Source organism: Ictidomys tridecemlineatus, chromosome 14, assembly GCF_052094955.1.
Source record: "Ictidomys tridecemlineatus isolate mIctTri1 chromosome 14, mIctTri1.hap1, whole genome shotgun sequence".
Lineage (NCBI taxonomy): Eukaryota > Metazoa > Chordata > Mammalia > Rodentia > Sciuridae > Ictidomys > Ictidomys tridecemlineatus.
The window spans coordinates 50,511,720-50,583,584 of record NC_135490.1 but is presented as its reverse complement, the minus strand read 5'-3'; the positions used below and the strand labels follow the sequence as shown (position 1 = coordinate 50,583,584).

The following is a 71,865-nucleotide window of genomic DNA, read 5'->3' as shown; positions in this document are numbered from 1 at the left end:
AGACAGGGTTTGGCAAATCTTTTAGGTAGAGAGCCATATAGTAAATATTTTAGGCTTTGAAAATCATCAGTCTCTGCCACAAATACTCAGCTTTGCTGATGTAGGGCAAAGAAAACAGATGGGTAGAGCCATACAGGTGCCAATAAAACTTTACTTTAAGACACTGAAACTTGGATTTTATTGAATTTTTATGCATCACAAAGTGTTATTCTTTTGATTCTTAAAAAAAAAAACATTTAAAAATGTGAAAAGCACTCCAAGCTCAAAGGCCACATAAAAGCACATAGTAACACAGAATTTAGCACAGTACTAGGTATGCTGAAGTGCTCCAAAACATTAGCAGCTACCCACTGAAGGGACACACAGAATTTGTAAAAAGTATTATAGGTGCTGTGGTGGCGCACACCTGTAATCCCAGTGGCTCCAAATGCTGAGGCAGGAGGATCATGAGTTCAAAGCCAGCCTCAGCAACAGTGAGGTGCTAAGCAACTCAGTGAGACCCTAACTCTAAATAAAATACATAATAGGGCTGGGGATGTGGCTCAGTGGTCGAGTGCCCTTGAGTTCAATCCCCAGTACTCCCCTACTCCCCCAAAAAAGTATTATAGGTGACCCTACAAGACTTCTGCAAGTCAAAAAATAATTGTTAACATTTATTAAATCTTGCTATGTGACAAGCCCTGTACTAAGAACTTTATTTGTTTTGTGTAGCAAAATAGTCCTATTATTGCTGGGCATGCTGGTGCACACCTGTAATTCCAGCCACTCAGGAGGCTGAGGCAGGAGGATCACAAGTTTAGGACCAGCCTCACGATTTATGAGATTTTTGTCTCAAAATAAAAACTAAAAAGTGCTGGGGATTAGCTCAATAGTAAAGTGCCCCTGAGTTCAATCTCTAGTACAAAAAAAAAATACATATATACAAGCATAACACTATTATGCCGTTCTACAGATGGGAACATGAGGCACAGAAAAGTTAACTGGACAGCAGGGCTAGGACTCCCACTCAGAGAACGTAGTTCAGGAGCCCACCCTTACCAACCACTCAGGTGATAAAGAATGTTTTAACCCTTAATCTTCCTGAGAACTGTCATTCTACAAAAAAGGAAAGTATAGCTCATAGGTGTCAAATAAGTTGACCAGCATCATCCATCTTCCAGCTAGACAAGGGCAGAGAGCAAGGGTTTGAACCCAGATAATCTGGTTCCAGAGCCTATGACATTAATCATAAACCTATATACAGGTTTACCTAGCGTGATCTGTCTTATCATGTTTTATTTAAATTTCCATTCAAGGACATTCAGAATGGTACCAGTTCACTCCTGTGCTATGAAGCCCACGACCTCAAGGACAACTATCCTTTGTCTCACTCCTTCTTTCTCTTTCTTCCTTCCTTCTTATTTATTTTTTTTATTTATTTATTTTAGTTGTAGGTTGATTCAATGCCTTTATTGTTTTTATGTGGTGCTAGGATGGAACTCAGAGCCTCACACGTGCAAGGCAAGGGCTCTACCCTGGGCCACAGCTCCACAACTCCAGCCCTCTTTTTTTTTGGGGGGGGGATACCAGAGAGTGAACCCAAGTCTCCCACATATCAGGCAAGGCCTCTACTTCTGAAATACCCCAGCCCCTTTTTAAAACTGTATTTTGATAGAAATTTTTATTGTGATCCTTCAGCTTTCTGAGTGATTAGTGTTACAGCACAAGCCCCCACGCCCAGCTTGATTGTTTCTCAAGATGAACACCTAGACCTGGAATGTGCAGGCCAAAGAGCCAAGAGCGCAGACTTGGGGACTTCTGATCTGACGCTGGCGGGTGGGGCCGGGGCGCCCAGTTGACGGCAGCGCAGGCCGTGGTAAAGGACTCTCAAGTCCTCCGCATCGGCCTTCGCCACTGGGTATCCTGACCAGGGACACCGTGGGCGTCGGCCTCCTGGTCCGTGAAGCCCTTGTGCTGCATCCCTGGACGGAGTGAACCCACAGCCTCCCCACTCGGTGGGACCATCACAGCCGTAACCCTGGACCAGACGCGAGGGGGTTCCCCCTTCTCTTTTTCCCAGGCAGAGTCTCAAAAGAGAGTCCGAAAAAATGATCCAAAGCCCGAAACCAGGAACCTACAGGATCACCTGGAGGGCACATGGGCGCGCTCCATGTCCTAGTCCGGGCTCTTTGGGTCAGGACCCGCCCGACGCGCCCTCCTGGAAGCAGGGTGCCCTGTCCGAGGGTCGGGAACTCCCGCGGCGACAGAAACCCACTGAAATTCCTTTAGGCGAAACGGGAGGATTGGCAACACCAGGAGCAGTGCCAGCTCAGGGACCTTCCCTCCACCTCCAGCCACTCCCCAGCTCCGCAGTGAGTCCCCCTCCTGGGGACAAGACCACCCGGAGCCTCTCGGCAACTGCAGGACCAGACACTCCGGCTTCAAGGCCGGACAAGTCTCATTGGCTCTGAGTGCGTATCCATCTCTGAACCAATCCCCGCAGCCTCGGGCATTCAAAGGCTGTGATTGGCCGCCTGGAGCCAGGCCGACTGGGTAGTGGCTCCGCTAGAGCATCCTGGAGGAGCTCGGAGAGAGGGGACTCTCCAGGGAGCCTCGGGTGCAGTTTCTGGGAGACCAGAAAGGCAGAGTCGGGAGGTGTCCACCATACCACTCAGCTGGATTTTGGGATTGCTGCTGGCACCACATCAAACGTGAAGGCCAGAAGTGCCTCACGCATTTCTAGATCTACACCTAAAAAGTCAAGTACCCTACATCTCTTTGTCCCTGCCCACAGGTTCCCTGTCTCTGCTTCTCTGTGCTCTCCCTCCTTCCTCAGGCCCATGTCACACACATGGCCACCTCACACCTGCCCACACACCGAACTTCCTTTAACAACAACCCACAAGAAGCATCAGGTCATCAGCCCGTTTTCCAAGAGAGACGTTCTGATCCGCTCACTCAGGTACCCCCTTTGTGCAGTCGCCTGTGTTGGGAGGGCAGTCTCCTGGGTTAGGAAGCATGGCTTTCCGAGTTGCACACACCTGCTTCAAAGAGAGGGATCCCCAGGAACTGAGCAGACACCACAGTATGCGCAGGACGCTGTGTAGCCCAGTGAGCTGGTTCACAGAGACCCAAGCCACGTCCACGCAGAAGACCGGCAGGTGTTAAGAATTCCCTTCCGGGCTGGGGATGTGGCTCAAGTGGTAGCACGCTCGCCTGGCATGCATGCGGCCTGGGTTCGATCCTCAGCACCACATACCAACAAAGATGTTGTGTCCATCGAGAACTAAGAAATAAATATTTAAAAAAAAAAGAATTCCCTTCCTCAGGACTGGCACAGTCCTCTCCTCTGGAGTGTGACTGAGGCTGCTGGGATGGGTGAGTGGACCAGCTGCCAGGGTGAAGGTGTGGAGGGACTGCAGGAGCCTCCCATCTGAGCAGGGCTGAGAGCTGGAGCCACCAGGAAGCCACCTGGATACCTGTCGGAAATAATAATAAGTAATAACGACCCACTAAGTTGCTGAGGCTGGCTAAAAACTTGCCTCTTGCCTCAGCATCCCAAGTAGCTGGAATCACAGGTGTGCACCACCCCACACACTTTAAATGCATGCCCTCAGTCCCCATGGTGATAGGAGATAGGTATCTACTATCTTCCTTTGCAGGATATTGATTGAGCAGATTAGCAATAACTGATCTCTTCCTTCATTTACTCATGCAGTCGTTCCCTCACACGGTGAACAGTGAATGATGACTGAATGCCAGTGGTGCTAAGCGCCAGGTGCATTATATGTTGAAACAAAAATAGGCCTGCCCTCATGAAGGTTGCAGTCAAGTGTTAGAGATCCTGATGGATAAGTGGTCATTAATTAGGCAAAGAGAGGGAGGGAAAAGCATTCCCGGTAGAGGGAACATCGTATGCGAAGGCCCAGTGAGAGGAGGGGGCGTGGGAGTGGGAGCAACGGGAGCAGACTGATTGATGGATTGCCAGGAGGCAGAGAGCCCAACAGTTCAGACCTACCAAGTCTCCGACTGTGTTGGTCAGCTTTCTGTCACTGCAACAAATAACTGGGATGACTGGCTTATAAAGGGAAAAGGTTTGTTTTGGTCACAGTTTTGGAGGTTCAGTTCATGATCAGTGGGCTCAGCTGTTGAGGCGGCGCATCATGATTGAGGCCGATGCTGGAGCAGAACCCTCACCTCAGGGCTAGGAAGTGAAAAACAGGAGAAGAGGGCAGAGCTGGGCCCGCAGTCCCCTTCAAGGTCATGCCCAGGGACCAGAGGCCTCCCGCGAGGCTCGAGCTCACAAAGTTTCAGTCACCCACACCTTCACCATGCCAGGGACCAGGACTTTAACACCTAGGCCTTGGGGAGACGTTCCAGTCTGAAGGACAGCGCTGACACTTCCAGCCATCCTGCAAGAGAGCTGCTGCAGAGGAGCAAACCCAAACACAGAGGGGTAAATAACCTCCCCAAAGACACACAGCACTACCATCAGTGACGTGACAACGGAGCTGGGGTAGGACCCAGACCTCTCTGGAGTCCTAAGTAGCTCTCGTCCTTAAGTGAAAGTGAGATCCTTTTTTGAAAATAAATAACAGCAGCTTGTACCCCAAGGCCTGTCCTAAGGAAGGGGGGGGCGTGATCCTGTCCTTGGAAAAATCCATAGAGCTTTTCTAGGCAGATAGCTACCCTGCTGAGTTGTTTGCAGGAGAGATCTGCAGTGCCAGATGTCCCTGACTCAGGTTAGGTGAGGACCCATAGCAACCTCTTAGCAACCACCAAACAGCATGAGACAGGGAAATACCTGGGATGCCAGATGACCCCCCAGTAATTTATGGTGGTTGATAACATGTTGGGAAACCATGTAGTTTAGCACGTACTCCCCTCGTGGCCTAAACCCACCAGTTCAAAGGAATCCCCTTCTTGTACTAACCAATCACGCCACCCAACTTGTTCCCGCCAGTGAATGTGCTAATCAATGTTAAGAGTTTTTTGATTTTCCCGAGGTTTGGAATGATTTGCTGTATGTTGTTGTTATGCATAGAGTATCCCCCCCAAACCTATAAAATCTCACTGAACAAAAGACTGGGACTCACTCCCTAGGACTGCTGTGTCGGGAACGGTTGTGAGTCCAGGCTCGAGCTTGCAATAAAGATTCTTGTGTGATTGCATTGGATTCAGCTCCTGGAGGTCTAATGGGGTCCCACGAATCTGGTATTACAAAAGAAAGCAGATGTGGGGCAGATGTGTCATCTGGGGACCACCCAGGACTATTACTTTTTTCTTTTTTTGTACTGGGGATTGAACTTCTGGACATTTAGCCTCTGAGCCACATCCCAGCCCTATTTTGTATTTTATTTAGAGACAGGGTCTCACTGAGTTGCTTAGCACCTCACTGTTGCTGAGGTTAGCTTTGAACTTGTGATCCTCCTGCCTCAGGCTCCCAAGCGACTGGGATTACAGGTGTGCGCCACTATGCACGGCCCCCATTCAGGACTTGCAGCTTTAACCACATAGGGGTTTCCATAGTGGAGGGAATGAAGAGTGCACAGTTTTCTTGGCCACGAGAATCTTAGTGATGCTCAGTCAAAAGAGATGCCATGGGGGATGGGATCGTGGCTCAGTGGTAGAGCGCTTGCCTGGCATGTGTGAGGCCCTGGGTTCGATCCTCAGTAACACACACAAATAAATACAATAAAGGTCTATCAACAACTAAAAAATATTGAGAGAGAGAGAGAGAGAGAGAGAGAGAGAGAGAGAGAGAGAGAGAGAGAGAGAGAGCGAGCGCTGCCACGGTGAGACACAGAGGAATCACCCAGCAGAGGCAGAGGACAGGACTGACCCTGGGGGCCTCCTTCCAGCCAGGCCAGCTTCAGGTCAGATGGCTCTGCTGCTTCTTTATTCAAGCAGAATAAAAATTCCCAGAAAAAGTAAGTCTCCCAACTGTCCCTCCGTCCCCCATCCTCCTGCCACCTCTCTGCCCCAGAGGCCAGGCTGTTGACTAGTCTCAGGCATATTTAGATAGATAGACAGATAGACAGATGTGTAGAGCTGGACATGATGGCACACACCTTGTAAACCCAACTACTCAGGAGGCTGAGGCAACTTCGAGGCCAGCCTGAGCAACACAGGGAGAACCCATTTCAAAATAAAAATTTTAAAAAGGGTTGGGGAAGACACAGAGACAAACCCACATATTTACATTTGTATTAGATAAAGGTGCCAAAAACATGCATTGGAGAAAAGATAGCATCTTCAATAAATGGTGCTGGGAAAACTGGAAATCCATATGCAACAAAATGAGATTAAACCCCCATCTCTCACCATGCACAAAACTCAAAGTGGATCAAGGACCTAGGAATTAAACCAGAGACTTCAAAGTAGGCCCAATCATCAACATAAGACTCATATAACGCAAAAATTACAATCAAGACTCAATAAATGGGATGAATTCAAACTAAAATGCTTTCTTCTCTGCAAAAGAAACAATCAGTGAGGTGAATAGGGAGCCTACAGAATGGGAGCAAATTTTCACCTCACACACATCAGATAGAGCACTAACCTCTAGGATATATAAAGAACTCAAAAATCTTACCACCAAAAAAACAAATAACCCAATCAATGGGCCAAGGAATTGAACAGATACTTCTCAGAAGGTGATATACAATCAGTCAACAAATACATGAAAAAGTGTTCAACATCTCTAGCAATTAGAGAAATGCAAATCAAAACTACTTTAAGATTTTATCTCATTCCAGTCAGAATGGCAGCTATTAAGAACACAAACAACAATAAGTGTTGGTGAGGATGTGGGGGAAAAGGCACACTCACACATTGCTGGTGAGACTGCAAATTGGTGCAGCCAATATGGAAAGCAGTGTGGAGAATCCTTGGAAAACTTGGAATGGAACCATCATGTGACTCAGCTATCCCACTCCTAGGTCTATACCCAAAGGACTTAAAAACAGCATGCTACAAGGACACAGCCACATCCATGTTTATAGCAGCACAATTCACAATAGCTACACTGTGGAACCAACCTAGATGCTCTTTTGAGGTGAATGGATAAAGAAAATGTGGTATATATTCACAATGGAATATTACTCTGCATTAAAAGAGATTAAAATCATGGCATTTTCAAGTACATGCATGGAGTTGAATATAATGCTACATTAAGTAAGCCAATCCCCCCGCAAAAAAACAGATGCTGAATGTTTACTCTGATATAAGCAGGCTGATTCATAATGGGGTTGGAATGGGGAGCATGGGTAGATTAGATGAACTCTAGATAGGGCAAAGGGGAGGGAGGGAAAAGAAGGGATTATGGGGGTGGAAATACAGTGGAATGAGGTGGACATCAATACTCTAAGTACATGCATGAAGACACGAATGGTGTGACTCTACATTGTGTACAACCAGAAATACGAAAAATTGTGTTATATGTGTGTAATATGAATTGTAATGCATCTTGCTATCATATGTAACAAATTAGAATAAAATTTTCAGAAAGGGTTGGGGATGTATCTCCATGGTAAAACACCCCTGGGTTCAATCCCCAGTACTGTTAAAAAAAAAAGAGAGGCATCTACATGTATATGTGTGTGTAACATGCACACGCGTGCACACACACACACATATGCATATACTGCATTTGTTGGGAAGCTTTTGGCTACAAGTACAAAAACAACCTACAAATGTGTGATGGACTTCTCAGCAAGAGAGGAGATAATAGATGCCCGGATTGCCTGTCCAGAAGCTGTCTAATAGGAACCTCAATTTTTTTATTTGAACTTTTGCTTTCTGATTCCCCCAAACTGATTTTTTTTTCATTTTCTAAACAACTGGTTGCTTAAGCCAAAAAAAAAAAAAAAAAGAAAGAAAGAAAGAAAAACCACATTCAAATCACTTTGGATTTCTCTCTTTCACTCACTTTTCACATCCGATCACTCAGCCGGCCCAGCTTTCCTGCAAATGTGGAAGTAGATCAACCCTAAAGAAACGAAGCTTACAAGCTTACGCCAGGACTTCAACTGGTGAGAGCTGCCAAAGCCCTAGCCAAGTGTCCTCAGGGTCATAGGCTCCCCCAGCCCCCCATAGAGGTAAGGTCCTGCAGCTGCAAGCAGACCACTCCCCGACTGCCCCGCACTCCCAGGACAGGTGTCAGGTGGCACTGGGGGGCCATGGGCAGTGTCACCTAAGGGGAAGCTGAAGTGGGGAATCCATCTCATTCAGTTCCGTGGGAGGGGATCATGTCGCTCACGATCTCTTCGGTATTGTTCATTGTCCTGGTGTAGAGGTGACTTGCAGAACACTCCTGCTGCACATGGTGCTCACTCACCCAGTGTCAGGATTCACAAGTCTCACTGCTACGATGGCCAGAGCAAAGGAAGGACAGAATCTGGTTCTCTGGATTTACATGCCCCTGAGTGCATCCATGGGGACTCCTTGACAGCCCAAGTACTTATGTGGAAATCATGCACATATAGGTCACGTGTGGCTCTGTGCCTGCTGCCCAGAGCATCCCAACAGCACTCACAGACCCCAAAAGTGTTCGGGGAAGGAGATGTACAGCTGGGCGTGCCTCTGAGGAGGGGGACATCAGTCCCCGAGAGGGACCAACTTATTTTTCCTACATATTTTTATTGTCCTTGAATTTTGTTTATCTTGGGCCAGTTTTCACCATTTCAAAACTAGGTAATAAAACTTCAAAAGACAGTGGAACGATTGGGTTTTACATTTCTTTTAAGTGTGTGAAAGAAATCCATTCAATCTGGCAAGACTGGCTCTTGCTGAAATAGCCTCAGAAACCTGGGAAAGTAAGAAGGCAGTGTCCTTGGCAGGTTCACTCACCAAGGGGTGGAGACAATGACGTGGCACTTGCATCTCAGAATCAAGGGACATTCAGAATTCTTTCTGCCTGCTCCTTACCCCCCATCCCATAGACTCCCCCAGCCCAGCCTGACATTTCAAAGGATTTCCAGGACGGGACCTGGCGCCACTGCACCTCCCCAAGGGTCTGAATGCCTACTTTCAATGCGACAGGCAGGACTCCTCTTCAAAGGCTGTAGAGAAAATGTGACCAGCAGCTAAGGGACCTCAAAGACAGTGTTGTCAGTTGTTTTACAAGTCAGGAGGCACAGGTCCTGGGAGGAGGAAGGGCTTTGTCAAGGTCACACAGAGTTCATTGGTGGCAGGATAGGAGTCACCAAGCCTTTTCCTGCTCAAAGGGCCTCCCTGGTCCTCAGAATGGGGGCACCAGGCGATCCCCTAAGAAAAAGGACCTAGACACCCATGGAGTCAGCCCACCCAAGTTCAAGTTCTCAGTCATCCATCTCCTAGTTTGGTGGCTTTGGGCAAATTGCATCATGACAAAAGAAAAACAAGATTCATGTCAGGACTGTTTCCTTGTCAGGAGCCTGTTTCCTTGTCTACAAAATAAAGATCTCGTAGGGCTGGCCTAAGGGTTGTCATGAGGATTGGTATCACAAGTCCATAATCTTTGGGCAGAAGTCATTGTTTCCAAATTTAGACATGTTTAGATTTCAGAGGAGGGGGTGAGGTTTATGAGCCACGTATCCTACCGTGTTCCATCACCATTTCTGTGACTCGTGATTATTCAAACTAGGGCTCCACGAGAGTCCAAGTAGCCTCAGAGCAGCCCGGGATTTGTCCTAGAATGAGTCGTAGCATCAGACTTGGTGGAAGCTGTTGGTTTTCATAGTCTTTTTTGGGCTTCAGAATTGAGGGATTGTAATAAAAAATGACAGCCGATCTTCACTGTGCGGTTCCCTGGAGCTGGGCACCTCGTGGGTGAACTTGCTGAATCCACAGAACAAACCCACGTAGTGGATCCTAGTGCAGCCCCCGCGAGGCAGGAGAACCCGCGAGCAGGGCCAAGGGATGCACCTGGGCAGCATGGGGTTAAGTGAGATCATGATGTGAACTGCCCGTGACAGCACCCAGCCCATGAGGACAGCGCCACAAACCCTGGCTGTCATTCCCCTCGTTCAGCATCCCTTTATGTTAAAAACATTAGAAAAACTAAGGATAACAGGAACTTACCTTGACATTGTAAAAGCTATCTATGCTAAGCCTCAGGCTAGCATTATTCTGAATGGAGAAAAGTTGAAGGCATTCCCTCTAAAATCTGGAACAAGACAGGGATGCCTTCTATCGCCACTCCTATTTAATTTAGTCCTTGAAATATTAGCCAGAGCAATTAGACAGACAAAATAAATTAAAGGCATAAAAATAGGAAAAGAAGAACTTAAATTATCACTATTTGCGGGCGACATGATTCTATACCTAGAAGACCCAAAAGGGTCTACAAAGAAACTACTAGAACTAATAAATGAATTAAGCAAAGTGGCAGGATATAAAATCAACATGCATAAATCAAAGGCATTTCTGTATATCAGTGACAAAAGTTCTGAAACGGAAATGAGGAAAAACACTCCATTTACAATATCCTCAAAAAAATAAAATACTTGGGAATCAACCTAACAAAAGAGGTGAAAGATTTATACAATGAAAACTACAGAACCCTAAAGAGAGAAGTAGAAGAAGGTCTTAGAAGATGGAAAAATATACCCTGTACATGGACAGAACTAACATCATCAAAATGGCGATATTACCAAAAGTTCTCTATAGGTTTAATGCAATGCCAATCAAAATCCCAACGGCATTTCTTGTAGAAATAGATAAAGCAATCATGAAATTCATATGGAAAAATAAAAGACCCAGAATAGCAAAAGCAATTCTAAGCAGGAAGTGTGAATCATGCGGTATAGCGATACCAGATTTCAAACTATATTACAGAGCAACAGTGACAAAATACTGGTACCAAAACAGGCGGGTGGACCAATGGTATAGAATAGAGGACACAGAGACTAATCCACAAAGTTACAACTATCTTATATTTGATAAAGGGGCTAAAAGCATGCAATGGAGGAAAGATAGCATCTTCAACAAATGGTGTTGGGAAAACTGGAAATCCATATGCAACAAAATGAAACTGAATCCCTTTCTCTTGACATGCACAAAAGTTAACTCAAAATGGATCAAGGAGCTTGATATCAAATCAGAGACTCTGATCTGATAGAAGAAAAAGTTGGCTCCGATCTACATATTGTGGGGTCGGGCTCCAAATTCCTTAATAGGACACCCATAGCACAAGATTTAATAACAAGAATCAACAAATGGGACTTACTTAAACTAAAAAGTTTTTTTCTCAGCAAGAGAAACAATAAGAGAGGTAAATAGGGAGCCTACATCCTGGGAACAAATTTTTACTTCTCACACTTCAGATAGAGCCCTAATATCCAGAGTATACAAAGAACTCAAAAAATTAGACAATAAGATAACAAATAACCCAATCAACAAATGGGCCAAGGACCTGAACAGACACTTCTCAGAGGAGGATATACAATCAATCAACAAGTACATGAAAAAATGCTCACCATCTCTAGCAGTCAGAGAAATGCAAATCAAAACCACCCTAAGACACCATCTCACTCCAGTAAGATTGGCAGCCACTATGAAGTCAAACAACAACAAGTGCTGGTGAGGATGTGGAGAAAAGGGTACACTTGTACATTGCTGGTGGGACTGCAAATTGGTGCGGCCAATTTGGAAAGCAGTATGGAGATTCCTGGGAAAGCTGGGAATGGAACCACCATTTGACCCTGCTATTGCCCTTCTTGGACTATTCCCTGCAGACTTTAAAAGAGCATGCTACAGGGATACTGCTACATCAATGTTCATAGCAGCAGCACAATTCACAATAACTAGACTGTGGAACCAACCCAGATGCCCTTCAATAGATGAATGGATAAAAAAAATGTGGCATTGATACACCATGGAATATTACGCAGCACTAAAAAATGACAAAATCATGGAATTTGCAGGGAAATCGATGGCACTAGAACAGATTATGCTTAGTGAAGCTAGCCAATCCCTAAAAAACAAATACCAAATATCTTCTTCGATATAATGAGAGCAACTATGAACAGAGCAGGGAGGAAGAGCAGGAAGAAAAGATTAACATTAAACAGAGACATGAGATGGGAGGGAAAGGGAGAGAAAAGGGAAATTGCATGGAAATGAAAGGAGACCCTCATTGCTATACAAAATTACATATAAGAGGTTGTGAGGGGAATGGGAAAATAAACAAGGAGAGAAATGAATTACAGTAGATGGGGTAGAGAGAGAAGATGGGAGGGAAGGGGAGGGGGATAGTAGGGGATAGGAAAGGTAGCAGAATACAACAATTACTAATATGGCATTATGTAAAATTGTGGATGTGTAAACGACGTGATTCTGCAATCAGCATTTGGGGTAAAATTGGGAGTTCATAACCCACTTCAATCTAATGTATGAAATATGATATGTCAAGAGCTTTGTAATGTTGTGAACAACCAATAAAAAAAACAGAAAAAAAAACTCTTCTGTGTTTCACATTCAATTGTTTTATTTCATTCATTGATTCATATAATAAATATCGTTTGAGCAAAACCTCATATTTGGACATGACCAGAGAAAGCTGGACTTTAGAGAGGAGGGCTGCAAGAAAGTCATGAGATCCAGGAAGAGCAGCAGTGAACACTCACATGGTGTGTCTGAGTAGGCTGGGGCGGGGGGAATCTCTTGGCTTAAGTATTAAAACTAACATTAATTGTTTTTCAGATGTGGGAAGGGAAGCCACACCACAGAGGCTTGTGTCATGCAATAGTAAGTCAGTCTTGGGCTCTAAATTCTAAGTACTTTGGCTTTAACAGGCCATGCTAAAACAGGATTCTATAAAACTGCACTTTTCATCCTGATTTTAGCTTGAGAGCCCATGGTCACAGGTCCTCTGCACTTCCACAAGTGACACCCTAACTATTTCACTAAGGTTCAGATCTGTGGGTCCCTGCTGTTACAAGATTTTCCCCTTCAGAATTATAGGGAGGTTCAGAAACTTGGTCCATGCACTGGGACAAAGAAAGTGCCTTGGGCATCTGGGGAAAGTTGCCCTTTGCCGACCTCATGGAAGCATTTTGCATTGTTGCTGAATGTGTGTCCTCCTTCTGGACACCAGGCTGGAGGAGGTAGGGAGGAAAAGGGTATGGGTTCCCTGCCAGTAGCGCTTTGGCTCTTCTGTCTGGGAGAACATTCTCCCTAGACACTAATGCCCAAATCTTACTGGACAGAGTAAGCCAATGACCCTCACTTGTTACAGAGGGGCTGGCCTTACCATTCTGCCTCTAATCCAGGGAGGCAAGGAACAGGCAGGAGTAAGTGGCTTTGGAAAGCCCCATCCTTTTTTTGCTGCAGCAGCTTGCCATTAGGGTTTGGGAAGGCACCATATGAGGCCAATCTATCTATCCCAGAGGTAGACAAATTGAGAATGAGGATCTCAGAAAACAAAAAATTCAACTTAAAATAATGCATTATATTTTGAACACTGAATGCTTGACAGTACATTTCATATCTCATCTCCTGGTACTTGCAAATTCTAGTCAACACTCAGAGGGAAAATTCATGTTTCTCATGTCAAATATCCTTGCAGCTCACATCTCCTCCTGTTGTGAACAGTTAAACTGATCCCTATGAGGACAGTCTGCTCACACTATAATCTTCTGTGACACTAAACCTTAATCTGTCTTAAAATTTTCTATTGTTTTTCACTAAAATATTCTCCTGGAACTTTTTAAGTGCACATTCATTTCCATGGATGAGGATAAATTGCATGATCAGAGGTCCTCCAGCCAATGCTGACGTGCCTGCCCAGCCCAAGTCCAAGGTAATCACTCAGATTACTTGTTGCCATCTATCTAGCTAATTCAATGTCACTATTCTTCCTCTGGTCTAAGAGAATTTACCCTTTCCCAAAATGAGCTTTATCTCATATTAAGATATGAGGGGGGATAGCCCATGTGGGGGAAGTTGGCATCACTGAGGCCCACCCTTCTGCTGCCAGGCTTCCAATAAAGGGGCCATCAAAGCCTTGCATTAGAAGAGAAAGCCCACTTTTAAAAAGTGGCTGCAACCTGCTACTTAATAAATGAAAATCATGATGATTTGACTTTGCAAATGGTGGCCTTCTCTAAATACCCTGTTCTGCCTTCAAGTTTATCCTCCAACCCCACCACTGACCTATTCTTGGCCTAAATCTTACTTGCCATCCAAATGACAGTTTTGTTGTCACATCCTTCTGCAGGCCTTCTCTGTCCCCGTGGCTGGAACCCCCACTCATCCGGAGCATCCTGTAGAGTAGATACAGCTGTACCTCTTTCAAGTACAAATGGAATGTAAGCAGCCTGTGACCAGAGGTCTCTGTAGCCAAGTGCAGAAAAGCAGAAGGGAGAAGGGAAAATCAGTTTTAACAATACATCTTGTCTGACCAAACAGCCTTGGCCCTCCATACTTGTGGTTTCTGCAACTAAGTTAGGATTAAAAAATATTCAGGGAAAAAATGGCATATTTATTGAACATGTGCAGATTTTTTTCTTATTATTATTCCCTAATCAATGCAATATAATATGTAAATATATAATAACATAATATTAATTTATAATGGGTATTATAAATCTAAAGGAAATTTAAAACATACAGGAGGATATGCATAGTTTATGTCCAAATACTTTTATATAAAAGATAAAAGCATTCCCAGATTTTTAGTTTGGGATGAGTCCTGGAGCCAATCTCCTTCAGATACAGAGGGATGACTATATTCAAAGTAATGTGATTGGATACAATCAGCATGAAAAAATAGCACTGGGAATTTTACATCCTTTGTGTAATTCCAGTGAGTGTTTTATACTCATAGCATATCTCAGTTAACACTATTTAACACTACTCAGTTAACACTACTTCAGGTGCTGGGCAGCTACATATGGTCCATGGCACCTGTACCACATGGCCTACTTGGAGTACATTTGTGCTTCTAACCCACTACCCTCAAGAGTGGGGTTAGACTTATCCTTCACTACTGTACCTCTAACAGCTTCCTAAAGCCGCTGCTCAGCCGCGGGGACGACTGGGGTCGGGTGGCGAGCGAGCGCGGGTCTTTTGCGATGGTGCCGGGCGGCGCTGGTCCCGCCCCTCCGCCCCTGTGCGACTGCCCGCTCCGCCCCCGTCGCTGCGCTGGCTCCGGGCCGCGCGGCCCCGCCCACTTCATGTGGCCCGGCCCGCCGCGGCTGTCGGCTGGGATTGGCGAGGCGGCGGTGGCGGCCCGCGAGGCTCGGGAGGCGGCGGCCGAGGCCCAGGCGGCGGCGCACGGGAGCGGCAGGAGCAGGCCTGGCCCTCAAGCGGCCGCCCGGCTGCAGCATGTGCGCCCGCCGGGGGCTGCTGTGGCTGCCGCGCTGCTCGCCGCTCGCCGCGCTCTTCTTCTCGCTCTCGTCCTCGCTGCTCTACTCCGTCTACGTGGCGCCCGACAAAGGTAGGAGGGGGCCTCCCGGGACCCGACCCCGACCCGGGCCGGCGCGCCTGAGGCCGCCGCACCTTCCCGCCCGCCGCCCCGCGGACCCCTTCCCCCCCCCCCCCGCCCCCCGCGCCGCGGACCCCTCCCCCCCCCCCCCCCCCCCGCGCGGCTCCCGGCATTCAGCGCACTGACCTGGCGCCGGCGGCAGCGCCCCGCCGCCCGCGCATCCTCCCCCGGCGCCGGAGCCCCCTGCCCGCCCGAGCCGCGCTCCCGCGCCGGGTCTCCGGTTCCCCGGTCCCCGGGTCCCGCCGACCCCTGGCCCGCCCGCGCTGCCCACTCCCCCGCAGCGTCGTACCGCCTCTGGCCCCCGAGTCCGAGCCCGGGGAAGCGGGGTATCCGCGCCCTCCTTTCTTCCACTCGCTGGCTCCCAGCCTTGCGGGCGGGGAGGAGGAGGCTCCTCGTGTCAGCCAGCTGGTGCCTGCTTTGGGGACCGAGGGGAAGTTTGAATTGGCCCCAGAGGAGAGACTGTGAGTAGGGTCTCCGGGAACCGTTGCCAGGTGGAAGTGGCGGGAGCGTGGTGAAGACAGGGAAGGGGACTGGTTCTTCTCAGAGGCTCGTCGTCCAAGGAAGACAGCCCCGAGGAGCGCACCCCTCCCGCACGCACTGTGAGAACCCAGCAAGCGGAGGACAGAGGACATCCAGGTCAAACCTGGATCCCAGCCCCTGCCCGGGATGACCTTGGGCAGGTGACCGAGCCTCAGCTTTTCTTCTCTGTAAAATGGGGGTACAAACCCCAACCCATAAAGATTTAAGGGTGGAAGTAGGTAAATGCTTTTTAAAGCTATTATCACTATACCTGGTGCATGAGAGTTTTCAAAATAAGTAAAAACATTGATTATGTGTAAGTTTCAGAAAAGAAGGGAGTAGGTGGAAGATTTAAAGAATATCTTTACCTGTCTTGGCATCACCATGGAACTCAGATAAAACCTCAGTATTGGGCGAAAAATGAGCAGAAGATGCTGTTGGGGGGTGAGGCAAGGACACTAAATTCTGCTAAAAAATTCTGATTATTTGGGTGTCAGAGATGATGGTTTAGCTATAGGGAAAATGCCTTTTAGTATTGTAGTAGTAATGAGTGCCATTGTCTGTTGACTGCCAATACTGAACTAGCAGAACAGAGAAATTTCCAGATAGAGTAGGAGATTCTCTCCTGATTATTTAAAGAAGCATATTTTCCCTTGATGGTTAATATTGATGTTTGGTACTGTGAACTGGATCTGGGAAGCTGGAACAGGCAGCATGAGATTACCCTAACCATTTATTTACCCAGTGTAAATGCATCCCTCTAGGGAGGTAGAATATGTGGCTTGTTGGCAATGAATGATTAGATGGTAAAAAGATAGGGATTCTGGCAGAGCAAGAATAGATGACTAATTAGTGGAATTAATTGAGAAAATAATTCATTAGCATACTGGATATTAGATTTCTTAAAAGTGGATCCAAAGTGATGGGTTTGGACCCAGAGGCAGTGGTAGAGCCATTCTCCCCCTCCATTTGTGAAAGTGACAGGTATTTCTGGTCTGGTTCCATAAGTCAGCTGTATCTAAAGGGGAGACTGTGTCCCATGGAGGAGATAATCACCCTTTTGATTGGAAAGGTTTGGAGCCAAATTCTTCTACAGAGTTGAAAATTAGGATTAAAAATCCAAGGTCAAATATTTTCTCTGATCTGTAGAAGCTAAGCCACAATGGGAGAGGGGGGTGAGGGGGAAACTAGAAGTTCTGTAGATCAGACAGAGCCCACGGATGAGCTGCCAATTAGCAGTGCATCCAGTCCCTGCAGGATAGCAAGTCCTGTCAAGGAAACTGGACACGGTAGGCCTGTCCCTTCCTATCCTGTAGGCCCAGGGCTCCCCTCTCCCACCCAGGTTCTGGAGGGGCCCAAGGGACAGAATCTTTATGTCCAGGTGGAGGACCCCGTGGCTGTGCAGATAGTGCAGTCCCTCCACCAGCTGCTGGAGGTAGACCTTGACCTGTGGCAAATGCTGTGCTCAGGGAGGGGCCGCGGCCCTCCACCTTGACTCATCCTGCTTGAGTGCCCCAATCTAGCACCTGGGACAAGCCCAAAGGGGTTGAGGAGAGGTAGCACCCTGAGCCCTAAGTGCCAAAGGGTAGGTGGCACCCTGAGCCCTAAGTGCCAAAGCCAGAGAAATCCCCAGGAACAAGCAAGGTGTTCAGGAAGCCAGGCAGTGCAGCTGGGCACAGAGCCTGGGTAGCCACGGGGGCCTGGGATCCAGAGAGGCGGGGCCTGGGCCACATTTGGGGCAGCTGTGTCTGGGTGGGGCTGGGACCCGCATGCAGCTCAGGCCAGTGGCAGGCAGGTGCAGGGTAACCTCGGCTTCTGTCACCACTCTCTTCTTGAAGAGGCGATCCAGCAGCTCCTCTGATGAGCACCTAGGGCCTGGTCAAGGAAAGCAGCTGAGGCTGGAACCCACCAGGAGGTGGCCAGGACAGGGTTCCTGCGGTCTCAAGGGTGGGGTACTGGTGCTCAGGTTGAGGGGAGGTGCCATGGGCCCCTGGAACCCCAGACAGCATCCAGCCCAGATGAGGGGGGCTGCCTAGGGACTGAGGCCACAGGGCAGTGGTAGGGTGGGGGCACCTGGCCTGTCTGCACAAATCCCTCCTCAGGGGAGAGACAAGAACACAGGAGCAGATCCAGCCACAAGGCCCTCCACACTGAGACCCCAGTCAGGGACCTATGGGCAGTGGGCAAAGACATGGAGTAACCTGTGTAGGATACACCTCGCCTGACATCTGAGAGGTCACCCATGGGAGGAGACCCCTGGCCATCTCCACCGAGGACATCTGGACCCTCAGGAGCAGCTCAACCACTGACCCTGCCTGGTGACCCCCATGGACAACCCTCAGAGAGAAAGAACCCCCTGCCCAATACCATCAGGAGTGTCAGGAACAGGGCTGCTTGTCACACAGCATTGGCCACAGGAAGGTGGGCTGAGGCCATCACAACCTGCCAGGCCCAGGGAGCATATGCTCCTCCAATCCCCAGCCTGGTGGCCACTGTACCCCTCCTCAAACCCCAAGGGGTCAGGAGAAGAAAGGATACAGTTCCAAAATGAGGATGAGGGTCTTCCGGGTCTCAAACTGGTCCAGCAGCCCAGTGACCAGCGGGTGGCTGACCGTGGCCAGGATATCTCGCTCCTGGTACACCTGGGCCCGAGTTCTGCTCCGCAGGGGGATGAACTTGGCAGCACAGAATACCTTATTTCCTTTGTGCTGTACCCTTTTTACAAAGCCAAACACGCCTCTGGGGAGGAGGGAGGGGGATCAGGATGGTGACGCTGTGCCACAGGTCCTGGGCATCCCCGGGGCCAGAAGGGCTGGAGTGTACCTGCCAATCTCCTCCTTGACCTCGTAGAAGGAGTGCAGCTTCCTTCAATGGCTCTGCTCTTCTGAATCTGGCTCACTGTCTCCTGTGGTCAGCACAGAAGGTAGTTAGGACGGCAAAGGCACTGCCCTGGCCCTCGTCCCCAGTACTGTGGAGCTGGCAAGCTGTTCCCTGGGCCTGGGTCTGTGGCCCATGGGAACCTTGAGCTGGGGTCCCTGTGGGGACTGGGGATGCCATGTGGAGACCGAGCGGCCCTGGGCCTGGGAGGCTGTGCGGCTTACCCCCATGGACCAGCAGTTCCGCCTTGCAGAGCACCTGGCCAGCAGCATTGTGTGCGAGACAGGTGTAGACGCCTGCATCTTGCTGAGCCACATCCTTCAGTAGCAGGCAGTGAGTGGTGCCATCCTTCTGCTGGCTCAGCCAGGCACTGTCCTCCATTTGGACACCGTCCTGAAACACCAGCAGGCCAGGACGCCATCAGCCCATCCCAGCATCAGGCCCACCTGCCCTTCCCTGGCACCTGCTGTGTGTCGGCCCCAGGTCTAGCCCCATGCCCAGCCATGATGGGCTTGGGGATTGCAGGAGGGGCCACACAGCTAGGATTGTGTGGTGCGGTTTTCGTACACACATGCACACACAGGTGCCTCCGGCCTCTGAGGGTCCCACCCTGCCTCCTTGGGCCAGCTCTTACCTTGTACCATGTCACAGTGGGCTGTGGGTGCCCCTCAATGACAGCCTCAAACTGTGCCGTACCACTCACCTGGACCTGCACATCCTCAATGGTCACCTGCATGGTTGGGGGCCCTGGGAAGAGGTGGAAAGGGGGACATGAGGAGGGATTCCCAGGCTGCACAGCCCATACATGTGGTCAGTGAGGCTCTGAGTACACTCCAGGGCAACAGGCAACAGGGCCCCCTGGTAACTGGGAAGTTCTTCCTTCCATCCAACCACTGTCTCCCTGCTTTGCCCTCAGCTGGCCCAGCAGTCACGAGAACAGTCAAGCCAAGGCAGGCAAAACATGCTAGAGGGTGATGGCTCTCTCCAGGACTGGGTCCAGCAGACACCGGATCTGTAGTGCCTGCCTCTCCTGGAGGAGAGCTCCAGCCCCCACCCCATTGTGGCACAAGAGAAGGGGTGGGGAACCTGGGCTGAAGCAGGCAGGGATCTAGCGGGCCCCTCTACCCTCCAAGCAACTGCCCCCAGCCCAGGCACTGCAGAGCCACCCTCACAGCACGCCCTGACCCCTGACCCCCATACTTGAACTTGTAGCACTGGTGTCTAATTAATTAGCAAATAGACACCAATTAATTACAGGGTCCCTGTAGCCTTGGTGGGCAGGCTGGCCAGGAAGACCAAGCTTTGACAGGAAGCCTGGAAAGGGCCCCACCCCATCCACTGGGGATGGCGTGTGACACAGCTGGAGTAGGGTGCCCAGGCTGTGGGCCTCAGGGAACTTCGGCCTGATGGAAACAGAGGTGCTGGCAGGGGCTGTGCCCACCAAAGCTTGCCCGACATGATCTCACATCTGGCTGCTCCTGAAGTGTCCTTAAAACACCTTCAGCCTAGGCAACAGGACCCTTGGTTGGCTTCTGTGAGCTGCCCTGGCAGGTTAATCCTGCCCCAGGGAGACCATGGGTCCTGATTTATATCCACTGGGTCCACCCCAGCGAGGAGCCTGGGCTTCTGACTAGCCTCTGAAGCAGGTTGTCTTGCCTGTCCCCAGGCAAACAGGGTCAGAGCTGAGCTGGGCTAGAGGACATGCAGCTGGCAGGTGGCCTGGCCACAGAACTGCTGCTGGTGTGTGTGGGGTCGTGGTGAAGGCTCCCCTGCATACAGGCATGCTTGGAGCTGTGGCATGGTGGGCACTGATGGCTGGTCTCCTTCCAGAGCTGAAAGAGCTCTTCACGTGTTTCTGATTCCGGGCTGCATCAGGGGCATGTCCTCGGTCTTTCCCTTTCTTGGCCATGTTTTGGGGGCACTGTGTCTGGCCTGATGAAGGCTAGGGTCTCTGCTCTTTCTTGCCTGCTTGGGCTTTGCCACACGTATGCAAGTGCTGCCTGATGTGAGTCATAAAGACCCACATGTGTGCTTTCTTCTGGAAACTTGGTGGTAGCTTTGAAGTTGAGGTCTTTGGTTCCCTTGGAGGGAATTTGTGAGTTTGAGGTAAGGCTCCAAGTTCACTCTTTCTTAACACCATTTGTAAAAGACTATTTTCTTCCATTTTATTGTCTAAGAAATCTTGTAAAGTCCCCCAATTTTACCTGAATGTCACTGAGAACGTGGCAAGAAGGGCCAGGGGTCTCGGGTCCTTGGCTAAGGTGCAGCTGCCATTCAGCTCCCACTGGCCCCAGGCCCAGAGCCCCACCTCCCAACCATCCTGCTGGGGTAGCGTCTCAGCATGGGCACTCTGGGGACTCTTGCTTGGCCCACAGTGGTGGAAGTCCAGCTTGTTGCCCCTTCTTGGCCAGAAATTCAAGTCTCTTTCTCTTGGTTTTGAGGCTTGTGTCTCCAACCTCTCATGCCCTGGTGGGATGGAACCAGAAGGTTCTGCCACTGTCCCTGTCTGCTGTTTCTGGAGACTCAGGTCATATGACATTTTGTGCTGGGCCTAAGAGGCTTGCAGTTAGTTATTGGTGTGGAAGAACGAGCAGGGGTGGGCAGGCCCAGGAGGGCGCGTCCCCCTGAAATCCCAAAGTCCTGAGCCTCCTCCACTCACTTTTCCTCCCCAGTGACCAGCACAGACTACGACACTGCCACAGACGCCACGGAGACCTCATCCTACTTCAGTGCCCAGGGATACCTGTCTAGGTGGGGCCACACAGACAGCAGCCCAGGGCCTCCCGGGAAGTGGTGATCTGGACTGGGTGGCTTAGATTGACTTTCCCAAGCCTGCAGCTTTCAGTCAGACCCTGTCCGTTTCTGTCCCTCTGCTCCTCCACTCAGGATACAGGGAACCTCAAACCTATCTGCCTCTGACCTTCACCCCGTGGGCCCTCCTGCCTGGACCCTCAGCCTGCTCCACTTTATGGCTACCCCCTTATTTGTCTTTTTTGCCAGCCGGGAGCAAGAGGGAACCGAATCAGATGAGGGGCAGCTGCCCCAGGTGGTGGAGGAGCTGAGGGACCTCCAGGTGGCCCCTGGTACACGCCTGGCCAAATTTCATCTCAAAGTGAAAGGTGAGGTGCTAGGGAGTGGGCACCGTAGCTGGAGGGAGGCCAGGAGCTGTCTCCCATTGGTCACACGTGGGAAGGGCCTGACCAGTGGAGGTCAGGAGGTCATGTGTGCCTGCTGCTGGGCAACAAGAGGCTGCCACCCCACCCCCACACCAGAGGCTCGCTGGCCTCTGAGCAACCTCTTTTCTGGGCCTTTGTCTCCCATCGAAAGAGTATAGTGCCCATTGAGAATGGTCGTGTGCTGACCACTCTCCTCCATGGGGTAGGCTACCCAGTCCCCAGATTGTACTGGTTCAAAGATGGCCAGCCCCTGTCTACATCTGCCCACATTCGCATGGCTGACAAGAAGACACTGCACACCCTGGAGATCGTCTCTGTCACCCGGGAGGACGTGGGCCAGTATGCAGCCTATATCAGCAATGCTGTTGGTGCTGCCTACTCATCTGCCCATCTGCTGGTCCGAGGTGTGTGCCCTGAAGGAGTGAGCAGTGCCACATGTACTGCATGCCAGGCCCCATCAGGCCGGGGCCCAGCCCATTGCCCTATGCACAGTGGCACAGATGGCAGAATTGCCCCACAGGAGCGGGTGCCCAGTGGGGCTTGGACGCCCTGAGTGATGAGCAGGCTCTTGGGGGAAGCGGACGAACACTGGGCCCAGCAGACCTGCACAAAGCCCCAGTGGCAGCTCTGACAAGAAAACTCCTGTGTCTTTATTTTCCCAAACGTTCTGAGCACTGAGAGCTGACTCCTAGTTTGATCCATACTGGTCCTGCGGAGAGACTGTTGCTGGGTCCTCCTCCTGCCTCTCAGGGTGCAGCCCCAGCTGCCATCTCCCAGTGCCCATGTGGTTCTAGGCGGGGCCCCAGATTCCCAGTGGGCACAGGGAGGGTGGGGATGTCACACGGATGTACACTGGAGTGTGAGTTCTTTGGCCTCCCGGCCAAAGTTTCAGGCAGGGTAATGGACCTTTGACCATGGGTGGGGCCATGCCCAGGTCCCCCCACTGGGCAGTAGGACCAGGACCTTCCCACATGTAGGGAAGCAAGGGAATCTGTGCATGCTGCACATCTGACTCCCTCTGCACTTTTCAGGTCCTGATGAACCAGAAGAGAAGTCAGCATCAGGTGAGATGGCCCTGTGGGCAGACAGAGGCTGGGTGGATTGTGGGCGTGAGGCCAGAGTGGACCAGCCCTGGGCCTGGTAGCGGTGGAGGTGCAGGAAGAGGGCTCTCTGGGGCCACAGGCACAGGTCGCAGAGAACTACCTGGGGTTCCCAGAACAAGGACATCAGGACGTGGGAGCTGAAGGAGGGGTGCCGGGTGTCTCCATGGCTGTCCTTGCTCTCCCAGATGTGTGTGAGCAATTGGTGCCACCCCGCATCCTGGAGAGGTTCACCCCCAAGAAAGTGAAGAGGGGCTCCAGCATCACATTCTCGGTGAAGGTAGAAGGTGGGCATCCTCACTCCCCGGAGAAAGATCACCCCCCCAGAGTCCCCATGCCACCCTCCCACAGTCCACCCATGCCACCCTGCGTGGCCTCCTGCTCCACCCCTCATATCACTCTTGCCAAGCACCCTCTTCTGGAGGCCCATAGCCAGTGGGGCTCTGTACCCACTGAGCCCTCTCCTGCCCACAGGATGCCAGGCCCCCACCACAGGCCCCACTGGCTCAAGGAGGAGGCCGAGAGAGGCGTGCTGTGGATTGGCCCAAACACCCCAGGCTACACTATGGCCAGCTCTGCTCAGCAGCACAGCCTGGACCTGCTAGATGTGGGCCGGCAACACCAGGGCACCTACACGTGCATTGCCACCAAGGCCGCTGGCCAGGCCCTCTGCTCTGCCAGCCTGCATGTCTCAGGCAGTGAGTAGGGAGCCTGGGTGTGGTGAGGGACCAGCTTGGGATGTATGGCCTTCACCCACCTGTGATGCTTCTCCTGCAGAGCCCAAGAGCAGTCTGGGCCCAGTGGTGCAGGCCAGTTTGGCCTGGAACCTCAGCCCTGCCTGCATGGTGCACAGATGGCCTGCAGGCCCTGCCCAGAGCCCTCTGTTCAGCCCCTCTGAGCGATGGTGCTTGGAGGGCAGGCCTGTCCCCCAACCCCATGGGTGACCAAGTGCTGAGAGTGGACAGGGAGGTGGGCGCTTAGGCACAGACCCTTGCCAGGGTTTCTTAGGGACAGTGCAGGCAGGGCCCCCAGGGTGGTCTAGATGTCCTGGGTAGGGGTCCCAGCCCAGGACTCAAGGTATCGGAGTACAGGACTGGTCCTGACAGCTCCCCTGGATCTCTGGACAGTGCCCAAGGAGGAGGAGCAGGAGAAGATGAAGGAGGCTCTCATTTCTACCTTCCTACAGGGGTGAGTGGGTGCCCTGACTGACTTACCCAGTGGGCTAGGGTGGTGTAGCCCTGTGGGTGGCCACCCCCTTCCCTGTGCAGCTTCTCCACACTATCAAATGAAGTTTTTATGGGCCCCTTCTGGTGTGGAGCCACTGATTGTGGTGTCCTGGCCCCTAGGCCCCCCTCTATGGGGAGCAGAGTGGTGGGGTCCAAGCTGGGCTTGCAGGACACCCCTCCTCCCCTCAGGACCACCCAAGCCATCTCAGCACAGATGTCAGAGTCTGCTGGTCTCACCGGCCTTGCTGGGCAGAGGAAAGGTATGCCCGGGTTGGGTGCAGGGGAGGCCGCCCTTTGGACCTGAGCAGCCTGGGCTCTAGGTTCCTGCGCTCTCATGGCCAGCTCCCAGCTCTGGTTGGAGTCAGAGCTATTTCTGACCTCTGTGGTCAGGGGGCCCATGCCCAGTGGGCTATGTTAAGAAGAGCCACAAAGTCACCTCGGCCCCCACAGCCCCAACCCTGCCTCAAGCCTGATGCCAGGCTGGACCCTGCCCAGCCCTGTCCTCAGCTCCCTCACCATCTGCCTGCAGCCCTGCCTGCCACCTGCTGCCCCTTAGCTGTGCTTGCCATTCTCTGGCCACTTGCTGCCTCTTCTGTCCAGACCCGCTCCCTTCATTCTCATCCCTGGTCACAGGCTCTGCATCCTGCTGACCTCACTGGTCTCTTCCTGCTGGCACCACCTCATGGTCTCCCTGCCAGGGCCTGGTCTCCTGCTCACCATCAGCCCCTAGGAGAATTGCAGTGAACTTTTGGGGGAAGCATGACCCCACAGTGTTGTGTTTGTTCCCCCAGGGGAGGCCCTGGTGGCTGAGGAGGCCCATAGCCACCTGTCCCTCACTGAGGTGGGTACAGAGGAATTCCTACAGAAACTCACCTCCCAGATCACTGAGATGGTGTCGGCCAAGATCACACAGGGTGAGGGGGCCAGGATGGGACCTCCCCAACCACAGGGGAGGCTGGGACCCTGTGTCCTCGCATGGGGCCTAGCTAGGACTCTGTGCCTGGGAGCCCTGGAGACTGGCTGGGTGGTAGGCAGTAGGGGGACAGCCTTCCAGGGACATCACAACTCTTGTGTTCGCCCAGCCAAGCTGCAGGTGCCTGGAGGTGACAGTGATGAGGAGTCCAAGACTCCGTCCACCTCCCCCCGGCATGGCCAGTCACGGCCCTCCTCCAGCGTCCAGGAGTCATCCTCAGAGTCAGAGGATGGGGACTCCCAAGGAGAGGTGGGTGGGCTGGGACCCTTAGGAACAGGGCTTGGGGCCTGACTTGCTGAAGAGACAATGGGGGGCTGCAAGGGCCTGGTGCTACCAAGGGAGGGGCATCACCCCCAGAGACACCAAGGGACACCAGAGGTTAGAGCAGAGGGCAGGGTCTCTGCACGTGGGTTCCTGCAGAGCACTACCTCTGATGTCACTCTCACTGCCATCTTTGGAGAGTGCACCTTTGCCTCCAGAGCCCACCACCTCTTGGGTTGCAGGGGGCAGTGGGCAGCAAGGTGCTGTGAGCAACCACAGTCTAGGCGCCCATCCACATTGGCAGGAGCCAGCCCTCTCACTGCCATCTGTGCAGAGTGACCCTGGGGGCTCCTGCCCTGTGGCCCTGGACTGGGTACCTCTTCAACCCCTGGACTCAGCACCCTCCCCTCTGTGCTCTTGGGGGTTTTAGGGGGTTGGGAGAACCTATCCCTCCTCAGAGGTGGGGGGCAATGGGAGGCCTTGGCAGGCCTCACCCCTCTGGCCCCAAGACTTAGGCCCATTTCTCTTTATCAGATCTTTGATATCTATGTGGCCACGGCCAACTACCTACCCCTGGGGGCCGAGCAGGACGCCATCACACTGCGGGAAGGCCAGTATGTGGAGGTCTTGGACTCAGCCCACCCACTGCACTGGCTTGTGCGCACCAAGCCCACCAAGTCCAGCCCCTCCAGGCAAGGCTGTGTGTCACCAGCCTACCTGGACAAGAGGCTCAAGGTATGGTAGTCCGGAGCTGGGGGAGGGTGCCAAGGCCCTGGGATCCTGGCCCTTCGCCAGAGAACCCTGGAAGTAAGGGACAGGAGCCCGGTGGCCACAGAGGAGGTGGAACAAACTGGTGCCCTGGAACAAACTCCTGTTTCTCAATAGCTGTCTCCTGAGTGGGGGCCCAGTGAGGCCCCCGAATTCCCCGAGGCCATGTCCGAGGATGAGTACAAGACCAGGCTGAGGTATGTGTTGGGGAGGGTTGAGAGTGGAGCCACAGCTGGCTGCTGGGCCTCAAGGGCCAGCTGGCGTTCTGCCATGCTTCTTCATGGGGGACCTGTGCTTGCTGAAGCTGTGTGAGCCTCCTTAGGTCACGGTCCTGCCCCTGGTTTCTGCAGCTGTGCCCTCCCAGAGCCTCATTCGGGAGGGCTTCCTGGGGAAGAGGTGGTGCCCTTGCTCCACCACCTACCCACTTTCTGAAACTGGGTGACAGGCTCCTGATCACAGGAACCCCATTTAACTGCAGTGCAAGGGAGCAAGCTCTCCATGTGTCCCTAGTCCCCATGTGGAGACTAGGGACAGTGGGAGCAGGACAGCTGCTGGGCACTCCCTGATGCCACTCTTCCACCAGCTCTGTCATCCAGGAACTGCTGAGCTCAGAGCAGACCTTCGTGGGTGAGCTTCAGTTCCTCCAAAGCCACTACATACAGCACCAGCAGCCGTGGCCAGCCAGAAGGCAGTCATTTTTCGCAATGTACAGGACATCAGTCGCTTCCACAGCAGGTAGGCAAGGCCACACACATACATGTGAGGTGCACGCACAGCTGTGGGTCAGGCCTCGTGGAGGGTGACACTCAGCAGCTGGGGTAGGAACTCGATTTACCCATGGGCACATCCCACTTGTGTGATGCCCCAGTGACAGACGCTCGCCATATGGGTTGAAGGCTGAAGAATACCTGCCACCCATGAGCACTCACACAGGCCCATGTGCATGCACATGAATGTACACGGGCACATGGGAAGTCCCATGTGCACACCACATATGCTCACGCACCCAGCCTCAAATGTGCATGGACATGTGCTTGATATGTGTGTGCACATAGTGTACATGTGTGCACACATACATATGTGAATCCTGTACAAAAATGTACATACATGCTGGATACACATAGATATGTGCACTCACATGCATGCTGATCTCCATGCACATGTACTCTTGCACACTCACACAAGAATTTGAGTGCATGTGTGTGCCATGCGCACATCCACAGACACATTCAGGCAAACACATGCACACATATTATACACACATGCCACACATGCATGGTCATATCTGCACACTTGTGTATACATGCACAGCCACATGCATACACACATGCACCCACACATGTGCACATGTACATGCATGTACCCACATATACATGCTCACATACTACACATCTGCACACTCGTGGGCAAGTGTACATACCCATGCACTTCTGTACGTGCCCACATGTCTGCACACCCAGCTTAGTATACTCAGTCTCACAGACCCAGAACCCACTCCTGGGCAAGAACCATAGCCTCTCAAGGACAGGGCCCAGGACTGGGCTGTGAGCTGTGCCTGACCCTGTCCCTGACCCTGTCCCTCTCTGTGGCAGCTTCTTGCAGGACCTGCATCGCTGTGACACAGATGATGATGTGGCCATGTGCTTCATCAAGAACCAGGAAGCCTTTGAGAAGTACCTGGAGTTCCTGGTGGGCCGTGTACAGGCAGAGTCCATGGTTGTCAGCACGCCCGTCCAGGAGTTCTACAAGGTGCCCATGCCTGGCTCCATGGCGTTGGCCACGGTACCCCTCCCTGGCTACTCCCAGGCCTAGTGCTGGCCTTGACTCCCACCAGAAAACTCACTGACCTGAAAGTCCCCTGTGGCTTAGCCCTTGTCCTGTGCTCATGGCCTTAGTTCATATTCCCTGATCTCTTTCTCCACAGTCCCCAGGGACCCTTGAGCCCTGTAGCTCTGTGCTCCTGGGCTGGCCACTTCACTGCCCAAGTTCTGTGCATGCGTCCGGCTAGATGGTAATACAGCCATTGTCCAGGTTCAGGGCCAGGTGTGAGAGTGCCCCTGGGATGTCCTCTACTGTCAGGATGCCCTAACTGGAGCTGTGCTTTCTTGCCTGAAACCTGCCCTGTGGTGCCTACAGAAATGCACTGAGGAGATGCTGTCTGCTGGGGACCCCTCGCAGCCACTGCCACCCCCACTGCAGCACTACCTGGAGCAGCCGGTGGAGCGGGTGCAGAAGTACCAGGCTCTGCTCAAGGTGGGAAGCCCTGTCCTGCCCCAGCCCTGAATGTCCAGGCCAGGCCTTGGGGCTGAAGCGGTCTGGGTCCTGACCCTTGGTCCGCCTCAGGAGCTGATCCACAACAAGGCGCGGAACCAGCAGAACTGCGCCCTTTTGGAGCAGGCCTACGCAGTCGTGTCAGCGCTGCCCCAGCGTGCTGAGAACAAGCTGCACGTGTCCCTCATGGAGAACTACCCCGGCACCCTGGAGGCCCTGGGGGAGCCCGTCCGCCAGGTGGGGGGACTTGTGTCTGCTGCCATGTGGTGGGGTGTGGCTTTTGTGGGTGCTGGGCTCATAGATGACCCTGGGGTCTGCGCCCAGGGATGGGTCCAGGCAACCACAGTCCAACCACATCTACTCACACCCCAGGGCCACTTCATTGTGTGGGAGGGCGCACCAGGAGCCCGAATGCCTTGGAAGGGCCACAATCGCCATGTCTTCCTGTTTCGGAACCACCTGATGATCTGCAAGCCCCGACGAAATCGCACACCGACACCTTCAGCTATGTGTTCTGGAATATGATGAAGGTCTGTGGTGCCAGGGGCTGGGGGTGTCATGCAGGCCAGTGGAGGTTTCCCTGTTCCTGGGCTCCAGGGTGGCCACTGGAGCAGAACTTGCCATTGTTCTGGGATGACCTGGGCATAGCCCTACTGGACCCTGTCTGTCTAGGGATGCTTAGCTCTGTCCTCCCACTAATGTTGCACCCCTCAACAGCTAAGCAGCATCGACCTGAACGACCAGGTGGAAGGGGACGACCTTGCCTTCGAGGTGTGGCATGAGCGGGAGGACTCTGTGCGCAAGTACCTGCTGCAGGCGTGCACAGTCATCATCAAGCACTCCTGGGTGAAGGAGATCAGCAGCATCCAGCAGCGCCTGGCCCTGCCTGTGTGGCGTGAGTGTCCCTGGTGCTGTGCTGGTGTGGGGACCTGAACATCACTTAGATGCCCAGCGGGCTGCACCCAGGCCGGGCACGTGGGCATGGGTTGCTTTCTGCACTGGTGGCTTGGTTCTCCCCTTCGTCAGATCTAGCTGAGGGACCAATGGCTTTGGCCTCCCAGGGAGCCCCATAGCAGGTGTTGAGCTGACCCTGGGACACAAGGGATGTAGTGGGGACATGGCATAGCTCCAGACTTGGAGTATCTGACCAGGTCATGTTTGGGTGTGATGGTCTTGTACCCTGGTCTGTCCCTGCCTCGTGCAGCCACACCCAGCTTAGTCAGTAACCAGGCCCTTGGATGTGAGGCCACTGCTGTTGTTGGGGGCAATTTGCCAGGGTGCACCCAGGGGACATAGGCCTGACATCCCACCCTCAAAGTCCTCAGACCCCCACATGTGTCCTCAGGTCCTCTGGAATTTGAAGAGGAACTGGCTGACTGCACGGCTGAGCTGGGGGAAACTGTAAAGCTGGCTTGCCGCGTGACTGGCACACCCAAGCCTACTGTCAGCTGGTACAAGGGTACCTGCTAGGGCCTACAGACTGACCCTTCACAGGAACCCCTAACAGGGGTGGGCTGCACGGGGGCTGAGGACAGCATGGGGTCTGGTCAGTGGGCTGGGCATGGGGAACAAGAGACAGTCCAGGCCTGTTCAAGGGCAAACATCCTGGGGATGGACAGTGAACAGGTAAGTCAGGTGGTGCCATGGCCACCCAAGGGAATGAGCAGGGTGAGGAGTCAGCACAGGGCCGAGACAGACATGCCTGAGGGCAGCCGAGAGAGCACCAGGACCACAGAGGGGGCCACAGGCAGGCACCTGGGTGCAGGAGAGGCCTGTAAACTTAATGGGCCAGGAAGGGTGCTGATCACACTGCGCCTTCAGGGTCACAGAGCACAGGCCTTACGTGGCTCACGGATGGGAGCTGCCAAGGTCAAGGGAAGTCAGGTGTCTCCCAGGCCCGTCTCACTTGACACTGCCACAGGCTTGGGGTCCCGAGACCATCCTCACTTCCTGCACCTCCATAGGCTTGGGGTCCCGAGACCACTCTCACTTCTGACGTCCAGTTCACTGGTCCCCAAGGTTGCCTTCAGGTTCAGTGATTCACCAGAAGGTCTTGGAGTTCAGAGCTATTATGCTCAGGGTTAGGGTTTACTTCAGCATAAAGACAAGACTGCAGCCCCTGAGAAAAAAGAAGAGCACTTCGGGAGGGTCCAGTGTCACCACTTATGAGCTCCCAGCCTCCCGCTCCCAGTGCAGTGAGGAAGAGCACCTTCTCCTCCCAGTGACACCTGAGAACACAAACAGACCTATGCCAACCAGGAGGCTTAATGAGACTTGACGTCAGCATTTGTCACTGGAACTCTGTCAGACCTGCATGGCTGACCACTCATGTGGCTGACCTCAGGCTCTAGTCCTCCTGAAGTCAAGATTAATGGCCTGAAGCTCACTATGAATCTCACGTTAGCATAGAAGACAGCATGGAGCTCCACTAGGAAGCTCATTGTTAGTGTAGACGCCAGTATGGCCTGGGTCATCTATCAGGAATCTCCTCATTGGTGTAGATGCCAGTGTGGCCCAGGAATCTCGTTACTGCCATAGACACCAGCATGGCCCTAGTCATCCACTGGGAATCTCGTCAAAGGTGAAGACACCAGCATGGCCCAGGTCACCCACAGGTATTTTGTCATTGGCGTAGATGCCAGCATGGCCTGGGTCACCTACTAGGAATCTTGTTGGCGTAGTGCTGGCTTGGCCTAGAGCATCCATCAGGAATCTCATTATTGGTAGAGATGCCAGCATTGCCCTGGTCACCCACCAGGAATCTCATCATTGGCATAGAAGCCTTCGTGGCCTGGAGCATCCTCCAGGAATCTGTTCATTGGTGTAGACACAGCATGGCCTGGGTCACCTTCTAGGAATCTCGTCGTTGGCATAGACACTGGCATGGCCTGGGTCACCTATTCTCAGAATGGCCTGAGAATCCCCCCAGGAATTTCATTGTTGGCATAGATGCCAGTGTGGTCCAGGTCACCTACTAAGAATCTCCTCATTGGCATAGATGCCAGCGTGGCCCGGGTCACCCACCAGGAATCTCCTAGTTGGTATAGAGGCTAGCATGGGCCAGAGCCTCCTCCATGAATGCCATTGTAAAATAGAGTGTCCAGTCTGGTCCTGAGCCACAAACCCCTAGGCTAGCCCATCTGTTGTGGCCCAAGGTTCCAGAAAATCCGAGGCTCTTCCCTGGCAGACTGTTCTCGGGTCCCAAGGCACCTTGCTGGTGCCAGGGATCAACATGATTCCTTTGGGCAGCATGGAGCATTGACTACATGGAAACCCCATGGTCTTGTGAGCAGCACGGGGCATGGTTCAGATCTGTCATCTGTCACCTTGGCTGTAGTGCCAAGGGCCTGCTTAGGGACATGGCATCATGTTGGTGGTGGCCATGGTTGCATCCTGGATGCATTTTGAAGGCAGAGCCAGCCAGATTTGCTGATGGGTTGCATGGGGTGTGTGGAAGAGAGATGGCATCCAGGGAGCAGCACAGGGGTTGTGGACACCAGAGGCCACTGGTCCTATTCACAGAGGTGGGGCAGACCCACAGGGAGGCAGGCTGGTACATTCTGAGCTGGGCAGGGAGGAAAGAAACCCAGATTTGTGAGATTTTGAAGAATCCAGGTACCCATTGGGCTCCAGGTGGTTATGGAGGGGATAGCTTGAGAATAAATCTAGAGCTTAGGAGAGATGTCTGGCTGGAGGTGAGAGATGGCAGGCAGGTCCTTGGCATATAGTGTGTCTGAAACTATGGGTCAGGTCTAGTGCACAGCCCTCAAAACATTCCCAGCAGCTCAGGAGACTGAGACAGGAGGATGCAAGTTCAAAGCAGCCTCAGAAACCTAGCAAGGCCCTAAGCAACTTAGTAAGACCCTGTCTCTAAATAAAATGTAGAAAGGGCTGGGATGTGATTAAGGCCCTTGGGTTCAACCCCTGGTGCCAGAGAGAGAGAGAGAGAGAGAGAGAGAGAGAGAGAGAGAGAGAGAGAGAGACTGAGGTCAGTTTGAATGTGGAATGAGTGTGAAGAGATAAGGCAGGCTTCAAGGCTTGGGATCTGGGATTCACAGAGTCAGAGAGGTGAGGAACATAAGTGAAGGGGCGGCAAGCCAGAGAGATGGGAGGGACCCCAGAAAGCTAGCGAGGAAGGGCAGCCAGGCAGAGAGGGCCCAGGAGTGCCAAGAGCTCTGGCCAGCCCCCAAAACAATGAGTCCAGCTTCCTTTCCTGGGTGATGAGGCTAGCGAGCTGCCGTGTCAGTGGGCTTCAGTTTAGCTAGACCATGCGAACCCAAGCCCATGAGTGGAGACCCTTGGATCCAGATTCTCATGGAGTCAGCTGCCTTGCATCAGGGAGTGGAGTGGAGAGCAGAGCCCACCCTGCCCTTGGGGGACATCCACTCATTCACGAAGCTCCTCTTCCTTTTGATGAATGCTGGGCAGCCCTTATCTCTTGTTCCTCAGGGAGTCCAATTGGCCTATCCCTGAGTGGAAGATCACAAGGCCTCACTGGGTTGGGCATCTGGTTTCCTCCAAAGCCCCACTGCATGCTGAGAGCTGATTTTCAAAAGTGGTATCTGACAGCCATGTCTGGCAGGGGATAAGTCCCAGACCCAGGGGACGCTTCACTCATCAAGGGCTCTAGCTGTGAAACGGTCTGTCTCAGGAACGTGCGATGTGTCCATTTCCTGATGTGCCAACAAGACACCTGAGTCTGGGTTACTTATAAAGTGAAGAGATTGTTTTCAGATTGAAAGTCCAAAGGGCATGGTGCCATCTGGTGGGGTTCCCCTTGGTGGCCTCATGACTTCTTAGGAGTCTTGCCAGGGGGAAGGAGCAGTTGCAGTGACAGGAAGACAGGGGATCAGGACCAGGCTGGTTTTATAGCAGCTTGCTGACCTCTGGAGACCAGCACCCATCCCTTCCAGTCAGTGCCCTCAGTGACTGAATTCACTTCTGCTGGGGCCCCACCTCTCAGGAGGGGAGCGCTCCCAGGGCACCCCATTCAGAGCCACCCATCCGGAGCTGCTGGGCTTGCACGACCTATGTATGTGCCTACAACCTGGGCCCATGGGGGCAGCAAGTAGATAGAGCTGGTGGTGACCACTCTAGTAGCCAGCTCTCTTTGACCATTTCTGATGGCCATACAAGGATATCAAGTTGCGATTCATCTTCTCATTACCTTGGCTGCCTCTGTGCTATAGCAAGGCCTGGTACTTCCTCTGCCAGCCACGCAAAGGCTGGAAAGTTGGGGTGTGGCATCCATGCTTTACTGCCAGGTGTTTGCGTGGAGCTGTCCCAGCTTAGCTGGTTAACTGTCAAACCAAATGGCCATGCCACTTGCAGCAGCCCCTGGGTCAACAAGGGCACATTGCACTAGTGGCCTCAGGAAGACCAGCAGGATGCCTGGCTCCCCCTGAGCAGAAGGCTGGTGTTAAGGGTCCACTATGTGAACTCAGAGTCACGTGCAGTTTCAGGCCAGAGTTCAGATGCAGACATCATCACCATGGCACCCAGAGGTCCCTGTCCACAACTGGGTGGCCTGGTGCCTGTGTCCAGCACAGCCATGGAAATTTGAGTTCCTTCTCGAAGCCCCCTGCAGATTGGATGGGTAGAAGGGCCCTCCATCCCTCTGCATGCTGTGATGAGGGACGAGGTATGGGTGGGAGGGAAGGGGTGTTAGGCAGTGGATTATGTATGTAGCTGTAGGCTTGGTGGGATTGAGTGAGGATGGGCCCATAGCCAGGGAGCTGGGCGTGATCAGCACATGGGAGGTCCGCAGGGAGTCACACTGGGGCGGTGGGGTGACCATGGACTTAGCTGTCCATGTGGATGTCTTCTGTCAGGTTCAGGTCTCTTCATTTGGCCCTGCCTCTAGCTAATGTCCAAGGTGGACATAGAGACACAGAGACAGAGGTCTGGGCCACACCCTCTGTGTAGAGAGGGTAGAGAGAGAAAGAGAGAGAAACAGAGACAGACCCAGAGAGGTACAGACCAGCCCCAGCCTCTCATCCATCTGGGCAGGCTTACAAGGTCCCTGCCTGACAACAGCCCTCACTCCTCCTTTCTAGATGGGAAGCCAGTGGAAGTGGACCCTCACCACATCCTCATCGAAGACCCAGATGGTTCCTGCACCCTCATCCTGGACAACCTGACTGGGGTCGACTCTGGCCAGTATATGTGCTTTGCGACCAGCGCCGCTGGCAGTGCCAGCACCCTGGGAAAGATCCTGGTGCAAGGTGAGCCTGGAGGCCCGTGGGGCAGGGAGACACCCTGACCAAGCCCACCATGTGGCTCTGGTGGATGGGTGGAAGGGCCCTCCATCCCTCTGCTCACTGTGATGAGGGACTGGGTGTGGGTGGGAGAGAAGGGCAGGCAGGCAGGCATGGGAGGGTGGAAGCCCTATGTGGTCATGGGCTCACTTAGGGCTCAGGAAGAATGTGGGGGCTCGGACACCCCCAGCTCCATCAGAGTGGCTCTTTGTGTCTCTCCACCCTGCAGTCCTGCCATGGTTTGTGAACAAGGTCCGGGCCTCACCCTTTGTGGAGGGAGAGGATGCCCAGCTCACCTGCACCATCAAAGGTGCCCCACACCCTCAGATCAGGTGGGCCAGCACATGGTGGGGCACCAGGGAAGGGGCTTCAGGCTCCTGTCTGCAACACAAGGGTTGTGCAGCTGTACGGGGCTGGGCACAGTGACTGTCTGATCACTGAAGAGAGGGCATTGTGGGGCTGAGACCCACTGGGCATGGGGCCTCTGCCACAAGATAGCATGGCCAAGCTGGATGTGGGCATCCAGAGGGTGGGTTCACCAAGGACTATAGCATCTGGGCCAGGGCAGCGGCTCTGCAGCACAGGAAATGTCACACCCTGCCTCATGGACTCTTGTGACGGGTTCTAGGTGGTACAAAGATGGGGCCCTGCTGACCACGGGCAACAAGTACCAGATGCTAAGTGAGCCCCGCAGCGGCCTGCTGGTGCTTGTGGTCAGAGCAGCTGGCAAGGATGACCTGGGACACTATGAATGCGAGGTAAGATGGGTGGGCAAGGAGCCTCATGGCCAGCTGTCCACTGGGGCTTGACAAGGGAAGGGCCTGGGCCCTTGGCACAGGCCCGGAGACACCAGGCCACTGTAACCCATCATCCCCAACCCACCACACCATGTCTGGCCTTGCTCCTCTTCCACACGAGGCTGAGCCCTGCCACCTGCCATTGTTCCCACCCTCTCAAAGAAGCCCTTTGGTTTTTGCCTTTCTAGGGAACCCAGTGCTGACCTCAATTTTCATCCATTTATGTAAAAAGTAGTGTTAGTTTCCACCTTTGCCTGGTGTCACATAGGTGGGACCCTACAGAAGGAAGAGCTGCCCTGTCCCTATTCATTGTCCAGAGGCCCAAGGCTGGGGCTCCTGAAGGCAAGGCCCAGTCTGAGCCTCTGGTCTTCAGGGCCTGTCCTGGCACACCGTGACATTGAGCAGGTGTGTGCCCGTTACAGGGCCTCCGAGAGCCCCAGGCTCCAGTCTCTGGCTCTTGTCTAGAGGCCAGCCTCCTGCATGTGGGCCCCACATGCAAGTTCCAGGAAGCAGGGAGACCCAGCCAGCTCTGCACTTCAGGGGCTCAGAGCCACACACAGCCAGCAGCCATCTGCACAGTGCAAGATGCCTGGGCGAGGCCCTGGCTGGGAGCCCTGTCCCCTTTGAGGGACACAGTCTCAGTGGGGACCTAAAACTAAAGACCGCCAGAGTGGTCGAGAGACAGCTATGTCCCTTGAGGATAGGGGTCCTGAGTGGTTTCTGTCCATCCTGCAGCTGGTGAACCGGCTTGGCTCCACTCCTGGTGGTGGGGAGCTGTACATGCAGAGCGCTGTGCTGCCGGCCCAGGAGCAGCGCCACAGGGAGCAGACTGTGGCTGCCATAGAAGGTAGGTGCCACCAAGCCTGTTGCCCATGCTGCCTAGGTGGGTCCTCAGGCTTGAGCCTTGTGTCACAGCTGCACAGCCAGCCAGGACTGGGGGGCAGCAGACCCACCATGTCTCAGAGCGGGTGCACTTCCTGCAGGGGTGGCTGGGCAGGCATCTTGGGCAGATGACCTGGCAAGAAGAGGAGGCTGTGGGGAGGAGCCCAGAGGCTGCAGGCCACGTGGTCTCAGCACCTGTGGGGCAGGCAGAGGTGGCCAGGAACCCAGAATGAGTGCTGGAAAGGCTGCTCTGTGTTGGGGAAGTGTGAGCCCTGCCCCTGGCCTGCAGGACAACCCACAGAGTCACTTCTGACCCAGGGCACCCTGCCTGGCAGTGGTCACACAGGCCTCCTGCAGGCAGCAGCTGGGATGGGCTGCACTTCTAGAGAAGGGGGTTTCCCCCTGAGGGCAGAGGCAGGACAGTAGGACATCTGGGGAAGAGCGTCTACACTGAGGGCAAAGGGCAGGACAGTAGGACGTCTGGGGAAGGGCGTCTACACTGAGGGCAGAGGGAAGGACAGTAGGATGTCTGGGGAAGGGTGTCTCAACTGAGGACAGAGGCAGGACAGTAGGATGTCTGGGGAAGGGTGTCTACACTGAGGACAGAGGACAGGACAGTAGGACATCTGAGGAAAGGGCATATCCACTGAGGGCAGAGGGCAGGACAGTAGGACGTCTGGGGAAGGGCATCTCCACTGAGGGCAGAGGGCAGGACAGTAGGACGTCGGGGGAAGGGCATCTACACTGAGGGCAGAGGGCAGGACAGTAGCACGTCTGGGGAAGGGACATATACACTGAGGGCAGACGACAGGACAGTAGGATGTCTGGGGAAGGGCGTCTGGGTAGAGGCAGCACAGTAGGACGTCTGGGGAAGGCATCTCCACTGAGGGTAGAGGCAGGACAGTAGGAAGTCTGGGGAAGGGGTGTCTACACTGAGGGCAGAGGGAAGGACAGTAGGACATCTGGGGAAGGGGCCTCTACACTGAGGGCAGAGGGCAGGACAGTAGGACGTCTCAGGATGGGGTGTCTACACTGTGGGCAGAGGCAGGACAATAGGATGTCTGAGGAAGGGGCGTCTAAACTGAGGGCACAGGCGGACAGTAGAATGTCTGTGGAAGGGCATCTACACTGAGGGCAGAGGGCAGGACAGCAGGACATCTGGGGAAGGGCGTCTCCACTGAGGGCTAAGCTGATGAGTGGAGAGTCAGATATTGGTCTGGCCCTTTCCCACCAGGCTGAATTGGCCTTGGAGAGGCCAGAGCATTTGTGGTTTAGTGTCCCTGCCCTGGCCTAGGTCACTCCCAGGGTCACAACAAGTCACTCCTACAAGGCCCCATCTGGGTGAGCCAGTGCCCAGGCCACCAGGATGGGAGGAGGGCCACTGTTATATATCTTGGCTCCCAGGTGGAGTTGCCCCCCTGGAAGGGCTGCCTTGGCAGGTGGGGAATCCTTGTACCTAGGGCCATCGAGCAGAGGCTGGACCCATGTTTGTGGAGCCACAGCTTCCACAAGAGGGTGGTTGGAAAATGTGTCGTCCAATTCCTGAGCACAGGCTCCTGTGGAGTGTTCCCACTGCAGTCTGTCCATCCCAGGGACCAACACACAGGGTCTCTGTCCCTCTGGACCTTCAGAGGACCGGGCCAGCCAAAGCCCTAAATCCCAACCCTAGGAACTTCGAAGCCCCTGTGGCCCTCATGGACTCTTTCTCCAAGGGCAAGTCCCTGTGTGAGGGCTTGTGACCCTCACCTGCCATATTGGACCTGTGTTCCTGGGGACCCGTGACATAATACTGTCCCACAACCCGGGGACAGTATCACCATACATATATGCTTTTACCGCCACCGGCTTGTCCACTTCCTCTGCATTGCGTGTCTCATGGTTGGGGACGTGCCCTTCTCACTGGGGCAGGAGTGTCCTCTGCAGCTGTTCTCTAGTTGGTCACGATGGGTCCCTTTCTGGAAGAAGGCAGGTGTCAGCGTGAAGAGCAGGCCTCCAGAGCCCACTGGGGCCAGGCACATCACTGAGCGCTGGTTCTTGAAGGCCATGCAATCAGAGCCCTGTGCCTCCTGCTTCCTAATCCTGTCCTGCTGCTTTGTCTTAACCAGTGGCTCCGCAGCCAGAGGGTCCCTGGCTGTCTCCTGTTGGTGGCACTGACCTGGCTTGAGTGTCTGCACCAGGCTAGGATGCTGCTTTGCACGGCTGCAGCCCTCCTGTAACGGCAGACTCACTGGGGCCCACAGCTGGTCTGGGGAAGTTGGGGACCATGAATAAAGTGCCAGCTTAGCAACCCAAGGTGTCCTGGAGCAGCAAGATGGAGCAGTAAGCCGGGTCCCTGCCAGGGAGGACCCAGGTGGAGGCCCTGGGCTTTCCTGTCCTTCTGTGCACAGGAGCTTGCCTGCAGATGGCACACAGGTTGTCCCTCTTTGTGCCCAACTTAGTCTAAATACATACAGCTTCCTGACTGGATTCCTATTCCCGCCATCAGTCACTTCCCTGTAGAAAAGCCTGTGCAAACAATTCACACATATAAATGCACACATGCCTCAGCACAGCCTGTGCAAGCAATGCACACATAAGCACACATGACTCAGCACAGCCTGTGGAAGCAAAGCACACATAAATACACACACACCTGAGCACAGCCTGTGCAAGCAGTGCACACACATAAACACGCACACACCTGAGCACAGCCTGTACAAGCAATGCACACATATAAGCACACATGCCTGTGCAAACAATGAACACATATAAACACACACACACACCTGAACACAGCCTGTGCAAGCAATGCACACATATAAACACACACATGCCTGAGCACAGCCTGTGCAAGCAATGCACACTTATAAATGCATACACACACGTGAGCAGACTGTGCAAATAATGCACACATATAAACACACACATGCCTGAGCCCAGCCGGTGCAAATAATGCACACATATAAACACACACACACACACTGCCTGAGCACAGCCTGTGCAAGCAATGTACACATATAAACACACTTGCCTGAGCATAGCCTGTGCAAGCAATGCACACATATAAACACAAGCCTGAGCATAGCCTGTGCAAGCAATGCACACATATAAACACACTTGCCTGAGCACAGCCTGTGCAAACAATGCACACATATAAATGCACACACACCTGAACACAGCCTGTGCAAGCAATGCACACATATAAATGCATACATGCCTGAGCACAGCCTGTGAAAGCAATGCACACTTATAAATGCATACACACATGAGCACAGCCTGTGCAAGCAATGCACACATATAAACACACACATGCCTGAGCACAGCCTGTGCAAACAATGCACACATATAAACACACACAAGCCTGAGCACAACCTGTGCAAACAATGCACACGTATAAATGCACACACACTCCTGAACACAGCCTGTGCAAGCAGTGCACACTTATAAATACACACATGCCTGAGCACAGCCTGTGCAAGCAATGCACACATATAAACACAAGCCTGAGCAAACACATGTACATGTGCTGATGTGCACATACATGTATACACACTTGTGTGTGTGAATGTGTGTGCAGCATGTCTGAGCATGCATATGTGTGCAGACAAGTACACCTGTGTGCACATTTGTATGCAAGGTACATCCATGTGCAGGCACACAAATGTAGCCAGTGTGACCTCCAATGCACACACACAGAGACAGTGTCTAATTCTTATGCTCATCATCTGAGACAAGCTTGAAATGCCATAAGTTGCCTAGGGAAAGCCTATCTCAGTGTTGCAGTGCAGTGAAGCAGAAAGTCCCCTGGTCCAGGAGATGTGGGACCATGTCCCAGTACAGGCCACTTGGCTTTGCTGGCCACCTCCTCCACCTTCCCATTGAGCAGTGAGAGGGCTGCTGAGCCTGGAGATGGCATGCAGTAGTCAAGCCCAGGCCTGCCCAGAGGTCAAGGGAAGAGGCCTCAAGGTGGTTGGGAGTAGGTGCTGCCTGGTTCCAGATGAGTTTCATCCTCCCTGGAACTCCAGTCCCCAGCAGCAAGATGGAAACATAGGCCCCATGGGCTGGCTTTTGGTAAGGGCAACAGCTGCGAAAACCAGGAAAGGCCACGCAGTTGAAACAGCTGACCTCCACACTCAGACCTCAGGCACCCACCACATGCAGGGGGCTCAGATGTGCCACATGCAGCACTCTGGTGCCCCCTCCCCTGGAGACCACTCACCACATGCGTGGGGTTCAGATGTCCACATTCAGGACTCTTGTGTCCCTCTCCCCTGGAGACACCTTTTGGACTTGAACTTGTTTTGTGGCAAAGGTATCAACCATCCTGGCCCCATTGTGGCTGGTGGCCCACTGCATGGCCACAAGCTACTCTTCCATTTCCCTAGGCCTCAGGGCTATGTTGGGCTACATGTTTGAGGAATTCACAGGCTTATGTCAGCATGAGGAAAAGCCTGGGCCCTTTTGAGTAGGCAACAGATGCCAGCTCATTCTCCCCACAGCCCCTGTGGTGCTCAGGAGAGAGAGTGGGCTATCCTTGTGGTGCCTGCTGTCACATCCCAGCCCCTCGGGGCAGATGCTCTCACCTGTCTGTAGCTGAGGAAACTGGACCTCCTAGCTGAAACAGACTGCCCAGGGACACATGGCCAGTGCTCCTAAGCCCAGCAGATGGCTGCACTGCAGTGCCATCAGGGAGTAAGCCCCAGGCACTGGCTTCTCTGTAACCCTTGCTATTCTGACTGTTTTCTTTGTAGTCACTGAGCAGGTGACTAAAGTCCCCAAGAAAACCGTCATCATGTAAGTGCAGGCGTGTTCCTAACCCATCCTCGGACTGCAGTGCCCTGCATGCCACTAACCTTCCTGAACCTTGCGGTGTGTCTTGGCCACTTGCAGTGGCTGCACTAACAGCCTGGCTCACTTCTGGCCACCAGTGCCTTGCAGATTTCTCACACAGCCGTGGCCTTAGGTCCCTCCACACGTCATGGCTCTCTTGCTCTGCACACAACACAATGGCTCACCAGAGTTGCACCACTAGGGTGGGGCTGGAACTGAGCCACTTCCCTCAGAAGACTAGAGACAGACTCTTATCCCTTGGTACCCCAGGTCTGGGACGGTATCATCCAACAGAACTTGCTGCAGTGGTTAGAGTATTCTCTCTACACTGCCCAGTGTGGCAGCCACTAGCCACGTGTGTCTGTTGAGTACTTGAAGTGTCTAGTGCAGCTTAAGAAATGAATTTTAGGGGCTAGAATTGTGGCTCAGTGGTAGCGCACTTGTCTGGCATGTGTGAGGCCCTGGGTTTGATCTACAGCACTGCACATAAATATATAAATAAAATAAAAAGATCCATTTACAACTAAAAAAAATTTTTTTAAATGAAGGAATTTTAGCAGTCTCCAAACCCAAGCCTAACCAAGGTTCAAGGAAGTGATGAGGCTTAGGGTGGCTCCCAGAAGTCAGCTGAGAGCCAATTTCCCCAGAGCCATGCCCGTGGGCTCTTTGTCCTTCAGTACCTTCATGCTGTAGAAAATCTGGGCATGTTGGTGAGCTGACTTGGGGGATCAGAGCTGGGTGAACTCACAGAACATAGGCTTGCTTATGACCTGGACAGTCCTGGAGACTTGCAGAGGAGGTATGCAGGTGGAGGTGTGGGGAGCTGTAGGCAGGACTGGCTGAGGATTTTATAAGTTACAGGCTGGGATGCTCCAGGATAGAAACCTCCATTCCTCAGGGGCTGAGCAGCCGCCAGAAGAGCCTGAAGGTAGATGTGCTACAGAAGAATTCTGTCATCAGAATTGATGAGGCCCTGGGTTAGCTCTTCCCTGACCTCCCTTCTCCCCAGAAGTAGGCTTCTCCTACTGTGCCACCCAACAGATGGGAACAGTTGGGTGGTAGAGTGCCATCCTGGGTACAAGCAGGTGTTCTAGGGCCTCAGACAGGTTATTGCTCCCTTCCCTCCACAGGGGGAGCATTGTAGAGATGGAGCCAGATCCCATTTGGGAAGCTTCAGAGGCAACCTGAGGGGGACTGGGGGTCAGAAACATTCTGGGAAGTACCCACCTTTGTCCTGCAGAGAAGGCTGTGCCCCCTCAGCTTTGGCCCTCAATAGGCCACCAGGAGCCTCAACCTCCCCACCAGTCAGTGGAGTAGGAGATTCCCTTCCTCCTGGACAAGGGATAGGGAATGTAGGGTTCATCACTGCTGTGCACCTTGAGGGTGCCCATGTGTCTCTGGGCCCGTCCCTGGGAGCAACTCTTCCTGGAGCCCCGAAGTTAGAGCAAGAAATAAAAATAAGTGCTGAGAGAGAGAGAGAGAGATAGGCAGTGCCTTGGTCAAAGCACCAAGTCCTGACCATGGACTTGCCTCCCTCAACTGGAGTCTGCTCCCTGCTCATGGCCCACTTTACCTCAGCACCTGCTAGAGCCAGGATCACTGGCAGCAGAGGAGGATCTGGGCTAACCAGTGCATTGCTGACCCTTGGATCTGGGCATTTTTGAGCCTTTCCCCCTGTCCATGCCTGTAAAGGGGATCAGAACCACTGAGGGCCCTTGCTGAGACAGGCCAGGGATGCAGAGTCGCTGGCCCTCCCAGCATGCACTCCTGAGCTGTTGGCCTTGAGCTCTGCCCCTCCCACCTTGGGAGATGCCAGCCAGGCGGGGGACATGGCCATGTGGAGCTCAGTGTTCAGCCATCTTCCCCTTGGCCTGATGGGGCCTCACTGGCCTTAGATCCAGAGGCCAGGAGCACAGGCCACAGGCCAGCAGCCTGTCACTTGCCAAAGACTTCACGGCATGCGGGCACTTCCTGGTAGCAGGCTGGGCACCCTGCCTGAGGTACAGAGCAGAAAGCCTGCTGAAGAGGGGGACGGGGAGACAGTGCAGTCCTGGTGTCCAGAGGCTTCAGCTTGGGTGATGTAGCATGGGCCTTCTAGGTGCCTCCACATGTCTTGAGCAGAGCAGAACTTGAGCTTAGCCATGTGAAACACTGTGCTTGGTTTCCTTGGCTTCCTGCCAGGGGCTCTGCAGGTGGGGCTGAAGAGCATGTGTAGGAGTTTGCACACTCACCCTCCTCACCTGTTTGTACCTTAACTTGGTCTCTGGCATGTGCTGATGGCTTGGAGCTGGGTGAGGCTGCAGATCTCTGTGCCCATCTCTTCTTGGGCCCTCTCCCCTACCAGAGAGGAGACCATCACCACCGTGGTGAAGAGTCCCCGTGGCCCACGATGATCCCCCAGCAAGTTCCCCTCCCGCTCTCCTTCCCGCGGCTCCACCAGCCCACAGAGGCCAGTTCTGTTGGCCCCTGACCTGCTGTTCCTGCCGGGGTCCAGGCAACCTCACAGGCCTGAGACAGAGCCAGGCCGGAAGCCCACTGTGCCCACACTGTACATGATGGAGGCTGAGGCCCCCTCCGGAGCCCTGCCAGGGGGCACAGGGCCCCAGCCCAAGTGGGTGGAGGTTGAGGAGACTGTTGAAGTCCCAGTGAAGAAGTCGGGTCCTCAGGCTGTGTCTCCCACCAGGGAGATGCCCAGAGGCATGGGGCACTGCTCTTCACACTGCCTGGTGGGACGCCAGGTGGGGACCCCAACGCCAACAACTCCAACAACAAGCAGCTGGACCAGGAGCCCCATGCCCAGGGTCTAGCTGTGGTCTGCATTGGGGAGCCCCTCGTCTTCCATGTGGATGCTGGGGGCAGTGTGGACTGGGCTGCTTCTGGAGCAGTCACCCCTGAGCCAGAGGAGACTGGGGCTTCCCTCAGGGACAGCAGCACGGAGTGGGCAGGAGGAGAGGGTGATGGGGAGACCCCTTTTGTGGTGGAGGAGCCCCAGGACACGGATGGCCTTTGCAGCCGTGACCCCAAGATCCTCACACACAATAATCGTGTGCTGACCCTGGCTGACCTGGAAGATTACGTGCCCCAGGCAGGGGAGACCTTTAGCTGCCCAGTAAGCAGCACCTCCGACGACATGCCCTGTGAGGTCTCCATGCTCCAGAGAGAGATCAGTGAGCCCACCGTGGGGCAGCCCATCCTGCTCAACGTGGGGCGCCCACCCAGACATGTGGGTCCACCTGGCTTCTTCAGGACGGGATCCCAGGTCCACAGCCCTGAGGACCTGTCCTTTCACGTGCGAGGGGTCCGAGCTGGGCCTGTGGGCAGTGCTCCTTGGACCTCCTACTGCACCCGGGTCCAGCACTCTACAGATGGCAGGCAGAGCAGCTTCAAGACGGAGGTTTCCACCCAGATGGTCAGCTTGGGTCTGTGGGAGAGACTGTCACTCTGCATATTCCCCCAGATGGAGATGAGGCCCCTGGCCCCTCCCAGGGATGAGGCCACATACCCTGGCAAGACAGGGAGGCCAGGGCACTCTTACTGTGCTGTCCTTGCAGCATGGGGCCTGCACCCTGCTGGGCAGCAGCACCTGCTCTTCTGAGCTCGGGGTTCAGCCTACCATGCCCTCTGTCCTGGGCCCTTCCTACCTCACTGGACTTTGGTCCTCAACAAAGAGGACCACAGTGCCTACAATGCCTACAATGCTGGATGCACTGAAGTCCTTCAAGAGAGCCCTGGCCAGGGGCAGCTCAGAGACCAAGCTCTGGGTTGTCCCTTTTGGCCTGCAGGAGCCTCCAGGCTCTGGAAACAGATGTGGACTTGGGCCTGTGTCCTGCTCCTACTGGGCACAGCCTTGCCTGTCCCCAGGCTAGGGATGGGACCCAGACCCCCAAAGCCACACCCAGGGCCTAGTGGCCACCAGCGGCTCTGCAGGGTGGACACAGGGTCTGTGTTGGGAAGTGCACCTGTATTCTGGCTGATAGAGCAATAAACCAGTCTGCGCCTCCTCTCTGCTCCTCTCGCTCTCGCATTCAGTACCCTGGGATCCCCTCCACCCATAGCCCTGGTTGGGCCTAGACCAACTGCCCTGTTCCTTCACTCCAAGGTCAAGCTGGGAGCCACATGGGTGCCCTGTATTGGCTCCTGTGTGCCCAGACGGGCTGTGGCAGCACATGGGCCTGTCTTGTTCCCAGGCAGGGGCTGTGGGGCTGGTCCTGTGGACACATGATATGACCAGAATCACCCATAATTGTCCCTCTGGCCCACCAGGAGCAGTGCAGGCTTTCCTCTACCTGGCAGCTGAGGCTAGTGTCAGGACAGATGTGATGTGGGGGTGTGATATGGTGGTCCCAAGTTCTTGGCATCTAGAGGTTTACCCCTTTGTCCCCAGCTGAGGTGACCCAGGACAACCTAGCATCTGTCAGAGGGGTGGGAACCACTCTGTGCCGAGCTCCAACCATGAGGCTTCCCAGGGATCCACTGACCTCTTGGATGGGGAAGGGGAGGGTGGGTTCCCTGACCCCACAGAGGGCATCCTGGAGCTGCCTCTCCATTTTGGGTGCCCCTCCTGGGAAGGGGCTCAGGAGGGTTGGGGAAGGTTCTGGGAAGGGACCTTCTGGGGATGGGAGTGGTCAGCATCCTCAGGCTGCAGATGGTTGGCAGGTGGGAAGGGCATGGGCCATGCCAGGCAGGGGCCTGGAGAGTTTTTCAGGGATAGGTGGAAGGGGCCAGGGAAGGGTAGCATGGCCTGGACTAGCTGTAAGTGGAGGGTGGATGGTTACTATGCAGATGGAGTTGGGTAAGGATAGGGCAGTGGGTCTGTCCCCAGGAGGGGGGCCAATGGCTCTGGCCACCTGGACACCAGCCCCATGATTCCCTTGGACCTTGACATGGTATCAGGCTGCCCCCAGGTTTAGAGCTGGGGTTCAGAGTCAGCCTTGCAGGACAGCCAGCCTTGGGATGAAGTGTGTGCTAGGATTTGGGGCACATGAAGGGTGAAGGATGGGTTCCTGGTCCCCTGGCCCAGGAGGTGGAGGAGTTCTCCATGGGACACCTGGGTGAGGACAGGCCTGAGCTCCAGGGGAGGAAGTAGCTGTCCCCAGTGTGGGTTCTGGGGCTTCTCTCTCTGTGCCAAGCCTCCATTCCTCACAGCCTCCTGAGTGGGTGGGTGAATGAAGCAGGTGGGAGAGGCCAGCTGGGGGTCAGCCCACTGGACTGTCTCTGACAGGGACTGGTCTCTGGAGGCCCCTACCTGGGATCAGGCCACACCAGACCCTGGGCCTTACCATCTGCTGCTAACCCACCTCTTCATAGGTGTTACCCAGGAGGGCTCCGCCCAGCCCTCCCTTGGAGACGACCAGGAAGTCCCATCTGTGCTGCAGAGACTGCTGGGCCCTGAGGCTCCAGGCCCTTCTGCAGGGGACTTTGCCAGCCCCACCCCCGGCCCCAGGGAACCACTGGCATTTCAGGAGGCTGGCCCCCAGGCTCCAGAAGCCTCGGGCACACCAGGTAAGCCCTGCAGGGAACTGGCTGCAAGGACACATCCTGTGCTGACCCTGTCCTGGCCAAGGAATGTCCTTGGGCTCTGAATTTGCACATGGCCACCCCAGCGTTCTCAGCATGGTGTCAGTTAGGTGTAGGTCTGGCCCAGTGTCTCTCTCAGGACCAAGAGTAAGGCAGCTTCGTCTTGTCTGTCACCACCACCAGCTGTGACAGATTGGTGCCCACAGGGGATGGAGAGGCAAAGGCTAGGGATGGCATCTCTGTGGGAGGCTGCTGGATCAGAGTGGCCACAGAGTTCTGGTGTCCAGGAACGCGGTGATGGAGCAAACCCCTGGTGTTGCTTGGCCTGCCTTGGCACTGGTGTTCACTTTCCCTGCTGCTGCTTTGGGGAGCAAGCTGAGCCCCTTCCCATCCTGGGCTCCCTTTCCCTCCACTCATTCCCTGTGTCCTGCCTGAAGATGGAGGGGTTCCCCTAAGTTCAGCCTCCATCCAGCCCCGTCCTTGGAGGCCCAGCACATTGCCCCTCCCTGCCCACCCAAGTGCTGGCTCCAGCCTGAGATGCCTCAGTTCACTTGCAGCCAGCTTCAGGGCCCTGGAGAACCTCCCCAAGGGCACCACCGCCTGCTCTAAGTGACCACCTGGTCACACTAAGCCCTACTTTTCTAGCCAGTCTGCTAGGCTATCCTCTGTTTTGTCCCTGGCCACTGATAGAGTGGGCCTTGTCTGTGTGCTATGGCCACAATACAACTTGTAGTGCTGGGTGACGTCACCTGCAGTCTCTCCTGCCCGTAGGAAGCTGCCAGAGCCTATGGCACCCATGGCGTGGGATATAGCCACTTTCCTGGGTCACCGACCTATGCTGTCAGGATGTTACCTAGATGGTAGCCTAGCTGCTGGGCAGGGACACTGAAGTGGGTGTCCCTGGTGGGGCAGGTGCCTGCAGAATGGACCCCAGCCAGCATGCACATGCTGAGCCATGGGCTGAACCTGGGCTTTGGGGACAGTCTCACCCATGGCCCCCAGGTCCCTGCAAGCAGTGGTCTTGCTGAGCATACACACACCCTGGCCTGGTGATGTGGGGGACAGCTGGGCAGTGCAGGGCCGAGGAGGGTCCCTTGAGCCCCAGCCCAGCTCTGTCTCACGAGGCTCCTCATCTCCCAGCAGCTGAGATCCCAGAGGTGCCACAGCCTCTCATCCAGGAAGTCCTGGAGCAGGAGACGGTGACTGGTTCTGGGGCCCAGGGACAGACCGTCCCCATCCGGTAACCTCCCCCAGTTAACTGAGTCATGAGATGGGGGCAGTCCTGCCAAGGACAGCTCATGGGTGGGCAGGTCCATCCACTCTAGCCGTGTGGTACTCAGAGGTAATGGGGTGGTCCTGTGGCCTCCTGTGCACTCCTTGACTGCCCCAGGCCAAGCCAGTAGGCAGGAAAGAAGGCCAACCTTAGGGAAGGAGGCGCAGGGAGCCCCTACAGCAAGGACCAGGGTCTTCCATCTGCACACCTCATCCCCCCGCATGTGGGGAAAGCCTAGGACCCCATCTTGTCACCTCTAGCCAGCAGAAGCTCACCTAGCTCTGTGATTCCAGGGTGGAGGGTGCTGCCTGGCCAGGGGCAGGTGCCGGGCAGATGCTCTGGGATGTCCACAGCCATGTAATCACAGAGACCACACAAAGGACCTATGTGTACCAGCCCATGTGCTAATTAATTAGACAAATAGAATTTGTTAATTAATTAGACACCAATTAATAAGACACCAAATAGAATTCACACATGTGCAATTAATTAGACACAGTGTAGGCACTGGGCAGATCACCTCCCCTGAGCCCTGGTAGCAAGGGATGCTGATACATTTCTCTACCATCGTGAGACCATACCTAGAGCCCACTCTGAGTGGGAGGCCAGTGAGACCCCCCAGCATGTATGGATTGGCAAGCTTGTTCCTCCTGCCCACCCCTCCAGGGCCCAGCTTGGACCTCTCACAGGTACAAAGCAGGGGAAGGTAGGTGGTGATCTTGGGACCATGACCTCAGGGGGTACTCAGGGCTGAGCCAGGACACATCTGATCAACAGCAGCCCTGAGACTTTAGTGACCTGGCCCACACACCTGCAGGTTAAGCCACCTAGGAATGGAGGGAGCATCCTAAGACTCTGGGGGTGGGACAGATTCATAGCAGGACCCAGCCCAGGATGGTCATCCACCCTGGTGTCAGGAGTGTGACCCAATCTGCAGAGAAGGGACACACCTTCACACACACAAACCACCCACCCAACACGGAAAGTCGAGTTGATGTCACTGCGTCTCGGGCAGCAAAGGTGACTTCCCCAGCGTGGTGTAGCTGTGCATTGTGTAGCAGCAGGGTGTGGTGGCTGCCATCAGCAGTGACGGTCCAGTCGTTGTCAGGCTGTACCATAGTTCCGTTGATGTACCAGGTGGCTTTGCCCACTGGCAGGGCCTCTCTGAGCACACAGGTAAAGCAAGCCTGTGTGCCGGCTTGCACCACCACATCCTTGGGGGCCTCCAGGACTTCCAGGTGCCAGCCTGCAGTCAGGGGTGGAATGAATGCTGGTGTGTAGGAGGGTCCAGAGAGGGCAAGCCCAGCATGGCCCACTGGGTCTCCCACTGAGTGGGAGTGGACAGAGACCCCATCTCCACCAGCTCTCCCTACCTGCAGAGCCCCACGCTGGAGGGGCCTGGGAGACACATGCCCTGCACTGGAAGCTGCACTCCAGTCCTGGGAGCGCTGCCCAGCCCCTGGAGGAGTCTTGGAGACCCCCTTCAGGCTCCCCACATCTCACTCCATTCCCTAGCCGCTTGTCTCAAAGACTGATATCCTGCCTCCAGCCAACTCTCCAGGCCCTGCCCTCTCCCAGGTGTTCACAGCCCGCAGACTCACACCACCCAGCCGGCTCAGTCACAGGCATAGACAAAACCTGTCCTCATGTCCCAACAGCACGCCTGGCCCTGCTGCTGTGCAGGTACACTCCCCCCATGGCCCTGCTGATGGAGGCCTCCCTGGTCCTCGGCCCCTGTCCCCACTCCCTCTCGGGTTCTCTTGGTCATAGGTCCCCCAGAAGCACAAGCTCAGCAGCAGCATACCCTGATCAGGCAGCTGTGCAGGACCCCAGCACTCTCCCAGAGGCCACCAGCCCAGGTGGAGGACTCTCCTGCAAGCTGCTCCTGTCCCAGGCCCCATCCCCTGAGTGAGCAGTCCAGACAACTCTTTTTGGAGGTAGAGTGGGGGTTCCCAAGGAGCAACTTCCCTTCTGGTGGGAGAGTCCTGGAAGCCACCTTGGGCTGCCCAGAAAGTGGCCCAACCTCCTGTGGGAGAGGTCTCACCAACCTCCGCCCCGTCAGCTCTCATTGCCATTACCTCTGACGGTGAGGAAAGCAGACGTGACCATGTCCCCAGCCAGGAAAGTCACCCGACAACTGTCCTGTGGCCTCAGGTTTTTGAGCAGCAGTAGGTGTCGCAGGCCGTTCTCAAAATATACCACCTCCGCGTTCTCCGAGGTGTGCACGGGCTCATCGTCCAACAGCCAGGTGTGGGAAGCCACCTCAGGCCGGGACAGCTGGCACTCAAACAAGGCCTCCCCGCCCTCAGGCACATCCACATTCTCCAGGCCCTGGACCACAGTGTTCTTGGCTGTAGGGAGAGCAAGGCTCAGGGACTGCTGACCTCACTGTCCCTTGGGAGAGCCAGCATTTTCAGGAGGGCGGCACCCAGGCCTGTAGTGTTCCCTCCACACCCTGCCCCCCCTTTGGGCTCCTCACATCAACAGTGGTCTCCTGACCACAGGAAACTCACAGGTGTTCACAGACCGCAGACTCACACCACCCAGCCAGCTCAGTCACAGGCATGGACAACCCTGTCCTCGTGTCCCAATAGCACTCCTGGCCCTGCTACTGCTCAGGTACATTCCCCCCATAGCCCTTCTGATGGAGGCCTCCCTGGTCCTCGGCCCCTGTCCCCTCCTCCCTTTCAGGTTCTCTTGGCCATGGTTCCTCCCAGAAGCACAAGCTCAGCAGCAGCATGCCCTGATCCAGCAGCAGTGCAGGCCTAGGGCAGGTTGCCTGCCACCTCCCAGGCCTGTTCCCACTATGTAGGTCCCCTGCAGTGCAGAGCTGGCTGTTGCTGCCTGCCACTCCACCATTGCTGCATGGCCAGAGCCACGCCAAAGCCGTGCTGGACCTGGGCTGCCCGCCAGGTGGCCTCACCTTGCACTTGTAGCAGTGCCACCACGCCATTGCCTGCGGCCTCACAAGAATAGATGCCACTGTCACAGGGCAGGGCTGGCCTGAAGGTCAGCCTGGCCAGAGTCCAGTCCTGCTCTATGATGACACGGTGCCCATCTGCGTGTACCTCCCGCTCGTCCATCTTCCATGTGTGTCGCGACCCCCCTTGCCCGCAAGGAAGACGCGACTCGGGAATCTTCTTTCAGCAGTTTATTCAGGCCCTTGATATTCTTCTAATAATTCTTCTACTACTCCCTCGGATGCCCCTCCCAGCCTTAATAAAGCACCGCGAACCCCAATGCAAAGCTGCCACGTGTACCCTTCTCACAGGGTGCTAGAAAATGACACGCCAACTTTCTCTGATAAGGAGCTGGGAACACGCCAACTCTCTTTGATATGGAGTTGTCCTTCACAGACCACAACGGAGCCAGCGCCATCATGTAATGGCGACCACAGTCTGCAGGAACGGCTCACCACAGATTTCTAGAGAACAAACGGTGAGACTACTAAGCAAAGATACCACACTATTGCACCACATCTTGCTTTTAATGAATCACACCTTCCTAGGATGGGGGAACTTCAGTAACATTGGAACACATCCTTTGTTGTGAAAACTTCAATTGGATCCATCTGTCTAAAGCCAGGTGCATGTGGTTTCACAGGTTTCACAGCCTATTTAATGTTCATTTTTTTTTATTGTTGGTCGTTCAAAACATTACATAGTTCTTAATACATCATATTTCACAGTTTGATTCAAGCGGGTTTTGAACTCCCAACTTTACCCCGTATACAGATTGCTGTATCACATCAGTTACCCTTCCATTGATTGACATATTGCCTTTCTAGAGTCTGATGTATTCTGCTGTCTGTCCTATTCTCTACTATCCCCCCTCCCCTCCCCTCCCCTCCCCTTTTCTCTCTCTACATGTTCATTTCTTGAAGAATCTGACAGCTGCTAAAGGTAATAGGCTTCCATGCCCCAGAAAGTAAAATTTGACAAGGGAAATATTAGTCAGATTTACTGCTCCATTCCATGTGTCTTGAACATTACTATGATCTGTGCAAGACATTTGTTGTAAATAAGCCTGCAGAGTGTACAGTATGTTTTCCAGGAGACCTTTAAAGAACAGCTTGCAGACAAGAGATGCACTTAGTTTCACAGCCAGCAAAACTCCATCCAAGAGGCTTTTGGCATGTCCCCACCTCTTGTTTGGAGCCAGCTTTAAGAAAAGTCCACCAAGCAAATTCCAAGGGTAAATACCAGGAGTCAGTCATGGCTAGATAGAAACTCGGACATTTAGCTCAACATTTAGCGAGAAAAAATAAAAGGCACACTCTCCCCCATACCAGTGTATTAAAAACAATTCAGAGCTGACTTTGCAAGAAACATCCTCTCATTCTCCATAGTAAATTAAACGACTGAAGCTTGTGCTTCTTCCAGAAAGAGAAAGAAATATGCCTCACCATAACCAAGTGTGTGGAATCAGTGAGGCTCATTTTTAAACCTTTCCTGCCCTTTAAAAAGCCTACTCCACTAAAAACAACAACAACAACTTTTCAGGAAATGAAATGCAAATACACACAGAACAGGATCATAAAACGGAAAAACCTCTATCCACTTTTTAAAACTTTTTTCTTTCCAGACAGTACAGCTGCTTTTAACACACTGTTAGCTTTCATAAAAATGAGATGATCCTGGTTCTTTTTGTGATCATCCTCACCCCTTCCCGCGGCCTCCTGGCTATTAATATATGTTCAGGAGACAGCATAGCAGAAGGTGAGGCGGTTAGCTCAGTTCAACCTCTTGCCAGACAAGCATTAAGTAAATCATTTAATGCAGTTACATATTCTAAACCTACTGGATAGCATGCAGGGAAGGAGACAGGTAAAGAAGGGCAGAAAAGAGAGGCTTCCGGATTATTTTAAAGGTAAAGTCACACTACTGAGGCTATGCATGAAACGGCCCATGGTCATCTTCAAAGCAGGTCCCTGAGATTTATCTTTAAGTTGATGCTTCCTGTCCTCGCTCAAGGTGGAACTGAAACTAGTTGCAAAAATTTCACTCTGCAGAAGTGCAGAGGATTCAGGGGAAAAAAACGGAGTCTATGCTTCTAAGTCGGGAAAAAAGCTGAGGTCTCCGCGTTGCTCTGTGGGGCCCCGTGCTTCCTAGCTAGAGTAAGCACGAGTTAGGGAGAGGAAGCGCAGGGTGAGCAGCCTCTGGCCAACTGCTTATCCTCGCTGGGTACCGCAGGCATAGTTAAACCGGGAGGGTTTACACTACTCCCCCCAGCGCCTGCACACATGCGGCCTCCGTGAAGGAAAACCTAGAGCTGGCCAAGACCCAGGGTTAGGGGCGTCCGAGGGGTAACAAGCTTGGCGCAGAACGAGGCGACTAAAGCTTGGATGTTGTTCTCAGAAAGGAAAAGGCGTCATCAGTATTGGAGCCCACCCACCAGGCTCCTTTCACTAGGAACTCTCAGACATCACTGTGGGCGCCCACCCATCAATGATCTCGCCTAGGAAGGAAGCGGAGAGGACCAAGGAGAGAGAGAACGGAGTGAAGATAGGGCTACTCCAGCCTGCAGCAATTGGGAAGGATTTGGAAAATTGAGCAGGCGATGAGTAAAAGGTAGGGGCTCGGGTCACATCAACCTGTAGGACTGCAAATAGCAGGTAGCAAAATTGGGTTGGAAAGCGGTGGTCCCTTGGAGGTTCTCCCCCAGACTCCCACCCAGTCGGGCTCCGAGCGCGGAGAGGTGCAAGGCTCAACTTAGGAAGCCAACGCCATAGGTGCAGGTCCCGCTCAGTCTTCTGACCTCCTTCCCACTCTGCCCCAGCCACCCGCTCTGCCCAGCGCTTACCTCGGGCAGCCGCAGCCCCTGCTGCCCAGAAGCAGAGCCCCAGCCACGAAAGCCACCGGCGCGCCCCTCCACCGCCGACTGCGGCCGACGCTCTCCCCATGTTCCTCGCCCCGCCGGGGGCACCGCTCCTCTTCTGCGCCTCTGGAGTCGGGGACAGGCACTACGATGCAGGGGCCGAAATGAGTGGGTCCCGAGGGTCTTGGGCGAGTGACTGCTCCAACGCCGCTCCCTACAGCAGCCGGGCAGCGCGCTCGGAGCTGCCGCTGAAAGGACCTTCGGAGGAAACGCGCATCCCCGTAGCTTCCCACTGCGCTACCGGAGTCACCCGCCCTGAGCGCCGCGCGGCTCGCAGCTCGGCTACCGGGCTCCGGACTACGGAGCTGAGCAGGGAGTCCGCATCGCTAATGAGACCCCCGCGGCCGCCCCTTCTCCTCCTCTCGGAGCGGCAGCCAATGACCGCGCCAGGGAGGGGCAGCGGACGGGGGGGGGGGGGGGGGGGGCGGGGGCCACGTGGGGCGGGAGCGGCGAGGCGCAGGTGAGCTGGCGGCGCCTTCACGTGCCGGGAGGTTCTTCCGCGCTCCGCAAATACATTTCCAATTTCAATCATGTAAGAAAATGAAGAGAATTTTAGAATAGATTAAGACACTCTAATAAACATCCAGTAAGAGTCAAAGAAATGTATAATAAAGGGGATGATGGAGAAATAAGTTTTTAAGGAATGAAAGATAAATTTTTTCCAGTATTAAAGATAGATAAATATGCAGTAAAAAAAAGTAAATTCAAATTAATAAGTATAAGACACAGAAAGAAATCTACACATCAGAATGACATGAAAATATCAAGGATTAATAATTTTCAGCTGTTTTTGAAAATATAGGTTACCTAGAAATAAACAAATGACAACAGATTTGACATTGTCATGATGGATGACTAGACCATGGACTGATATATCATCAGAATGTTCATATGAAACAACTATTGATATAAAATTTAGTCAACCAAATCTGCAGTAAGAATATTTAAAAGGATGTTTTACACATGAAAGATTAGCATGTTTTATCAAACAAACGTAAATATACTATTAAAAAGATTAATAATTTTAATTAATTACATGAAAATATGAAAAATTTCAGAAGTGAAGTAGAACAACCAAAATATCTTAGTTTATATTATAGATGTAAATAATACAATAGTTGAAGTTAAGAAATATTTGAATGTTTATAATAATAGACAGATGAAGAAATGATTGATGATATGAATGACACAAGGAATATCCAGAATTAAACCTCAAGAAACAAACAAATAAAAAGAAATAGACTAAAAAGTATAAGAGATATATTACTTGTTAAAATATTAAATTTGGAATTTCAACATCAGGAGAAAACAGATTAATTGCACTTGCAATATTTGTAAAGATAATACCTGAAAATTTTCTAAAATCAATGAAACTCATTACAACAAATATTCAAAAACTGCTATAAAGATGAAACAGTTTTAAAATGTTCAATAGAAAAGGAACCCATCAAGGAACATCAAGTAAAGCTATTGAGTAAAAAGAACAGTAAAAAAAAATTAAGGAAAGTAGTATTAAAAAAGGAATAGCAGAATGATGATATTAATACTGCTGATATGTCAACAAAATGATGAGAGATATAAGACAATGGAAGAGCATCATCAAAAGACTGAAAGAAATGTCAATTTAACATCTAATATAAGTGAAATTCCCTCCATCGTTTGGATCTGAAATGTTCCTTAAGGCCTTGTGTGTTGAAGACTTAATCCTCAATGTATTCATATTCAGTGAAATCATATTCAGAGGTAAAGCTTTGGGGAATTGACTGAATCATGAAGTTATTAAACTCATCAATAAATTAATCCACTAATTAGTTTAGAGTTGCATGGGCTACTAGGAGGTGAAGCCCACATGGAGAGAGTAAATTGTGTCTTTCAAGGATACATTTTGTCCATGGTCCCAACTTCATGAGGTGATCTATCCCATGTTTCCTGACATGATATTCTGTCTCAGCACTGGTCCAAAGCAATAAGGCAAAGAAACCACAGAATAAACCTCTTAAACTATGAGCCAATATAAGTCTTTCATCAAGTAAGTTGTTTTTCTCAGATATTTTCTCACAGCAATAGAAAACTAACACTCATCATTCAAAATAAGGCAAAGTGAACATTTTCACACAGAATTTTCATTGGAAGATTCAAATTAATGGAAGTACTAAAAAGAGTTCTTAAGTCAGAAGAAGAATGATATTATATTAAATGAAAAATATAAATTGGGGAAGAAAAAAAACTTAAAAGATGACTTTTAATAAGAAGAATACTGATTTCATACAATAATAAAAATTACAATGAGTTCAAAATATGGATACATACATAAGTTTAAAAACAAACACAATTATGTCCTACATCTCTAGCAATTAGAGAAATGCAAATCAAAACTTACACTAAGATTTCATCTCACTCTAGTCAGAATGGCAATCATCAAGAATACATACAGGCAATAATAAATGTTGGCAAAGATGTGGGGAAAAAAGATACAATCATACATTGATGGTGGGACTTCAAATTGGTACAGCCAGTGTAGAAAGCAGTAGGGAGATTCCTCAGAAAACTTGGAATGGAACCACCATTTGACTCAGCTATCCCACTCCTTGGTTTACACCCAAAGGTCTTAAAATCAGCATATTAGAGTGATGCAGCCACATCAATGTTTATAGCAGCAAAATTCACAGTAGCTAAACTACAGAACCAACCTAGGTGTCCTTCAATAGATGAATGAATTTAAAAATGTGGAATATATACTCAATGAAATATTATTAGCTTTAAAGAAGTATGAAATTATGGCATTTTCCAGTAAATGGGTGGATTTGGAGATTATCAAGCTAAGCGAAATAAGACAATCCCAAAAAATTAAAGGCTGAATGTTTTCTCTAATATGTGGATGCTAATTCATAATAGAGGGGGTGCATGGAGTAGAGAAGAATATAGTTACCTTAGATTAGATAGAGGGAAGAAAAGGGAGGGGAGGGAAGAGAATGTAGGGATAGGAAGTATAGTAGAATGAAATAGACATTATTACTTTATATATATATATATATATATATATATATATATATATATATATATATATATATATATATATGACTGCATAGCCAATGTGATTCTATAACATGTACACTCAGAAAAAAAAGAAATTATATCCCATCTATGTATGATATCAAAGTGCATGAATGCATTCTACTGTCATATATAGCTAATAAAACAACTTAAAAATTTAAAAAAAATTACAACTAAACCCTGGTGAAAAATTGAGCTTGCTTTGGTCATGAGGGAAGGTACAGATGATAAAGTAAGGCAGTAGAGTGGTGTTTCTAGCAGCTAGTGTTGACCTATTTCTTGGTCTGGGTCATAGTTTCATAGTTCTCTTCACTTGGTAAAAAGTCATTCAACTGTGCAATTATGGCTTGTTTACTTCAAAATACAAATTGTACTTCAATATATGACTATTTTTATTAAAAGTTATGTCAAAACATAGTAAAAGGAGAATTTGGGGCAGCTCATATGACAAAAAAGTTACTATTTTGAATACTTATATGCTTATATTGATAACCAAAAGTAAAATAATTTAGTATAATTATAGTCAAAGAAAAGACAATTATCCCAAAGCAGAAAAAGAAATTAGATATGTGAAAAAGTGATTAGTCTCATCAGTGACAGAAAATTGGGGAAAACCAGTTAAATTTTTATATTTTCACATGGAATACAATGGAATACATGATTTACTAAAATATAGAGACATGATCACTCTCATATGTTTCTGATGGGAGTGTGAGATGCTATAACACTATAAGAATGTTTAGGTATATTGTACTATAACCCTACTTTGATGAATGTATCCTATAAGCCTAAAAACACTTAAAATACAACTTACATATACAACAAGATTTATTTGTTTTTAAGAGGAAATAAAAGAAAATTTAAAAAATCTGTATATCTCATATGATATTTGTCTACCTGAGGAAAATTTGAATAAATTGCTTTTCATCCATATTATTGAATATTATATAACTAATAAAGAGCATATGTTGAATACATATATACCCACATACATACATACACACAGAAGGATATCAATGTTATAATATTAACTAGGTAAAATTAATTCATAAATTGTATAGTGTGATCCCATTTTAAAAAAATGAACAGAACACTGACAAAAAATTAAAAATGTAAAATATTTATATATTTTTATAAACAGAAAAAATGTGGAAATGTAATGGGAAATGTTTAGGAATACAAAAATATTCCTCACTTTATTTTATGCCTCTTTATGTCATTTGACTAGATATCATGAGCATATCTTTCTTTTAAGTTCACTATTTCACAAAATATAAAACGAGGCCAATTCATGTATTAAAATGTAATATATACCAAATTTATTCTATATGAATATAGACACAAAGTCCTAATAGAAAGAAACACATTGTCTATGTAGGTATGTTGTGGTTTAGATAAGAAGTGTTCCCCAAATTCAAGTGTGAAAGTTCAGAGGTGAAATGATTGCATTATGAGATTGTTAACCTAATCAATGGATTAATTCATTTGAATGGATAAAACGTGATAACTGCAGGTAGTATGGTGCAGCTGGTGGAGGTGGGTCACCGGGGCATACCTTTCTATTTTCTTCCTCTCTCTCTCAGCTTCCTGTTTGGCTAGTCCTCCGTCATGATGTTCTGTCTCACCTCAGGTCCAGATGGAATCAGTTGTCTATGGACGGAGACTTCTGAAACTTTGAGCACCAAATAAACTTTGCCTCCTCTAAACTTGGTCTTGTTAGGTCTTTTGGTCACAGTGATAGAAAAGTGAATAAAACATATGTCTATTTGTAGGTGCATAACTACATACAGCTTAGTCCATTCAAATTACTCTAACAAAATATCATTCATAATCTATGTGGGTGAGAAGCAGCAGACATTGATTGCTCACAGTGTGGAGGCTGAAGTAAGATTACGAGATCAGTGTTTGTGGAGGTTCATTTCCCAATTCAGAGATGGCACTCCTCACTGAATCCTCATGGTAAAACGACAAGCAAGATGTCTCACAGCTCTGATAACAATCCTTTCCCATTTTCCTTCTACCCTCATGATATCATCTAATTCCCAGGCCTAATCTTCTGTGTTAGTCAACTTTTCCTTGCTGTGGCCAAAATATCTGAAAAGGACAATTTAGAGGGGGAAAAGTTCATTTTCAACTCATGTTTCAGACATTCAGCTCATGGTCAGCCAACTTCATTGAGTCTTAGAAGAGCTGGAATATCATGACAACAGGGTTTGTTAGAAAAAGCTGCTCAGTTTTTACAATGTGAGGTATGTTCCTACACTAGTTTTTCTAGTGTTTTCAACAGTGATGTATTTTGTCAAATGCTTTTTCTGCATTTTTATTGAGATGATCATATGATTCTTGTTTTTAAGTCTATTAGTGTGATGAATTATGTTTATTGATTTTTGTATGTTGAACCAACCTTGAATCCCTGGGATGAACTCCACTTGATCATGGTGCTCTATCTTTTTAATATGTTTTTGTATGTGATTTGCCAGAATTGTATTGAGAATTTTTGCATCTATGTTCATTAAGGATATTGGTGTGAAGTTTTCTTTCCTTAATGTGTCTTTATCTACTTTGGGTGTCAGGATGATATTAGTCTCATAGAACAAGTTTGGAAGGATTCCCTCCTTTTCTACTTCATGGAATACTTTGAGGAATATTAGTGTTAATTCTTTTTTGAGAGTTTTGTAGAACTAGGCCGAGAATCCATCTAGTATTGGACTTTTCTTGGTTGGTAGGCTTTTGATGGCATATTCTGCCGCAGTCTGGCTGGGCACAAAATCACAAGCCACTGAAGCAGGAACAAAGTTTATTTCTGAACTCCACCAGCACACTCCACACACGCTCCCTGGGGAAAAAAATGCTGAACCACACCATGCGGCTCCTCCCGGGACACACTATGCCAACAGGAAATCCCTCCTCTGGAATTCCCTCCTACTGCACTTCCCCAACCAATGGGAACTCTCCAGGAGAACTCCAAAGTAGCAGGCCTAGGCAGACAGCAGGGGTCTAATCTCCAATTGAATGTGCATCTTAATATAATCATTATCATCTCAATGGCTTGCTGGGGTCACCTTTCAACCAAAAATGCCATGCGTCATTCCTACTTGGCCATGGCTCTCAGCATTTCTATTTCATTACCTGAAATTGATCTGTTTAAATTGTGTATGACATCTTCAGTTTGGGTAGGTCATATGTCTCTAGAAATTTGTCAATGTCTTCAATATTTTCTATTTTATTGGAGTATAACTTTTCAAAATAGTTTCTAATTATCTTCTATATTTCAGATATGTCCATTGTTATATTACCTTCTTCATCTTTTATTTTAGTAATTTGACTTTTCTTTTTCTCTTCATTAACAGGGGTTTATCTATTTTATTTATTTTTTTCAAAGAACCAACTTTTGCTTTGTCAATTTTTTCAACTGTTTCTTTTATTTTGATTTTACTGATTTCAGCTCTGATTTTAATTATTTCCTGTTTTCTACTGCTTTTGGTGTTGATTTTTTTTTCTTCTTTTTCTAAGGTTTTGAGATGTAGTGTTAGGTCATTTATTTCTTGACTTTTTATTCTTTTAATGAATGCACTCAATGCAATAAACTTTCCTCTTAGTACTGCCTTCATAGTGTCCCAGAGATTCTGATATGTTGTATTAGTGTTTTCATTTACCTCTAAGATTTTTTAAAATTTTATCCTTTATTTTTTCTACTATCAATTCATCATTCAATAGTGTATTATTTAGTCTGAATTTGTTACAGTAGCTTGTACTTTTTATTTTATTGTTGATTTCTAATTTCATTTTTTGTGGTCTGACAGAATGCAGGGTATTATCTCTCTCTCTCTCTTTTTTTTTTTTTTTTTGATTTACTAAGAGTTGCTTTGTGGCATAAGATATGGTCTATTTTAGAGAAGGAGCCATGTGCTGCTGAGAAGAAAGTATATTTGCTCGCTGATGGATGAAATATTTTATATATGTATGTTAAGTCTAAATTATTGATTATATTATTTAGTTCTATAGTTTCCATATTTGGTATTTATTTGGAAGATCTGTCCAGTAGTGAGAGAGGTGTGTTATAGTCACCCAGAATTATTGTATTGTGATCTATTTGATTCTTGGAATTGAGAAGAGTTTGTTTGATGTACTTAGATGCCCCATTGTTTGGGGAATAAATATTTATAATTGTTATGTCTGGCTTATATATACTTCCATTAAGAAGTATGAAATGTCCTTCTTTGTCTCTTCTGATTAACTTTAGTTTGAAGTCTACTTTATCTGAAATGAGAATGGAAACCCCTGCTTGTTTATGCAACCCATATAAGTGATAACTATTTCCCCATACTTTCACCTTCAGCCTGTGGATGTCTTTGCCCATGAGGTAAGTGTTTTGAAGACAGCATATTGTTGGATTTTGCTTTTCAATTAAATCTGCCAATCTGTGTCTTTTGATTGATGAGTTTAGGCTGTTAACACTCAAGGTTGTTATTGAGATATAATTTGAATTCCTTGTCATTTTGATTTATTTATGGTTTTTGATTTATCTTAGTTTCTCATTTGGTTTAATGTCCCTTTAGTGTAGTTGTGAATTCTTTTAATTTTTGTTCATCGTGGAATGTTTTAATTTCATCTTCAAATCTGGAACAATATTTTCTGGATATAAAATTCTTGGTTGGCATTCCTTTTGTTTCAGAGCCTGAAATACATGATGCCAGGATCTTTTAGCTTTGAGAGTCTGGGTTGAGGAATCAGTTGATATCTAAATTGGTTTCCCTCTATATGTAATTTGATTTTTTCTCTCATAGCCTTTAAGATTTTATCTTTAGTCTCTGTGTTAGTCAGTTTCATTATAATGTGTCTTGGTGTGGGTCTGATAACGTTTTTACATTTGGGGTCCGGTAAGCCTCTTGTATTTGATTTTCCATTCCATTCTTTAGGTTTAGGAAATTTTCTGCTATTATATCATTGAAAAACATTGTGCATTCTTTTGGTTTGTATCTCTGCTCCTTCATCTATTTCAATAATTCTTAAATTTGGTCTTTCCATGTTATCCCATAATTCTTGGATGTTCTGTTAATTGTTTCCTACCATCTTCTTCACATGGTCAATTCTACTTTCAAGATTATATATTTTGTCTTCATTGTCTGAGGTTCTGTCTTCCAAGTGGTCTAGTCTGTCTGTGATGCTTTCTATTAAATTTATAATTTGGTTTACTGATTCCTTCATTATAAGGATTTTGGCTTGTTTTTTTTCTCCATGATCTCTAACTCTTCATTGAATTGGTCTTTCACTTCCTGTATTTTTTCTTTTATTTCACTCCTTATACTATCCTTTACTACACATATAAATTTAACTATGTATAATCTTAACTCCTTCTTGGACATTTCTTCTACTATGTTATTAGTGGCTTCTGTTGTTGAAGCATCTTGGTTTGTTTGGTGTGCTTTATTCTCTTGTTTCTTCATGTTGTTAGTATGTTTTAACATCTAGTAGTATGGATCTAAGGCAGCTTAAATTCTACCCTGTAGACTTATAGTGTCCCTCAAGGTTTCCAGAGCTTTGACTTTAATGGTGAGACCAATATTAACATCACCCAGTGTACACAATATATAGGCTTAAACTAATAGCTCCCACTAAGGTGTCTACTGCTTTCTACTATTAAACCAAAATGATAAGTTCAATAACTATATATAGTACAAACAGAAAATTTGTTAAAATGGTTTAAATTTCAAAAGGTGGATGAGAGAACAGAGGTAGTGTAGCATGCAATATTTGCGTGGGAGGAAGATAGAAGCTAGAAGTAGAAATTCACAGGAAGAGTGGAAGAGGAACTGAAAGAGTTTGGCTGTTTGTTGGAGAAAAGTTGGGGAAAAAATTCAAGAAAATAGACAAGAAAGAGGAAGAATATGAACAAAGAGGGAAAAATAAAGACATAAGAATATAACAAAAATGCAAAGCACCATTCATATAACATTGTCCTCCACACACTGGTGCATAAAAAAATCCTCTTCCAAATATGATAGAGAGATTAGTGAATCAAAAAATAAAATATAATAAATCTTGGTGAAAAATCAAACTGTCTCTGTCAGTGTTCAACAGTTTCTCCGTCCAGTCTCTGATGCCTCTTGGGATCACCAAACTCAGATCAGCCCTCAGAAACCCAGTCTCTATCCCACCCATCTTGGCTTCAGATACCTCAGGCTTGGCCAGCCTGCAGTTCTAAGATCCCAATGCTGCTCCTATTGCAGAGAGACCACTGGGGATACACTCATACAAAGGAGCAACTCCAAAATGCAGCAGCAATACAAGGGCTACAAACACTCTCAGCAGGAAGATCCCAGGCTCCTTCAAACCCTTAGGCACCCCAACACTGAATCTGCAAGTCCCAGCTGGAGTCCCCAGACAGAGGCTTTTGTGGTGGTAAACTTGTGGTACTTGGGCCCCAGGCCCAGGATGGTGTACCAAAATAGCTGCAGACACATGCAACTAAACCTGGACTCTCTCTGAAACAGTCCTCTAGGCTGTGTTAACAGTGGTAGTGCAGATGGTTGTTGGCAGCTAGTAGTGGTTTGGCAGAGGCAAAGGCTGCAGCAGCAGTTGCAACTGCAGCTGTGGGTGCAGCATCACCAAGCAATCTCTGGGGATCAGCAGCAGTGTTAGTTTCAGTTGCATCCAAGGCAGCAGTGTCTTCTGTAGCAGCAGCACCCAGAAAGAAGAACTTCAGGCGACTTCAGGCTGACAGCAGAAGAATCAGAGGCAGCAGCAACGGTGGTAGCAGAGTAGGTGGCAGTTGATTGACAGGAGATTTCAGGTTCATAGGCAGAGACCACAGAGGTGGCATTGGAAGTAGGTCCAAGGAAACCGAGGCAACTGTGGCTGTGACCAGAGGAGAGACTTCCAGGCACCACAGCCAGCATCATTTTAAATGGAGGAAAACCAAAAGCATTCCCTCTAAAAACTGGAGCAAGACAATGATGTCCTCTTTCACCACTTATTTTCAACATCATCCTTGAAATTCTAGACAGAGCAATTAGACAAAAGAAAGAAATTAAAGGTATACAAATAGGTAAAGAAGAACTCAAGCTATCACTATTTGCTGATCACATGATTCTATATGTAGAAGATCCAAAAAAATTCCACCAGAAAACTTTGTGAACTAATAAATGAATTCAGCAAAGTAGCAGGATAAAAAATTAACACCCATAAATCAAACACATTCCTATACATCAGCAATGAATCCACTGAAAGAGAAATTAGGAAAACTACCCCATTCACAATAGCCTAAAAAAGAAAGAAACCTGGAATCAATCTAACAAAAGAGGTGAAATACCTGTATAATAAAAAATACAGAACATTAAAGAAAGAAATTGAAGAAAACCTCATAAAATGGAATGATTTCCTATGCTCCTGGATAAATATTGTCAAAATGACCATACTACCAAAAGTGTTATACAGACTTAATGCAATTCCTATTAAAATCCCAATGACATTCTTCATAGAAATAGAAAAGGCAATCATAAAATTTATTTGGAAAAATAAGAAACCCAGAGTAGCTAAAGCAATCCTTAGCAAGAAAAGTGATGTAGGAGGCATCACTATACCAGACCTTAAACTATACTACAGAGACATAGAACAAAAACAGCATGGTATTGGCACCAACATAGACTTATAGACCAATGGTATAGAAAAGAGGACACAGAGACAAACCCACATAAAATGCTTATGTCATACTAGACAAAGGTGCCAAAAACATTCACTGGAGAAAAGATAGCCTATTCAACAAATGGTGCTGGCAAAACTGGAAATCCATATGTAGCATAATGAAATTAATCCTCTATCTCTTACCCTGCACAAAAATAAACTGAAAGTGGATCAAAGTCTTAGTCACTAGAAGAGAAACTCTGTGCCTGAAAGAAGAAAAATAGGCCCAACCAAATCTTAACAATGTCAGTCTAGGATCTGACTTCCTTAATAAGATTCCTAAAGTACAAGAAGTAAAATAAAGAATCAAAAAATAGAATGGATTCAAATTAAAAAGCTTCTCCTCAGCCAAGGAAACAATTAATAACGTGAGGAGAGAGCCTACAGATTGGGAGAAAATCTTTACCACTGGCACCTCTGATAAAGCATTGATCTCTAGGATATATAAAGAACTCAAAAAACTTAAAACCAAAAAAATAATAATAATAACCAAATCAATAAATGGGCCAAGGAACTGAACAGATACTTCACAGAAGACATATGATTGATCAACAAATATATAAAAAATTGATCAATATCTCTAGCAATTATAAAAATTCAAATCAAAACTACACTAAGATATTATCTCACTCCAGTCAGAATGGCAATCATCAAGAATACAAGAAACAATAAATGTTGACGAGAATGCGGTGAAAAAAGTACACTCACACAATGCTGGTGGGACTGCAAATTGGTGCAACCACTATGGAAAACAGTATGAAGACTCCTCAGAAACTGGGAATAGAACCACCATTCACCATTTGACCCAGATACCTCACTCCTCGGTTTATACCCAAAGGAATTAAAATTAGCTTACTACAGTGATGCAGCCACATCAATGTTTATAGCAGCTCAATTCACAATAGCTAGACTATGAAACCAACCTAGGGGTTCTTCAGTAGATGAATGGATAAAGAAAATGTGGTATATATACTTAATGGAATATTACTCAGCTTTCAAGAAAAATGAAATTGTGGCATTTTCCAGTAAATGGATGGTGTTAGAGAATATCATGCTGAGCAAAATAAGGCAATCCCACAAAACCAAAGGCCGAATGTTTTCTCTAATATGTAGATGCTAATTCACAATAAGGCAGGAGGCACTAGGGAAGAATAGCGTTACCTTAGATTAGGTAGAGGGAAGTGATGGGAGGGGAGGGAAGGGAATGTGGGGTTAGAAAGGATAGTAGAATGAAACAGACATTATTACTTTATGTATATATATGATTGCATAATCAATGTGATTCTATAACATGCACACTCAGAAAAATGAGAAATTATATCCCATCTATGTATGATATATCAAAGTGCATGAATGCATTCTACTGTCATGTATAACTAATTAAAACAAATTAAAATTAATAAAAAGAAAAAGAAAAAACTGCTAAGCTCAGGGTATCCTGGAATCAAAGAGAGAATGAGGGGCCTGGGACATGATAAAATCCAGAAGAAGTCCCCAGTGACCTACTTCCTCCAGGCATGCCCAACTTGCCTGTAGTTACATTCAGATTATGAATTCTTCAAGTACCCAATACGTGGATTAGTTTATAGTTCTCATAATCTAATTATTTCCTCTCTGAACATTCCGACATTAAAACATGAGGTTTCCAAGGGACACTCATATCCAAACCACAACATCCATTAATACTATCACATTAGGGGAGTAGTATTTCAGCATATGAATTTGGTGGAAGAAACACAAGAATTAAATTCACAACAACGTGTGTGTGTGTGTGTGTGTGTGTGTGTTAGAATTTTTCAGAAATGAAAGAGATTCAAAACTAGAAAACTGTGGGAAAAGCAGTTTTGTGTGTACAGTCTTAAAAGCCTTGCACAGCATATTAAGATTAGCCTTGGGCCTAAACATTTACTTACAAGGAAATAAGGAACCTTCACCACCTGGGCTAGGAATATCACCATGTTTAGGAGTAACTTTCCATCTTAAAGGCTGGATGTGTGCATCTTTCTTCTCCTCAGAGATGTATATCATATGGTCCTTGGACATACTCCCATATTTAATTATTTCAGAACCCAGAGTGAAGGATCAGGGTCCTTTGCTTGTAGCAAGAGAAAGATGCAAGGAGACCATCACCCTGTATAGTTGCTGGACAAGAACCTATAGGTCACAGGTACTGATGTTCACTATTCAAACTGATCTTGCTCTATTGATTCTGGTTCTATGCAGTGTTATGTAAATGTGTCTCTTGGTAATCCCAAATCATAAACTGCATTGAAATCCTGAGATTCCTGTTTCTGGTGGAAGAAGTCTCCTTTTCTGGAAGTAATAACAAGTGTCATGTTCTCAACAAAAATATTATAAAACTTCAACAGCTGAAATCTTACAGTCATCTCTAGAGGTGCCAAAATTTTTTTTCTACATTTTGCATTTATTTGTGACTAAAAATTACTCAACTATAAAAAATAGGACATTCTTAAGATTGATAACTATTCCAAACCCAGAGCCAAAGTTATCAAGCAAAATCCAAGTCATTCTCATTAAAACTGTGAATGAGATATAATGTGTTCATGCTAATTATTTAACCAGATTCTGGATGACTCAGCCATTGCAATACATTATTTTTTAAAAATTATACTTATAAAAAAAGAGACCAGTGAGTAACCACTATTTACATATTATATGTGTTTCTACCTAGAAAATTCCAGAACTCAATTTTAAATATTACTAAATCCAATCCAAAGATTTCATTTCTTATCACCTGAAGAAAAAAAAATTGAAATACCAGATAAAATATTACAGTCATTTTTTAAGCTCATAGTCAAGCTCCCTTAAAATTAATGGAGAAATGTAGATGCCAAAAATAAAGACATGAAAACCAGAAAGGTGTGCATCCTTTGAAGCCATGATTATCCTGAAACATTTAACAAAGTGTATTACCTATAGGCTTGCAGTTTATTGCTAACTCCAGAGAGACATGGGCATATTTGTGGGCATTTGGAATTCATTTGACTTCAGATCTGCATACAAACCTGAGACTTATGAAGTACTACAACATGACTGAAAATGTGGACTAGAAATTTCTACCTATCAACACACTCACTTCAGAGATACCAATCTGTCTTGTCTTGGAATCTAGGTTGGAAAAAAGGTTTCTCAGATAGGCACATGCTGTCTGCATCAAGATGCATTAATTTTTCTTAAAAGTGGAAGACAACTTGTGAGAATGAATAATGAAATTCAAATCAGATGAGGTCAGATACTCGATGCTCAGGAATAATTACAGTATTGTTTTTAAAAATTTCTAAAGGAGATCTTCTTGAATATATGTTTTCGTAGTCAAAATTATATTACCTGCACAGTTACAGAAAAATCCAAACCATTAAATTACCTTGTGTTAGATGGACAGTGTCACAGAATATACAGCAGAGGAAAAACTGCCATTTTGGAGTGCTAATGCTTGCACTTCGAGATTTCCCATAAACCCAAGAAAGATATGAGCTTACATTCTACTATCACAAATACCAGGGAATAAGCCACAATAAGTAAGTATTTACAGAACCAATGAGCTGAAGAATGATCTTACCCCAAATGTCAGATATTGTAGCTTTTGTTTCTAAAATTTAAGTGAGTCTTTTTGCAATATTAAAAGAAATAAAATATTTTAAAGCATGGATAAATAAAAGGAATGTTTTTTAAAAGCCTACATAAACATGGAAAAGGCCTGAATAGGTCATTTTCCTCAGGAAGGTTGCAAAGCATTTTTTTGCAAAGAGTATGTCATATTCCTCTCCATGTGTCCCTAAACTAGGACAAAATTAGTAGACAGGAGTTATCCAGAAAGTATTTGCAGTTGATATAGCAGCCCTAAAGCAGATGGAAGCAGAAGCTTGCTTGGCAGAATTTCTGAAAATGGAATTAAGAAACAATGCAAAATTCAATCCATAGAAATATTATTTTATTGAACAGAATTTCATTGGTTGTAAAATTCAAAGTGTATTTTAGAGAATTCAATAAATGATATAAAAGACAAACATTTGCCTATGGAAGCATTGAGTGTGAGTCATCTCCAAAAAAAAAAAAAGTTTAAATCTACATGAAATGAATCACTTCAGGGCTGTGAAATGAGGAAAATTAAGAAAACAGAAGACAATGTGAGAAGACTTTGAAGGTAATTACGGGGCAGTGTATGGCCTTGTGGCATCCTTGCCTGGGATGTAACTATAGGTTTCCCAGTATGATTGGTGAGAATGGTAACTACCTGTATAGGACTAATGAAAAGTTTTAAAGCTTTGCTGCCAAATTGGCAGAGCCTTGTCAACTCTGAGTGGCAAACTTTGCAGAAAATCAATGGGAAATTCCTACAACATCCTGAGATGAGGATCCCAGTTGTGGCGAGCAGAGAACCAGGCAGAAATTTATGTTAGATACTGGAAAGCCAAGAACAGAAGTGCTGAGATCAGTTCTCTACATATGTTTGACTGACTAATAATGGATGTATAGAAGCAAAGGACACCTGAGAGAACCCAGAAAAAATTAGAGTCAAGAGAGATTTATAAACTGCCTCTATATTTCAGTGGACTCCCTAAACCACACATGGATTTAATTCCATAGAATGAAGAACGTATGGGATTTAGGGGTTTGAGTGTGACTGTTTTCTAGCCCATGGGCTAATAACTTAGCTGTTGCAGACCCAAGGAAAAACCTTAGGAAACCAAACTGAAAAATAAACTGAGCAGAAACATTATTTGCACTGAGTGGAAGACAGATTCCACAGCTTAATTCATGACATTAAAAACAAACAAAGCACAGGAATAAAAAAACACAGAAAAAGAGGAGATTTACTACAATATGTTATTTTAAATGTCAGTTTTAAACCAAAATTATGAAACTTGCAAATGAACAGAAAAGTGTCACCTATTCTTAGAAAAAGAAGTTATCAATAGAAGCTGACGCTGTTGGAAACAGAGGATGGATTTAGTGGCCTTAGCTTTCAAAGCAGTTTGTGAATTTATTTAAAAAACTGAAGATAACTATTAAATATATATATATATATTTATATTACTGAAGATAACTATAAATCATAGTTACCTTCAGTTTTTATATATAATTTGTTGGTAGACCTTTATTTTATTCATTTATATGTGGTGCTGAGAATCAAATCCAGTGCCTCACACATGCCAGGCAAGCACTCTACCACTGAGCCACGACACCCAGCCCATGAAGATAACTATGTTTAAAACGTAAATGAGCCAGGCAAGGTAGACCATGCCTGTAATCCCAGTGTCTTGGGAGGCTGAGGCAGGATGACCATGAGTTCAAAGCCAGCGCAACAGTGAGGCACCAAGCAACTCAGTGAGACCCTGTCTCTAAATAATGTATAAGATAGGGCTAGGGAAGTGGCTCTTTGGTTGAGTGCCCCTGAGTTCAATCCCTGGGACCCCTTCTCCACAAAAAAATGTAAATGAAAACAGAATAAATTAACTTGGCAAAGAGAAATTAAATGACTAAAAGAAGTAGAAACTATGTAAAATAATTCTGAAAATATAATCAAAATAGTAAAATGGTAAGACACATGAAACAACAAAATAGCAAAAATAAGTCCCTCAGCAGTAATTGAATTATATTCCTTTATCAAACTACATGGATTGGCAAAATGAATTTAAAAACATAAAATCTAACTTTGTATCACCTATAGTAAACTCTCTTTAGAGCTAAACACATTTAAGTTGGAAGTGCAAAATTAGAAAAAAAGATATTCTAGCAAATGGTATCAAGAAGATAGGAGGGATGGCTACACTTACATCAGGCAAAGTACTTGTCATGGTGGACAAAGAAGGGCATTATATGTTAATGAAAGGATCAACTCACCAAGAATATATAATCATGAATGTATATATACGCAATATTGGAGCTCTAAAATATGTGAAGCAAATATTAACAGAATTTAAGTGAGAAAAAAAGTGCCACAATAAGAATTCGATATGTAACTTTCACTAATATATTTTACAAGAAGATACAAGCTCAATAAAGAAATAAAGGAGTTTAGCAACACTATAGACCAACTGGATCTAATAGACATACACAGAACATTCTACCCAACAATAGTATAGCATGCATTTTTCTTAGGTACACATGAAATATTCTCCAGGATAGATAATATGTTAGGCACACAAAAAATTTATTAAATATAAAAATAGTGAAATCAACCAAGGAATAATTTGTAATTTCTCTCTCTCTCTCTCTCTCTCTCTCTCTCTCTCTCTCTCTCTCTCTCACACACACACACACACACACACACACACACCTAGAAATCAATAGCGAAAGAACAACTGGAAAAGTAAAAATATGTGGAAATTGAAAAACTCCCTTAGACTGGGTGAAAGAGGGTATCTGGAGACAAAGGAAATGACTACATAATATACTAAAACTTACATGATGCAGCAAAAACAATGCTAAGAGGGATATGTGTAGTTGTTAACTGTAATAAAGATTGAAGCATAAATAAAAAGAGTAGACAATAGGTAAACAATATGAAGAAAACAGTAAAACCAGGAGTTGCTGTTTTGAAAAATATCAACAAAATTGACAAAGTTCCCTTTGAAGATAGACTCGAAAAAACTGAAATAAAAAATGAAAGTGAGGGAAAAATACTAATCTTACAAAAATAAAGAAGACTATGAGAGGGTATTATCAAAAATTGTACTTCAACAAATTGAATAATCTACATAAAATAGAAAATATGTAAAAACATACAACCTACTATGACTGAATCATGAAGAAACAAGAAATCCAAATAGATATACTACTAGTAAGAAGATTGAATCACTCATCTAAAAACCTCCTGAAAAAGAAAAGTCCAGGACCATATAGAGTCATTGGTAAATTCTATTTAAAGAATCAGTACCAATACTCTAATGCCTCCAAAAAATTGAAGAGGATGTGATACTTTCTAACTCATTCTATGAGTCTAGCATAAACCTGATAGAAACATCAGACAGACACTACAAGAAAACTATATTGGAGCTCTAAAATATGTAAAACATATATCCCTCAGGAATATTGATGCAAGAATTTTCAACACAATACTGGCAATCTGAATT

The 71,865-nt window shown here is 49.1% G+C and overlaps 1 protein-coding gene across 1 annotated transcript; it reads left to right on the top strand.

Annotated features, from left to right (window-relative positions):
* Positions 1-19,615: 19,615 nt before the first annotated feature.
* Positions 19,616-36,650, top strand: LOC144370528 (obscurin-like). Its single transcript, XM_078031334.1, has 20 exons — positions 19,616-19,658; positions 21,517-21,595; positions 21,845-21,963; positions 23,052-23,084; positions 24,248-24,308; positions 24,536-24,606; positions 25,138-25,260; positions 25,429-25,568; positions 26,115-26,315; positions 26,466-26,545; positions 26,932-27,087; positions 27,941-28,130; positions 28,485-28,601; positions 28,692-28,890; positions 28,992-29,149; positions 29,337-29,514; positions 29,965-30,078; positions 34,676-34,843; positions 35,505-35,634; positions 36,409-36,650. The coding sequence occupies exons 1-19, from the start codon at positions 19,616-19,618 to the stop codon at positions 35,528-35,530; spliced, it is 2,256 nt and encodes a 751-aa protein (XP_077887460.1). The 3' UTR covers positions 35,531-35,634; positions 36,409-36,650.
* The last annotated feature ends 35,215 nt before the right edge of the window (positions 36,651-71,865 follow it).

Coding starts and splice junctions, on each gene's coding strand:
- LOC144370528 (XM_078031334.1), top strand. CDS start 19,616: ATGAGGAGGGATTCCCAGGCTGCACAGCCCATACATGTGGTCA. Junction 21,964..23,051: donor ATTTCATCTCAAAGTGAAAG/GTGAGGTGCTAG, acceptor TGCACTTTTCAG/GTCCTGATGAACCAGAAGAG. Junction 34,844..35,504: donor GGGAAAGATCCTGGTGCAAG/GTGAGCCTGGAG, acceptor GACGGGTTCTAG/GTGGTACAAAGATGGGGCCC.